The sequence below is a fragment of the Cibotium barometz genome, chromosome 30 (genome assembly GCF_041138505.1).
Source record: "Cibotium barometz isolate CiBa-2024 chromosome 30, ASM4113850v1, whole genome shotgun sequence".
Taxonomy (NCBI): domain Eukaryota; kingdom Viridiplantae; phylum Streptophyta; class Polypodiopsida; order Cyatheales; family Cibotiaceae; genus Cibotium; species Cibotium barometz.
Window position 1 is genome coordinate 38,912,104 of NC_141075.1, and position 72,089 is coordinate 38,984,192.

General features: G+C 43.4%; 1 protein-coding gene across 2 annotated transcripts; it reads right to left on the minus strand.

Annotated features, from left to right (window-relative positions):
* Positions 1-6,292: 6,292 nt before the first annotated feature.
* LOC147621466 (soluble starch synthase 1, chloroplastic/amyloplastic-like) lies at positions 6,293-37,775 on the minus strand. 2 transcript variants are annotated; one of them, XM_086824209.1, is made up of 16 exons: positions 37,109-37,773; positions 36,678-37,033; positions 36,475-36,552; positions 36,231-36,355; positions 36,026-36,107; positions 35,747-35,920; positions 35,549-35,630; positions 35,371-35,462; positions 35,223-35,285; positions 35,053-35,142; positions 9,841-9,965; positions 9,622-9,730; positions 9,466-9,521; positions 6,875-6,914; positions 6,636-6,799; positions 6,293-6,511 (listed from the first exon to the last, which is right to left on the minus strand). In XM_086824209.1, the coding sequence occupies exons 1-15, from the start codon at positions 37,428-37,430 to the stop codon at positions 6,644-6,646; spliced, it is 1,950 nt and encodes a 649-aa protein (XP_086680335.1). In that variant the 5' UTR covers positions 37,431-37,773; the 3' UTR covers positions 6,293-6,511; positions 6,636-6,643. The 2 variants fall into 2 exon arrangements, with proteins under 2 accessions (XP_086680335.1, XP_086680334.1); XM_086824208.1 differs by having other exon boundaries at positions 6,293-6,799; positions 37,109-37,775.
* Positions 37,776-72,089: the final 34,314 nt, after the last annotated feature.

Genomic DNA, 72,089 nt, shown 5'->3' on the forward strand with positions numbered 1-72,089 from the left:
TGAATCTTGGTTGCTCTTTTAGGATTGGTATTATGAGGCTCAATCACAACCGGTGACCCTGTAAGACATTCAACCAAACTAAGCATGCTCTCCTAAGCTTGCTTTTTGCGTTTCGCATACGTCATGTGATCATTATTATCCATTTGGGGTGGTTGGGTGGGTTCTAGTTTCTTGATTGGTCTATGTGGTGCACTGAGCGAAGAGTAAGAACTTGTTTTATCCTCACTTTAGTGATGTATTATAACTTGTTTCATTTTCTGACTTTCTTTGGTTTGTCAGTTTTTCATTATGTTTACCCATGCGACGAGATCGAATTTTCTTTTGGGTTTTTGTATCCTGTGTCGTACATATGGGTGTTGAGATTTGTGTGGTGGTCTTTGATGTGGATGCTTCTGCATCCTCTATAGCTTTTGGCTCTTTCGTGTTTATGTCCCCTTTTGGGTTTATGTCCTTTACAGGCTCCTTTTTCCTGTCTTTTAATTCGACCATGGTTTCGATAATTTTTTGTCCCTTGTCTTTCTTGGGTTTAGAAGGTTTTGTTTTCTCTTTTGGGTTCAAAGCATGTTCTTCTACCCATGTTGAGGTGTTGTCTTTTATATTCTTTTTTACTGTTTGTCGTGCCTTGGCTTGTAAGCGTGTAAGCACATTCAAGGTTACCGTGGCCAATTGCCCGTTTTGTACACTTAAGATGTTGAGTTGTATTTTGTGAGACAAGCTACATTGATGCAACTCGTCTTGGGCAATCTTGGAACATGTGATCAATGCCACATCGTTCACACATTGGTTGTTGCAAGGTGTCAGTGACTATGGGCATGGAAGTCTTCCAAACTGTGCAGTCTACCACCTTGTGAGGTCCACGATAATAGAAACACTGAAGTGTCCAATTAATTGCTTCCTGAGCAGTTTCTACCCTTTGGACTATTTCTGTTTGGTGCATGGGAGATGGAGGTTTTGAGTCCATTGTGGATGAAGCAGGACACTTTTTAGTATCATGGTCAAAGGTTTTACAATATATGCAGTATAGAAAAACAGGTGCCTTGTATGCACAATGAGGATTGGGATGGTCGTAGTGATTGCACTTAACACAAGGCATTTCGTTCCTCACTTTTAAAGGCATTAAGTATGTCTGGCTTTGAAGGTTTTCATCCTCTTTTAGAGATATTGGCTGTAGGGTTTTAAGCAAGGCTACATAAAATTCTGGGAATGTCAATTCCGAGATCGATCTTTCTTTTGCCATTGCTTCACTTGGTTTAGATGAGGAACACCTTGTAGCATGATCATCTTCTGGCATGTTGTCATCTAAACATATTGTTTCTTTACAACATTGATCGAATGTTTTCGGATTGGTTACAATGATCAAGTTGTGTAAGCTGTTATTCTTCAAGCCCATCATGAAACATCTCTTCAATTGAACATCATTTAATTTTTTCCATGACTCACAACGTGAGTCCAAGAGTTTTATCCGAAGGATAAAATCTCTAATGGATTCATTGGGTTGACGCTCGATTGAATAGGGTTCTGTTATTGCACTCCATAGATCACCTTGTCTGGAAAGCCATGTATAAAGGCTGATTTCAAGGTTTTGAAGTTGGTCTTGATCGCCGCCGGCATCAATGCAATGAACCATCGACTAGCTTTTCCCTCTAAGCATAAGTTCAATGCATGTACCTTAGTGGGGCAGTTGGGATTTCCAAAGGCTTCACATCTCTGTTCAAACATTTGAATGAATTGAACATGGCGTCATATTTGCCCATAGTTTTGGAAATTTGTACGGCAGTACTTCTGTATGAATCACTGAGGCCGTATGTGAGTGCTCTTGTTGGAAGAGACTCAGTGAGTCCTTGGGCCACCCCCCTTTCTAGACTAGTCAGTATGTCCAAGGTGTGGGCATCCAGGAAAGGGTTGGTACTTATAGGATTTGTAGGAATGTTAGGCAAAGGGCCAAAGCCCGGTGGAATCGAAGTGACAGGGGGTGTAAAACCCGATGACACGCTTGTTATAGGCATGGCCAATGGCATTGGGAGGTGAATTTGCGGCATAGATCTCAATGGCTCGAAGATGTCAGCCATTGGGTTGAGTCCTTGTATGATCCCTGACATGGCCTCGAGGCCATGTCAGAGTGCCTAAATGCTCCTTAATGAGCAATCACAAGTTTTTTTTTCTTTTTATACTTTCCCACAGCCCGTTATAGCCTCAAGAGGCTTGGCATACTCTTCGTTGGATCAAACGGGTGTCCGTTTTCACTAATTAGCTTAGGCGCTATATGCACGTGAACTTGAATATTTTTCCAGAAAAAGTGTATGCTAGGAACTTCCCAGATGGAAGAGGAGGTCCTAAAACCTATTTTCCATCACTGTCTCAAGATGAAAAATTTTCTCGATAATTTTTTTCCTATTTTGCACAGTACGTTTTTGAGGGTGTTCCAAATGGAATTTTGAAAAATTCTGTATGAGGGAGTTGTAGTAATTTTGGAGTACTACAACTTTGTTTCCCTAAGTCGTCCGTGATTTTGTCATTTAGGCCCTCAAAAAGTAGCCCGAATACGACTTGTCGTTTTCCTACAGTTTTTGCAATTTTTCATGGTTTTTGGGCTGTCTTTTGCCTTGATTTCTAGGTCAAATTTTGAGGCTGTTGGTTGAAGGCCAAAATGGTCGATTTTGCCTTCGAACAACCAAGTCCAAAGTCGAAGAGCTCGATGTCAGCTTTCTGATGAGCCCTAGAGTGCCTTCATCGGATATACGGTCTAGGAGATATGGGCCTCCAAACAGGGGTATTTTCTAGAGTTTTTTTTTAACGGAACCATTTCTCGGTTTCAGTCCAGTCACCCTACCTTTTGAATAGGCATCTTCCAAGGCCACTATCAGAGGATGGGATGCAATAGCAAACAGTAAGGCTACCTCACAAACCTATTCACTTCAAAGCCCCCTCCACTCTCCCATTCAACTATAGTTTAGAGTGTTCTCTCAAAGTAAGAGTGTACATACAAGTATCCATCATAACACCAAAACCCATCGTTTCCATCAAATGACCAACCCACCAAATGACCAATGCACCTTGTCATAGGCCTTCTCTAGATCAAGTTGCAACAGTATGCACTTCTAATGTGTCCTTAAGGCCACATCCCTCCCCAGCATGGCTGCATAAATATTGTCATATATTGATCTGCCTTTTATGAAGCCATATTCTCTTAGATATGATTTCTTGAAGAACAGGGGTGATCTTGAGGGAAATGACTTCGGCTAGGATTTTATATATAACAGTCAACAAAGTGATGGGTCTCCAGTGATTGAGCCTATTACATGCTACTTGTTTGGGAATGAGTTTCACCAACCCCTCCAGATCCTTATCCAAGTTACCAGAGTTGAAAGCCTCTCTACACACTTTCCATACCAAGTCCTTTAAGGATGGCTAGAATGCAATAAAGAATTCAAGAAATAAGCTATCCCACCTAGGAGACTTCTCTCTCCCCAGCTTTAGAAGGGCCACCCAACATTCATCTGCATTATCTCTCTCTTAAGCAACTTGGCATACCACTCTATTATTAATAAGTACTAACAACTTATTTTCAGCTTGAAACCTTCAGCATGAACAATCTTCTTTCAGGCTAAGGGTAGATCCTAAGAATTCTACCCATTTTTTGGCAATCAAATCAATTCCCCCCAACCCTTGCCCATTTTCATTTATAATCCTTCCCATTACTTCCTTACTATTTTTCACCTCAGCCAGTCTAAATAGATGTTTGTCAGGTTTTCTTTTATTGTTAAAAGTATTCCATTTTAGCCTACTTTTTCCTCTCTCCTAGCACATTTTTCATCCTCACATTTCAGGTCTCTCTGACACCCAAGATACAAATTAGCTTCTTCTTCTATGAGTTTCCCTACTTGTCTCTTTTTCTGTAAAAATTCCATCAGATCACTTCATCTCCTCCTTTCCTGTCTTCTTTCTTCAGCTTTCAATTTCCCAACCCCCCTTATTATACCTTGCATCGCATCAGCAAAAGATCTCCAAGAACCTTCAGAGGTCCCTCTCTTTTTAAGTCTTGCAATTGCCTCGTCAATGTGACTAATAAGCAACTCATCATTGAGAAGCAGATTGTTAACTCTCAGTTTTCTTGTGGGGGACTTGTTCATTTTACCCTCCTCCTAGTCAGTTATGTGCCATTCCCACTTCAAGGGCATATCGACAGAAAGAGTAGTGCTAGAATCAACTGTCATCTTCAAAGTGTGAGGGACCCAAATTGCTTGATGATTAAGAAAGACTCTATCAATCCTAGATGATGAACCAATGTATTGCAGGCTAAAGTAAGTATGCCCAGGGTCAGACCCTCAATCACCCATGTTCCACCCCATCAGTCAATGCCATCTTTCCTCTCAGTCACCTCCCACCTCCTCTTCTCTTGGCTCATCAAAATGGTGCTCCCCCCACACCTATCCAGTTGTTTTTCAACCATATTAAAATCTCCCAAAAGGATACAATGGCCTTGAATATTCATATTAGCAATCCATTCCCACATTCCACTTCTAACCCTATGGTTGTGAGCTCCATAGATATTCACCACCCACATCCTTTCCCCATTAACTTGGATCTCCACCACCAAAATCCTACCTTTAGGATGATTAGCAACTATACTAGGGTTTAAGCTATGTTTAATAACATCTATCACTCCACTATACCCACCATTCACTCCCCCATACAACACAATTCAGTCTTTATACCTATTCTTCCTAAAGGATTTTAGTCCAAACAAGTTATGCTCTTGAATAGCCATAATGGAAAGCCCCCAATCCTTGACTAATCCCCAAAAAGCAGAGTTCTTTTTCCTATCCTTAATCCCTTTTACATTCCATGTGCAGCCACTAACTTCTATTGACTTACTCATGTTAAGGTTATTTCTGGAACCATGTCCACCTCCTCATCATCACCTTTGTCAGCAGCATCTTTCTGCATCTCCTTCCAAGCCTCTTCCACCAACCAATTAAACATTTGCACAGAGGATGTCCCACTATCCACATCCCCCAAAGGGCTAAAAGGGCTTGAGGATACTAGAGGACTCAGATTGCTTTGGGACTTACTCCCTCTAGTTTCTCTCATAGCCAATTTGTTATGGGCCTTTCCCGCCTCTTCCTTAGCTTGTGTGAGATTAGCTTTCCCCTTAGTTTTTATCTTGGCTCCCTCAACCTAATCCCCCCCCTCACTAACTAAAACTTCTTTCCCTTTCCCTTCTTTTAACACCTCTATGGTTTCCTCTCTACCCTTAGCAATGCTATCCCCACAAGTTTCACCTATCTTCCTCTCCTTGCTTGCAAGTTTTACATGCATCCCCTCGATACAATTCTTGGATATATGTCCACAACCACCATGCTTGAAACATGCTCCTGGAAACGGACCAACCTTTAGGCTCACAACTCCAGCTTTCCCAATTCCCCTAAGTCTACCTCTAGGGTTTTAGGGGTTTCCACCATTGTATTCCATGTAATACACACGCTATTTTCCTGGCAGCCTCGGGCCTCATCTTTTGGAAGGTAGAGAGCCAACCCAAGAGCACATGCAATCTCACTCAACGTAGGTCTAAGCCAAGGAGACAAGCCCACTATTTCTACCCAGACAGGATTGAGTTGTCCCCCTTTACACCAATACCGTTGCGTCATATGCAAGACTGCCTAGGTGACTAGAAAGTCTTGGGGGTGCCTTTGGATGCTATATCAACTAAGAATTTATATGTGAGGTTGTAGCCACCGCCATTGATTACGCCTGTATGTAATGATATGTGGCACTTGCAAAACCATTACTATGAAGAAAATGTTTAAGAGGGATATGGAAGAGCGTCTTGGCATTGAAAGGACGCATGTTTCTCTAGAGATGTATGCTTGGAGTTCTCCCATTGGGTGTGCTCCTGCACTCGCGACATCTGTGCCTCGTCGTGGTGCACAGACTGAGACGGTGTTGCACCTTCTTTGGACCTATCCACATTCTAGACTACTCCTGGACAAGGTTTCAACTTTCTTGCGCATTAGATAGATATATATATATATACATACATATATATATATATATATATAGAGAGAGAGAGAGAGAGGGGCTTCTACCAATTTTTTAAGAAAGATGAGCCTCTTTGCTTTCTGATGTCAAGACTGGAGTATATATGTGATTGTATACCACTGTCTCTGCAAATTTTGTGCTACATCAAGTATTTGACTAAAAGGTAAGGTATTGTTTTTTTAACTAAAATGTAAATCCCGCCATTCCACCACATCTCATACAATCAAAAATATGAACATGCTCAATAGGAATGTTTTTAAAGAAATGGCTGAAGGAAGGCAATATTTTAAGATGATCAAATGGCATAAATGGCCAAAGGAAGGCTACATGGTGGTACTTGCAGCAGAGTCTCGAACGCTGCTTGTTGTAAAGTCTTTGCCAAGATAACTTCAAGCAGAGCACTGTTAACATGGCTGTACATTTACTTCAAGTATCCAACTGCCAATAGGAAGCAGAGGAACAAGGCTGACAGCTGCAAGCATTTAGAGGGGCTTCATTACATGATCTTATCAAGAAAGAGCTTAGAACACCCATGAAGCTGCACGTCACCATTTGGGGATATTTCAGATGGAGCAGCCACTCAGTTTGCCACAAACTTTGCCACCTACGCATAGGGAGGATCAATCATTGCCCACTCAAAGATTTGCTCATACTGCAACGCTGCACGATCCCATGAAAAGTCCTGCTCCATGCCTCGGCGCATTATGCGTTCCCATAATGTGTTGTGCTCCCTGAATGTTTGTAAGGCTGTCCATAAAGCCTGCCACGCCAACTTTGCATTTAGTTACAAGTGGAGATCAAAATGACAACACTTTGAGCAACTCATACATCTTACCCCCAACATAGCCTCCTTGGTGAGAGGAGAAAAAGTCCAACTGCACATAAAAGAGTTTGTTAATCTATTATTTATTTCCCATTCAAAGAGGAAACTTTAAAGCTCCATGAAACAAAAGACTCTTGATAATTAAGAGTAAACCAAGCCTATTCACAACCATTAAATTTAAAGAGCTTTACTCATACCACAGATCTGGAAACTGTTCCTATGCATGCTTTCTCTATGAGGCTGAACTGCGTATCTCCTTAATGGAAGTGAGGCCCAAGAACCTCTCCACTTCGGTTGTGCCCAGGGCTAATGCATACAAGGCACACCAATCATGGCTCACAATGTGCCTCCAACTCTCATTTTCGCTGCAAAAAAGTGCATTTGCTGCCTTTGCATAGCATGATGGCACCTATTGGGTCTATATTGGGGGCCATGTAATGTAGGCCCAGAATCCCGATAACTTAAAAAACTGGCACCATTAAAATATATGGGAACCTATTCAAGGTAATAAAGACCACGAGAACAACATTTTTCCCATGTTCTTGGTTTTGGGTGGTATCTCCCTGCCAAGTTCAGAGTCAGCCCTTGTGTCCAAGAAGTTGGAGTCCTCATCCAGGTACTTGGCTGTGATCATACAAGAGACATGAACAGCTCTTCTGGCTGGCGTGACATCATTGTATTGGAGAAAAAAGGCTTCTAGAAGTCTGAGTTTGAGCACACAAGAAGAAGCTAACAGCATTGTGGGCATGCACATGTGGTGCTATTCCTAAGTTTAGATGCATGAATACTGAGAGGAAAATGTGCCAGCTTTCAAGGCAGCCAAGGTAATATCTGGTCTACGCAAGCTAGAATGCGCAAGAAATGCTGGTTTAGGTTAAGAAATGGGCTACTAAATTTCCAAGACAAGGCATACTTGATTCATAACTCAAGGCTTAGGGTTGTTGGTGTTGCATAAAATGCATACACATGACAGAGTAAGTGGATGGGACTTGAGGTGAGGTCAAGTATAGCTCTTACGAATACACCAAATGAAAGTTCAGTTTATTTTTTAAACTTATTAACCAAAGTGCGATCTCGACTTCATGAGAGTCTACTCACAAAGTTTCAGATCATCAACTCTGTCATCCATAGCATAGACTACGTACTATGGCATCCCCGCTCACAAAGTTTCAGATCATCAACTCTGTCATCCATAGCATAGACTACGTACTACATCCCCGCTCACGTCATCAGCACCCATGGGTAGGTGCAGGTTCGTTCCATAAAGATAAGTCACAGTAGTAGACAAATCTACATAGATAAATCATCGAGCTGAGGTTTTTCTCACTTTTTTGGAATAAATCCAAGCTTACAAAATTGTGGGAAGTGATAATATGATGTAATGGATGCTGACCACTCGCTTTGAAGGAAAGCAGCTTGAAAAGATGAGAGGTAGTATGTCATGCAAAGCCAGCCAGGCTCGACCACTCCATACTAACAGGCTTATTGCAGGCATTATCCATCTCTGAGAACATTGCAGTGGATTCACCACCAGCACTAGCAAGAGCTTCTGAAGGTTATCTGTCTTATGTCCAACGTAGACAAGAATAATGCCAAATATTTCCGGCACATGCAATAATGTGTCCAGGCACCACGGGGTGCCTAAAAGATTTGCAGTGACAGATGCTAAGTTACAGGCCAGTTTTGATTGAAGGCCACCAGGACCACCTTATTTCAAGCCATGTAAAGTTGTGTGGTGTCCTGACCATCTATTTTGACTAGAAGCAATACAACCCAGCAATCATGGGCTGATTCAGGGGAAATGAAATTAAAATTGCATCTGACGCCAAGGAACATCACAAGTGATCATGGCCATATGGAACCCATGCAAGAGCTTACAGAGGAAGATATTGCATAACCAAGGTTGAAAGAAAGAAGATCGCTTCCGTCCAAAAAAATGTGCCAATACCTTTACCTAAAAATTTGGCAAGGACCATGACGTAAAGCACCTACATCATGCCTTGGAGTTAAACCTCTAAATGGACACAGAACACCTCTACATGGACACATATAGGACCGAACAGTGTTACGCACCTAATACTAATCCTCGGGATTAGGACCTAATCTGGCAGGGTGAGGAGAGCCCTCAAATTATGGAAAGCAGGCAGATACGGGTGGCTAAGGTTCATTATTAATAAATCTATGTGAACTGGCTATTTATGACTGGATGGTTATTTATAGCAACAATTATCAATATATAAGTGAGGCAAGAGTCATTATCATGAGTGACTGACAGTTGGTCAGGGCTTGGACCAAGAGTTGTCTTACTCCTGTCGTGGACATGGCGGATCGCATAGAGTCTTGCCGAGGGCCTGTACAGGCAGGCTCTGGTGGTATGGGATGCCAGGGCTGATTTGGTATGGATATGTGGGAGTGAGTGGGAGTGAGCTTTATTAGCCCTGGCTCAAGAGAGGTCTGCAGACGTGGACTGCAACAGCTGGGAAGTGAGGGCAGCAACAAGTTGGCAGAAAATTGGAAGCAGGTAGGCAACTCCTTCCTCTAAAATATAAAATAAAATTCAAGCAAACAAGCATTTTATAAAGCTTAATTTGGTTTAAACATACCCTGTGCCAGCTCCTTGTCCACCATTTGCAAACGGATTGAAATCCTCAACAGTATCCTGTGAAAGCCAACTGTAAATCAATGACTTCAACAATATGGAGCATGTCGTCGAAAATCATCTTGCATGTTTCACTATGCCACTTCTGATACCAACATACCCGTAATCCGCCAGTACAATGAACAACCGGTACTGTGCCATATCTCATTGCATACAACTGATTCAGACCACATGGTTCAAATCTAGACGGCATCAAGAGTATATCACACCTGATGGGAAGCAAGAATCCATCAATTACAAGTAATCCATCAAGCAACATGGAAACCTAAGTTGAAATCATGGGCATCCCCTTCCAATGATTGCGTTTAAGATGCTTTACCCGGCTGTGATGCGGTGTGCAACAGGGACACTAAATCCAACCCAGCCTCGAAATTTGTCTTTGTATGTTGACTCTGCCCACTGCATCCATGATTCAATTGATAAATCTCCAGATCCAAGCATAACCTGCACATAAAAACCCATGAAACTCTCTCTCTCTCTCTCTCTCTCTCTCTCTCTCTCTCCAGTTCTCACACAGTATTTCTTGTGAGTTTCAAAGGACGGATTCATTGTGAGCCCTGAATACCTCCACAGGCACATGTCACATGGCATGCCGATCGCTCTTGGCGAATTGAGGGTATCATCTCATGTTTACAGATTGAGTCTAGCAGGGCGGGCAGCCTCCCTCAAGAGGCACTAGCATGTAGGGTAAGCACAACCAAAGGGGTGGAGGCAGAGGAGCACTATTTGTTTAGATGCCCAATATACTACGAGATTCACGGGAGGTTCCACTGTCTTTTTCAAGATGAATATGGCCCTCTCCTACAGGTTATGCAGCATGAGGACTAGAGATGCCTGGGGATGTGTCTCCTGGAGCTTCACCGCCATCGAGAGGTCTAGCTGTGAGACAGCACCCACAGAATCGGTGCTAGTAAGATGCCTCTTGGACCTTCATCACAAACTTCTTTGGAATACATCTACCGACACAAAGCTGTCACCCAGGCTCAACACAAGCAGCAGGATTAGGCATGTGACTGCTCCTGTTAACCACAATGGTAACATTACTCCGGTCGCACGGCTACACCCTTTTGGGATATCTCTGAGCTTTACTACTTGTGTAATTTCGTACGATATTCATTTAGCGACCTTAATGCCAGTAGTATATACTTAGCCTAGAAAATAAACCTATTTCTAGCTTTTGGGCCCCACACATTATATGGAAGGCCGAACATTGTAAATATAAGGCTTGTATATAAGTCATTTTGACTAATGAGAACACTACATAATCCCATTATCACAATTGAGTCTAGCTTTATGCTCATGTTGATGGTTGCTTGCATGTTTGCTCTCTTTGATGCATGCTTTCTTGTTTGGATTGTGTGGTGAGTGTGTAGAGTGATGTTACTTGCTCTCTTCTTTTTCTTCTTCCTCTCCTTCTCCATCTCCATCTCTTCCCCATCCTCTCACCAATGTTGGTATTGAGCTTTCCATAACTCTCTCACTACCCAAGTGCTATCTCCCTTGGGATGACACCAAGGGAGACAAGGTTGAGGACCCTAGCTTCTCCACAAGAGAGGGTTGTTCTACCACAAATGGCTAAGGGTACAAACCGGCAAAGACCCTTGCATTCTTCACTTCTTCTCTCCTGTCGTGCAAGGCTCAAGTGTTCCCATCTTTGGCACCACTGCCGAGGAAGCTTGGGCTTGCCATTGGCCCAGTTGGAGTGCAAATTTCTCTCTGGTCAGGCTACGTACGTGCTCGACTAGGCTTGTGTACATACCTTTGCCCATAGCAATGCAAAGCTAGAGACGATCAACGGCTCCCAAAACAGGAGAGGCCTCCACCTCTTATCAACCGCAAAAGACTCAAGGGCAAGCCCATCTGCTCATGAAGTCTCAGAACAAGCGAAAATCACCCCCAAGATCCAAAGGCGAAGAACCAAGAAGATAGGGAGAGGGGAGGACAAGTGACAATCCAAGAGAGCTCAAGCAAAGACACGGCCTCCAATGTTTCATCACCATCCTTTGAAAGAGGAATTTATTTTACAACCACCCATGAGCAAGAAGAAGCGGTCCTAGACCTGAATAACCTACCAAAGTGGCTAGCATAGTGCCCAAACCGCATAGAGAATAAGGGCAGGGCTTTCAATTAGAGAGAGGAAGTGCAATTTCCCCTCCAATGTGGGGAGCCAAATGTGAAATTTTAGATTTGGGCCTTCAAAGTTCAAACTTAATTATAATAGCATACAATCAAGAAAACAAAAGTACCAAAACCATATAACCAATCGGTAATTACCAAACAAAATTTAATACTACAAGTCTACTGTCTACAATACATTATTGATTGCATCCATGGACAGTGATTTCCTCATACTTAGTCATACATGTAACATTGAAAAAAAGCATGCCTCATGAGGTCATGTCACATGACCATAATCCATTGAATCATTGACAAGTCACAAGATCAAGATTTCTAATAACTTAAAGTTTTAACATGATTTAGTGTCAATGGGCATGCACGATTAAATAAAAAATGTAATAGTTAACTAAGAAATGTAATAGTTAACTCGGCATTACTGGAGTCCAAAAAAGAAAGTGCAATACATATTACATCAAAAAAGAAAGTGCTCCAACATTATGGTCAACCTCCTGTGAAGTAGGGTCTAGAAGTCTTGTCTTCTCTCTCTGAACAATTGCATCAAGCACAGCCTATGCAATGGGGGGCTGAAGACGACCTATAATCGCCATATATCGATTGTGATCCCCACCATGTGCTATGAAGATGTGCTCAGGGACTCCAGCACATGCCTTGATGCCTTTGCTGCCATCTCCCCATGCAAGGTGTGACTTTACACATGTCACACCACCAGACATCACTTGACCACAATAAATGCAGACCGCCTTCCTAGAACTCGAACGGTTGTATTTATTAATGACAACCGTATTGAGCCATGGGTCCCTTGCAGACCGCCTTCCTAGAACTCGAACGGTTGTATTTATTAATGACAACCGTATTTATTAATGACAACCGTATTGAGCCATGGGTCCCTTGCAGCTGAAGATCTCCCTCTCGTTGAGCCCGAGGCTGCTCCACTCCAAACCATGGTGCCAAAAGAGCTGAAAGTATACACATCAACAGTTCAATAATCAATCAATCAAAATCTAATTTCAAGCTTTTCCAATTTGGGTCCAAATCTGAAATTTCAGGATTTTGCCTAAAATTTAGGCATCAATTTGGGGGTCCAAATTGGACAAAACCCCTAGATTTGGGCATCAAATTGAATGCCCATTTTTGAAATTTCAGAAATGGGCATTCAATTCGATGCCCAAATTTGGGAGTTTTTCTCATTCTCCAAGAACCCCCAAATTTGGGCATCGAATTGAATGCCCATTTCTGAAATTTCAGAAATGGGCATTCAATTCGATGCCCAAATTTAGGGGCTCTTGCAAAATTTAAAATTTCCCAAATTTGGAAAAATCTCCACCAAATTTGGGCATCAAATTGAATGCCCATTTATGAAATTTCAGAAATTTCAAAAATGGGTATAGGATTTCAATTTTTGCAAAATAGAAAAAGGGTAGAGGGAGAATTTTTTTTTTCTTATTCAATTTTTGAAAAAAAAAAAGAATCATGAGAGAGAGAGAGAGAGAGAGAGAGAGAGAGAGAGAGAGAGAGAGAAATGAAATGAAATGTTATACTAACGTCTTCAAAAGGCCAAAGTGACCTATGAGACCAAAGTTACAACCATGTGACATCTGATACACTGTCTAGAAAAGACAAGAAAGAATTGAAGGTAAGTATCTAGCCCTACAATACATTAGTAGGGAGCATCTGGAAGCAGCAACTAGGGAGAGTGGGAAGCTAATGCTACTAGTCAAAATGGGGTACATGAGTACATGGATACATGAATATGGGGGAGTACAAAAGTGACAGTGAGTACAATAGTATATGGCTGGAGTCGTAATCATCCTAGGAGCTCTAGCATGGGTCTCTGCCGGATGGCCTGGATATCTGCCATAGTGAGATGCCTGGTCCGACAAGCCCGATGTCTCGCAATGATGCTCTGAATCCTCCGGTGTAGGCACCGTCTCCGATGTGAGGATCCGCAGGCCCTCGAGCGTCTGGGTCTGCCCAACTGGATAGCTCTCTCAACTAGAGTCCCACGGGGTGCCCACTGCTGGGCTGTCAGCTGTGTGTCCTCCCGGGTAGTCCCTCTAAAGAAGTCAGTAATCTGTCTGTGTGGACTCCCTGCGAGTCGGGCGTCTACTCCTGATAATGGACTCTCTGAGCCTGCGGATCTCCAGGAGATAAAAACCCAAGCATCGCTGATCACATTAGTCCATGACTCTAGCCAGTGGTCCAAACCCCTCTCTGAAAAGACAATGGTAGCGCCCTCGAACCTCATAATATGCTGTGCAACGAGACAGATGTAGTGCTCCTCCGTCTCTGGCTCTATCCAACAAATCTGACAAATCCTGTCCCCTGGAGGTATGCCTCTAAATCTTCCTGTCTCTATCTCTAACTGATGTGAAGAGGTGCGGATCTGCCCAATGGCGCACCTCAATCCATGAGACAGATGGGTATCCATGTAGCTCGGTCTAAGTATAAAGCCATCCTCAGAGTTGCGGAGAAGATGGTCTCTATAGAAAGCCATCTTCGTCCCCAACTCCTGTGAGGGCTCTAGCCATGTCCTCCTAGTGTCCAACTGAATGAGGTCCTGTTGTCTGATGACTCTACTAATCTCAGAATGTGTCAAGGTGAGAGAGGGTGCCTCCAGAGAGCACTGGAAGGGTGGAAGTCTGTCTAAACTGAGCCCGTGGAGCTCAAACCAAGATGCTATCTATGCATACCAACATGAAGTGTCTCCCTACATGGCTAGCTGATGAGAGAACTCTAAAGCAAGTCGTGCATACCGGTGTCGGGGAAGCTCCCAGGTGCTATGAATGAAGGACACTGATCTGGCAAGAGCCTCAACTGCGATCGGTGGTGCTCCCATCTCAGCTCTGATAATCTCATGGGGTACTGAGGCCTTAGCCCGAATCATCCTGGAGATCATGGACACAAGTGATCTCTCCATCGATCTCCATCCATCGTATGTGCGTCCTGATCGACTATGATGATCTAGGCTAGGCCCCCAAATCTGTACTCCATATAGCATAGCCGATGTGACCGGCGTGTCAAAAAGCCACAGCTTAGTGCGTGGCTCCTGAAACTGTACCTGTGAGCACATCCTCTCTAGACCTCCTAGTGCTGCATATCCAGTAGTCAATTTGGCCTTTGCTGCCCCCCTCATGGAAAATGTGGGTCAAGTGAACACCACTCCAAGATATGTGTATGAGTCAACATACTCCACTGTCTCCTGCCCATATGTGAAAATAGGCGCTGATCTCCAGACCCACTGAGCTGTAGTGTTAAACACCATAACCTTGGTCTTACCAAGGTTAACTGAGAGCCCACTGTCCTGTGCATAAGCATGTAAAGTATCCAAGTGCCTCTGCATACCCTCTGGTGAGTCTACTTTAAGCACAATATCATCGACATATAAGAGTAGAGGTATCCAAGTGCCAGCCAACTGGGCTCCTCTGTCCCCTCGTGTCCCAATATAATCAGAGATCTCATCAATGTATAGTCCAAATAGAGTCGGAGAGAGCGGGCAGCCCTGTTTCACCCCTATAGTAGAGTGTACTAGCTAGGAGAGACCCCTCTGAAGTCCGCATCTGCCCAACTACTATCTCATAAAGTGCCATAATACCCCAAATGAGCTCACATGGAACCCCCAAGTCTTGCAGCCTGCGCATCGGTCTAGCTCTGGGCACTATGTCAAAGGCCTTGCGGAAATCCACAAAGCCTTAGTAGATCCTCCTCCCATGTGCTCTGCCTTCCTCAATGATAGCCCTGAGGGTAAAGATATGATCCAAAGTAGAGAATCTCCTCCTGAAACCGGCCTGTCCCTGAGCTCGGACCCCTTGTCTCTCTGCCCATCTGCTCAACTCCTGCTCAAGAATAGAGGCATAAAGCTTGGCCAGCGAGTGACCAACAATATGGTGCGGTAGTTAGTCGGCAGGCTCGGATCTCCAGACTTGAGTACCGGCACAATCGTGGCTCTATTAAACATGAGAGCTAGCAAGTCTGCAATCATATCTCTAGCATGTATGAAATGCTCAGCTACAATGCCCTCATGATCCTGTGTCCTCCATGTATGCAATCTGTTGATGGCCCTCCTCACCATCTCTGCTGTGAAGAAGGTAGAAGAGGGTGGACAAGGCTCTAGAGGGTTCGGTTAGTGGTGGCTGCTCTGGTACTGTGTAGAGGGAGGCTGCATACTCGCCCCATGTATCTAGAGAGGTAATGGCCGGAGGCGGGGTGTGCACTCTAAGCAATCTCCAGGCCTCCCCGGAATCCTGACTCAAAAACAACTGATAGATGTCTCTCTCCAGCGAGCTAAGAATGCTCTCTTCTTCCACCGAATGAGGGATCGGAAGATGATGCATGACTATCTATATGTAGTAACACCTATGGCCACCTCTCTCTGTAGCCGGGCTCTAAGCTCCCTACAGTCATCATCATACCAACTATTCTGGGGCACGCTCCCAGGACGTGGTCGTACTGTGGCTGCGTGTGTGGGAAGGCTATCGCTGCAGCTGTATGTAAAGCCTCTCTGCTAATGGCCTCTGTGGATCCTTTGCACTCAACAAGCTGTAGATCTCAGCGGTGTATACTCCATCAGTCTCTCTACAGAAGGTATATCTCGGGTGATAGGAGGACTGCCCAACCTGGCGGGTACTGTAGTGGAAATCCACCGTAAAGGAGAGAAGTGCATGATCCACCGTAACTTCGATGGGCCTGGGGCCAATTGCAAAATCCTGGATACTTGGGATGAAGGTTAGCGAGGCTAAAACATAATCCACTGTGCTGGCCCCATGTCTGTGTGGAAAGCAAGTAAAGCCACTGGCAAGTGGATACCTCTAGTGTCGGGTTGCACCCAACATATAGGCTAGCTAGGGCAGCCCATGAGCCATAGCTTTGGCCCATAAAACCCCTAAGCATTGTGGCCAGCCCTTATAGGGCATGGGCCTTGATGGTCAGCCTCTTGGAGGCAACGGGCCAGCCAGCCAGCCCCTAGTGGGCATGGACTGGCTGTTGGCCAGTCCAGGCCTAGAAGCCTTGGACAGCCAGGCAGCCATACTGCAGGCGGCCAGGCCATGGGCAGCAGCAAGAGCATGTAGTTGCATGTCATGTGCATGACATGCTCATGTACCTTCTCAAGGCTAATCCAGAAGGGGCAGACAAAAAAAAGACCATTAGAGCTAGGACTTGGAGCACAAGATACAGAAGTGGACAGTGCAAGGGCATGTAGTTGCATGTCATGTGCATGACATGCTCATGTACCTTCTCAGGGCTAATCCAGAAGGGGCAGACAAAAAAAGACCATTAGAGCTAGGACTTGGAGCACAAGATACAGAAGTGGACAGTGCAAGGCTGGGAGAACTTGGAGGACTTAGGGGGTTCAGTCGGCTGCAGAGCAGGCACTTCAGTCCATGGAGAGATGCAGCCTGACCAGTGATTTGTTGGAGTTCATGCCGAGTCGGCTGGTCCGACAGCAGTCGGCCAGCGTTGTAGTTGTCCAACATGCCTATAAAAGGGCCAGTGTGCTCATCATTGTACTCATTTAATTCTCTTAGGAGTTGGGTCCTTAGGATCCATATTAGGACTAGATTTTGGGTGTCTATCACCTTTTTTATGAAGGCAGCCTAGGGCTGCAGATTTAGGTACCTTTTTGTACCATTAGAATATACTGAATTTCCAGCATATCTCTCTCTCTCTACTCTCTCTTCATGTCTGCGTTTTGCATCAGATTGTTTCCAGTGGTGTTTAGGGCGGAAAGAAGACTCCCAGAGCTTCCGCGTGTTACATTGGTATCAGAGCATCAGGCTCAGCAAAGCTAAACATTGAATCAGTCCCATATGATGGTGTACAGGTCCAAGGTACAGGAAAGTACACGGATACGAAGCCCAAGGCAAGGAACACAGAATCGGGAAGAGCTCCCAAGAGGTTTGTTGGTGGTGTTCCACAAAGCCAAAGGGGATGGCAATCCTGTGAGCCAGATAGGTTCTCGGGCAACGGTCCCAAGGGAGGATTATCCTCCAAGGGGTGATGTGAGTGCCAGACTCATTTCTCAGGAATGAAGACCAAGACAATGTTCAAAGTCAAGGCAAGAATGGATTGTGGACTAGATGGAACAGATGCATAGATCTTAATATGAGACAGAGTGGTTTTGGAGACCGGGCCGGGTTTTCAGAGAAAAGGGTTTGCCAGGGATGGATGGATGACAGAGGGACTTCAGGAAAAGATTGGGATGATGACAGTCATCCAAGAACAGGTTGGAATCCCATCATCAAGTTTAGCAGAGTTGCATGTCATGTGCATGACATGCTCATGTACCTCCTTAGGGCTAATCCAGAAGGGGCAGCCAAAAAAAGACCATTAGAGCTAGGACTTGGAGCACAAGATGCAAAAGTGGACAGTGCAAGGCTGGGAGAACTTGGAGGACTTAGGGGGCTCAGTCGACTGCAGCAAGCGCTTCAGTCCATGGAGAGGCGCAGCCCGCCGACCAGTGATTTGTTGGAGTTCATGCCCAATCGGCTGGTCCGACAACAGCCAGCCAGCGTTGCAGTTGTCCAACATGCCTATAAAAGGGCCAGTGTGCTCATCATTGTACTCATTCAACTCACTTAGGAGTTGGGTCCTTAGGGTCCATATTAGGACTAGATTTTGGGTGTCTATCACCTTTTTATGAAGGCAGCCTAGGGCTGCAAGTTTAAAAATCTTTTTGTACCATTAGAATATACTGAATTTCCAACATATCTCTCTCTCTACTGTCTCTTCATGTCTGCGTTTTGCATCAGATTGTTTCCAGTGGTGTTTAGGGCTGAAAGAAGACTCCCGGAGCTTCCGTGTGTTACATAGTGTCAGGTCCTGCATAGTGTCAGGTTGTACCCAATGCTTGGGCTAGCTAGGGCAACGCATGGGCCATAGCTTTGGCCCATCCCCTAAGCATTGTGGCCAGCCCTTATAGGGCATAGGCCTTGATGGCCAGCCTCTAGGAGGCAAGAGAGGCCAGCCGGCCAGCCCCTAATGGACATGGGCTGGCTGTAGGCCAGGCCTGGCCTGGACAGCCAGTCGGCCAAGGCAGCCATACTACAGGCGGCCAGGCCATGGGCAGCAGCCAGAGCAATGCGGCCAGCATAATAGGAAAAGCACCCAATATATGCTGATTAAACAAGTCGTGGGAATTAAATAAACAGGCCGACAGAAGTGCTAAAGTGTTCCTAGGGCCAGGACAGCCAAAGGGAGCATAATGCAAAGGTGAACTTGAAGGTCAAGAACCAGGTCATCTTCAGGCTGAAGGTTTACAGCCAAGGGAAGATTTCCAAAAGTCAGACTTTTTCTCATCATCCAATAAAGCAAATGCACCATCCTTGGTGGGGGCCTTGCAGATCGGGTGTACCATGTCTTTATTGTGCTTCTCTCTCTCTCTCTCTTTCCCTCTCTCTTGCACTCTTCCTTCCGCTACATTGTGCAATCGTCGCTAAATATTCATTATCTAAAGTATAATCTTGTTTGTAAGCTTCCGCATGTTACAGAGGTATCAGGGCTTTCCCTTTTGATAAAGAGATTCAGCCAAGAAAAAAAAGAAGAATTTTATTTTTTCACTTGTGTGGTTGGTTTTAGACACCGGTAAAAAGATTCGACCAAGAAAAAAAAGGAAAAAAAAATTCACTTGTGTGGTTGGTTTTCAGACACCGGTTGCACTCACACTCCAATGTGACTCCTATCTCTCGAAGGACAGTTGGTTTCTAGCTTCCAGAAGCAACCGGAAATGTCCCCCACACACATAGTGGATGGTATTGTTGCGGTCAAGGAAAATGTTGACCACTCCCACTATGGAAAATTTCGACGATGAGAGAGAACACCACATCCCAAGAGAAACTATTTCCTCGACAGCAACTACTTCCAGAAGCCAGGTCATCACTGATCACACGAACTCCATGTTCCGGGAATTTATGTGCATTATAGCACGACAAGGGGAACAGATGCAGGCATGTACGGCTTCTATACAAGCCTTGGAGAAAACGAAGGCCATGGAAACAAAGTTGGACTGTCAACTCCAAAAATTGTTGCAGTATGGTTTCACACATTCTAGTGTGTCTCCATTCGCAGCCCCAATCCTTTTTGTGGGAAAGAAGGATGGATCCTCCTGGCTTTGCGTAGACTATCATGCACTCAACAAGCAAACAATAAAGAGAAAGTCCCCTATGCCTCGGATTGATTACATTTTAGAGAGGCTGAATGGAATGAAGGTATTTTCAAAAATTGACCTCAAAAGTGGCTACCATCAAATACCCAAGCTATGTTTAACCGCATGATGATGGAGTTTTTGAGGGACTTGATAGGAAAGTATGTCTAGGGCTGACGTAACTACTAAAGATGTTGCTAGGTTATGTATTCGGCATTGGTACCCCATAGGTGGCATACCTAGGATCATCAGGTCAGATCGAGATACTAAGTTTACCAGTCATTTCTAAAGGGCATTATTTGATAACTTTGGGGCTAGTTGAATTTTTCCAATGCATTCCACCCACAGATGAACGGCCAGATGGAGATTTCCAATCAATTGGAGTTCAACGTGCTGAAGTGCTATGTTCACGACCAGCAAGGTAAGTGGGAACAATTTTTGTTCTTAGTACAAGCTATGTTGAATGACTCTTTTTCTTCAGCTATTGACAGGACTCCATACGATGAGGCAACATTTGGAAGACCATTCTAATCTTTCCTGACTAAGATGTCATCCTCAGTGCCAACAAGGACAGAAAAGATGTGATCTTCTCGGAAGGAGATTGGGTATATCTTAGGATAATGAAGCAAAGGTTGAAACAAGTGGGCAAGCGATGCCCAAAGTTGTCGTTCAGAGCTTCACATCCTTTCCCATTCTAAAGAAGATCAATGAGGTTTCCATGAAGCTGAAGCTACCATCCAATTGGACCATGCATGATGTGTTAAAGCCTTATATTGGACCTCCTCTCTCTGATGTCCACGATGAACAAGAACCATACGTTGTGGACGAAGCTAAAGTTATGGTTCCATTATAGATCCTTTTACTTCATTTCAAACACGAGTTCTACTGAAAAGAAAGAGAGTTCCTCATGAAGTTTCAAGACCGAGGGACATATGAAACGGTGTGGCTTGACAAGAACTTCTTTGAAGATTTTCTAGCATTATTGACGGACTATTTGGAGGCTTTGCGGCTTCCATCAAGTTAAGCAGAAGGGGATGTCACGTGCATCCCGCACTCAGATGCCACATGGACATATCTGTACAAGCAAGTGCAAGACCTAGAGTGAAAACTGGTCGCTTGTGAGTCCCAGTCCGACGAGTCAGCCATGGTTCTACTCTAAGCGTCCTAGTCTTGGTCGCCCTTTTGCTTATCTTTGAGCTCCCAACTGATGATTGCACCATTGAAGAACCGGGGCCCAAAGAACTAGGAACGACCACTAGATTCTGTGTGGGAGCGGGGCTCACCACGAAAGTCGTGGAGTTTGGGAAGTGGTAGTCTTCTTTGGAAAATCCTTAGAAGTGTTTCCTTTTGTGTGACAAAAGAAACACCTACCCTTTTTCTTGTACTAAGCTATTTCTTCTGGGCTCAACCGTCCACCAGTCTTGCCTGCTTGAGATTTCTGGTCTAGACTAAGCTTGGGCGCATTAGTTGAGTTTTTGAAGCTAGAGGCTCCTGTGCTCTATCCTAGGGAAGATCCTGTCTAGTTCTAGCCTTTTCCCCCCAGAGGCGGGTGCCTTGGGAGTGGAAGGCTGGGAAGTCCTGGGCTTTCCTCTATTGTGCACTCTACGCAAGCAAGAGTGCATCTTCGAAGGTGGCTGACCGAAACATATGCACTTCCCACTGGATTTGCGTGTCAAGGCCATAGAGGAACTGTCCTTTCTTATCCTCATCAGAAATGCCCAATTGCAAACATAATTTTACTGGCAAACTATAGGACTGCTTGTGCGTTTTGACACGCCCTCCTAAACTCATCTTCAAGTTGCTCAAGGTAATGGTTGCTCGTTCCCTCCCTTGAACAGATATAAGTCGTCGTTCCGAGTGTGATTCTATCCCCATGCTACCACCTAATGTTCCCTTCGAACTCAAGTGCACCCTGCATTGTTGCTGCACTGAGCATGTAAACAGAGGCGATCTTGGCCATTTGAAATGCAGTAATGCGTGACAGACCTAGTAGGAAGAATGTCCATGGTTGCAAGAATATGCACCCAATTCTCAGAATCCTCAGGCGCTGGAAGTGGAGCAAAATCCGAGCTCTCACGTTCTTGATCTAATGTTTTGTGAGGCACATATTCACTTCTGTGGTCCTTGCAATCATGACTAAGTCTTCGTGACCGAGTCTTTGGTAAAAGGGTCCTTGATCATGGGATGGGTTTTCCATGTGTGCAAGTTGACCTTAAGCGTCTGGCCCTTTTTCCGAATGTAGATATGATCTGTGTCTCAGTCATTGGACTAGTCTTGCTTCTTGCATATAGGGTCTAGGGTCTGCCTAAGTTGCAATTATGTGAGCTCGGCTGCTGAGCAAAATTCATCACCATAAATGAGTGTCACGTGCACGCCCGTGCCATGGCTAATCCTCTGCATGAATAGTATTAATCCCTGAATTAGTCAGCATTTAGCATCAGATTAGTATCTTTACCATCAACAGTAGCTCCAGCATTAGCATTAGCATCATCATCATCATCATCAGCATCACCACCATCAGCATAAGCAGCATAGAGGGCTCTGGTGTCCTGTCTTCAGCCATCAGCCATCAGATGGCAGCTAGTAGACAACTAGGCAACATGCAGTTTAGCATTAAGTGAAGGTCAGCCAGGTGTGGGCAAGGCAGTGAGCAAAGCGCAGCATTTAAGGCTTTTTTCTATGAATATTCCATGTCCAGAGCTGGCCGACCAGCACCTCGAGCATATATATATACAGCAGCCATAATTCAGCATTTCTCAAGTCATTTTCATCATCATCCATCATAGCAGTAGTCAGTAGAAGTCATGTAAAGGCCAAGGATCACCCCCTTTGGGGCTGACCTAAGGCTCAGCCATATACATTCAGTAAGCAACCTATTAATACAAAAAAACCTTGACACCAATCTCTCTCTTCTTTTCTCTCCTCTGTCTTAGTCATGTTTAAATTAGCATCTTGTTCTTAACTAGGCTTAGGGCTGTGGATCAGTACAGCAAGGAGTCCACACATGCAGCAAAGTGGCTGAAACTTAGGCCAAAAGTCTTGATTTTAACATTTCACAAAAGGCCCAGGGGCTTAATTGTGGCTACATCAGCCAGCTGCTTCGCAATTAGACTGGACTGATCCAACATTGGCTATCCCCATTTTGCACAGTATTGCTTGGTGAACTCCAACACCTCTATCCAAAATTGTTGTGAGCCCTTATATTTCACGGGCAGTGCCACATTCATGTCCTCACTTTTGAAATAGTGACCTAGCTTGTTCACTGGCACTTTGGGGAGGTCCTAGAATTCTCACTTCCCCACCAGGTTCTTCATTCTCGTACCCATCTGAGGAGTTCGGAAGTGGTTGTTCTTCCATGCCTACTCCTATGTCACATGTGGAAGCTCTGGGAGTCTTCTTTCAGCCCTAAACACCATCTTGGAACATGCTTTATGCAAAATGCATACAAAACATAGAGAGAAGAGAGAGAGAGAGATAGCTGAGTATTCAGTATATTCATAATGTACGAAAAGGAAGTACAAGTCTTGCAGCCAATGATCAAAAACGATGAGCAAACATGCCTTAAATAGGCTCTAGAATTTCCTAGTGGATTGGCCAACTGCTGTCGCTGGTTGGCCAGGTCCCGAACAAAAACATGCTAATTTGCTACTGCCGACAAGTCTCTTTTCCCATTCATGCACTGGCCAACAGCCTCCTTTGTCCTCCACCAGTCCTTCCCTGCCCACACCAGCAACATATGCTCCAAAATCTGGTTCTAATCCTGTCTTTTATCTGATGCCCATCAAGGGTCAGCTCTAGGATCAGCCTGCACATGTCTTGCACATCACATCCCCCTCTACTAAACTTGACGATGAGATTCAAAATGCTATTCTTGGATGACTGTCATCATCCCATTGTCTATTCATAGAGTCCTAAACCTATCATCCTTCCCTTCCTAGCAACCTTTTCACTAAAAACCCTGTCAGGTCTCCAAACCCACTCCAACTCTGATGAAGATCTATGCGTCTATTCCATCCTATATCCCTTGAACACTTTCTCTAGTCTTCTTTTCTTGAGTATTGAGTTTGGCACTCTCACTCCACTCCTTGGAGGATCATCCTCCCTTGGAACCGTTGCCTGAAAGCCTTTCCTGGTGTGCCCCAAGTGGCACCCGACTCACAAGACTGCCATGAAAGAGTGCACAAAGCAAAAGCATACAAGCACTAGAGTGTGCTGAGAGAGTGCAAGAGAGAGAGAGAGAGAGAGAGAGAAATATGAAGCAACTATGCTGAATATACTGCAATGAAACAATCCTGAGCAAGAGACATAGAAGGTCTCATAAGTGAGGGATACAGAGGAAGACTAGACTATGAAAAGTGAGGGAGGGAAGCCCACCTATAAATAGGTAAAGTAGGGCTAGCTGACCGGACACCATGAAGCTGGCTAACTGGACATCAATCACCCGACTTGGGAAAAATGCCAAAAAAATATGAAAAAATAGGATGGCCAGTGCACAACCAAGGGCCATGAAAAGGGACCAAAAGGGAACTCCAAACATGAGCAAAAACTGGATATGAATGTGCTAACACCCCCTCTCAGCACGAGATACTGAACAAACTCCAAGAAGCCAAAGATGAGGAGCCAAGGAAGCCTGAGAAACTGGCTTGGTAAACAAATCTGTTGCATTCTCTGCTGAGGGACAATACTCCAAATGCAAATCTCCAACAAGAAACCATTCACGAACATAGTGATACTAAATCTCAATGTGTTTCGTACAAGCATGAAACAAAAGGTTCTTGGCAATGGCTATGCAACTTTGATTGTCACACCAAAGAAGAGTAGCTCCGGTAGGAGGAAAGCAAAGTTCTCCCAATAATCTCCGCAACCAAATTGCCTCACATGCAGCATAACAAACTGCACGATACTCCGCCTCTGTAGAGGAAAGCGCCACAGTAGGCTGCTTTTTATTGCTCCATGAAATGGCTCCTGAACTAAGTGAAAAAACACAACCAGTGGTCGAACGCCGAGTATCTGGATCTCGGCCCAATCTGAATCAGCAGACCATCCAAGAAGAGTGCACCCTTGGCCATAGAAGATGCCAAAGTCCAAAGTACCACGCAAGTATCGAAGAACCCTGAGAGCACACCGCCAATGCTACTGACGAGGTTTGGATGTGAAAGTACTCAATAAGCTCACTGCAAAACAAATGTCCAATCGGGAGTAGGCCAACCAAACCAAACAACCGACGAGAATCCGATACTGTCCCATATCAATCCCTGGAGAAGCATCAAGAAGCGAAAGCTTCTCATCACTAGTATCCATAGGAGAAGATATTGATCTACATCCAGTCATCTGAAACTTGTTAAGTATCACCCGTGTGTACTTCTACTGAGAGAAGAAAATACCATTAGAGGTTTGCCAAATCTCAAAGCCAAGAAAATAATGCAGAAGGCCAAGATCCGTCATCTCAAACTCTGTCTCCAAAGCATCCATGACTGAATGGATCCTCACTGAATAAGAACCTGTAAAAGATGAGGTCATCAACATAGACCACAATGATAACAATCAACCCCCTCTCAAGGAGGATATAAAGGTTCGAATCTGCATGAGAAATTGAGAATGGCACAAGCCAAGCTTATGAAAGAACTCATCAATCTGCTGGTACCAAGCCCACGGAGCCTGCTTCAGACCATACAAAGCTTTCTTCAGCCAGTACACCTGATCTTGTCTGCCTGGAACCTCAAATCCCGGCGAGACTGATCAACATACACTTCTTGTGTAAGCTCTCCATTCAGGAAAGCCAACTTGATGTCCATCTAGAATACGGGCCATCTATGTCTTGCAAGAGCAAGAACGGTGCAAATGGTAGTCATCCGGGCAGTCGGAGCGAAGGTCTCATCGAAGTTGACTCCAGGGCGCTGAGCATAACCCTTGGCAACCAATCTCGCCTAGTGCTTGTCCAAGCTGCCATCAACTCAGTACTTCGTTTTGAAGATCCAACACACACCAATTACCTTACACTGCAATGGCCTAGGCACCAAAATCCAAGTGCCATTCCGTTCAATAGCATCCAACTCTGCCTGCATAGCACGACGCCAAGGCTCATGTGAAAGAGCCTCGTCCACAGAAGTGGGATCAAAAGGACCATGAATAATAGAGGACATCAGAGCATAGTTAACAAACATGTTGCCCTCATGAATTTGTTTCCCTAAAACTCTGAAAGATCGCCTGAGAGAACCAGGCGGAGGAGCAGAAGGAAGCTCACATAATCCAAAATCACAAACTGTCTCAAAATACCATCCAAGCACAGATCTGCTCAAACTCGCTAGAGGAGGAGCAGAGTCATCATCATCATCATCTGACTGAGAATCCACACCTAGAGGTGTAACAGAAGCAAGGGGGAGGAGGAGGAGGAGGAGGCAGAGAAAGTAGAAGCTCACCACCTCCCTCTGAAGATGTAGGAGTCTTGTCAAACACCACATCACGGCTCACAACAACTTTACCGGCATGCTGATCATATAGACGATATGCCTTGGACACAGAACTGTATCCGAGAAAAGTCATGCATTGAGACTTCGAGTCCAACTTGGAGCGATGCTCCTTAGGCACATGTACATACGCCAAACAACCAAATACTCGCAAATGAACAAAAGAGGGCTTCTCACCATGGAAAGCCTCATATGGAGTTTTATCTGGAAGAGCAACAATAGGAGACTTGTTCTGAATATAGACAACAGTAGAAGCACGGCCATCTCCATGATGGTCCTATTCTTCCTCTCTACAACTCCATTCTGTGATGAAGTATATGTTGTAGTAAGCTGTCTCCGAACACCATGATCCTTGTAATATTGTTGAAACTCCTGGGATGTAAACTCACCCCCTCTGTCGGTCCTCATAACCTTGACCGAAGAACCGGTCTCTTTTTCCACCTCAACCCTCCAATCACAAAACTGCTGAAAAGTCTCATCCTTGGACTTTAGAAAGAAGACCTAAGTATATCTAGAGAAGTCATCCACCATCACGAGCATGAACAATGCCTTACTCAAAGACGCGGTGCTCATAGGACCACATAAGTCTGCATGAACAAGAGCAAGTGATGTCAAAGATCTGTGTGTTGCCTCCTTCGGAAAGGCGGCTCGGTGTTGCTTCCCGTGTAAACAAGAGGAATAAACAAAAGATGGAGCCTTGATGGTCAGTAAACCCTCAACCAACCCATCCTTTGAAGCTCGCTGTAGAAGCTGATAGCTCGAATGGCCAAATCGAGCATGCCAAAGAGCTGAAGAAGAACCAGTAGAAAGCAAAGCGGTCAACTTGTACAAGCCACTATCCTAGACTCCCTAAGCCAAGATGCTACCAGTCTCCTTATCATGAATAGTAATCTAATAACAAAGAGAAGATCACCCCCTCATCCTGAGCTGTAAGAGCACTCACTGACAAAAGGTTCAATGCCAAATCTAGAATGTACAGAACGTCAAAGAAGTACCTCTTATCCTCAGAGGAGCAGAAGATGGGGATGGTATCATGTCCATGAACGGGCACGAAAGAAGAATCACCCAAAGTGATATCGCCTATCCTCGCAGTAAAGTCCTCGAACCAATCCCGATGAGGTTTCATGTGAGTAGTAGCACCGCTATCCACAATCCACGACCGCGACTGAGAAGTCACAAGAGCAAGTACACGACAAGTACCTACTAATAGAAGAATACCATTATCCTTCTTGGTCTGAGACACCGCTGTAGAGGTAAGAGTCGTTTGCTTCTTCATCCCACTTCTTCTTGTGACATTGGGACGATTTATGACCCTCTTGCCACAGTAGTGACACTCAATGTCCTTGTTTTTAGAAGATTTGTCTTTATCCTTGTCATTATTTTTGGAGTTCTTGTCAGAACCCCCTTTCTCTTTCTTCTGTTGATTCTTCCCTTTATCTCGTGCAGCCAAAACCTCATCAAAACCACAAGAGGTGCCAATCCACTCCTCAAAGCGAAACTCAATCTGCATAATGGAGGGGAGAACTTCCTCCCAAGTAACTGGAACAAGACGAGAAGAAGAAACAAGAGACTGAAAGTAAGCATCAAACCTCTCTGGAAGCTTGGAGAGAAGCCGAATAGCCATATCCTTTACACAGATATCCTTGCCACAAACACCAAGCTCGTCCCGGAGATCTTTCATCTTCGAGATGAAAGCAGGTAAAGATGGAAAGGCAGAAAATGACAAATTCATACGCTGCTTTTCCAAAGCCAAAATCCAACTCGGAGACTAAATCTCATAAAGATCTGCAAATGCCTTCCAAACTTCATGTGCAACATCTGCTGTACACACATGAGAGAGAACATAATCTTGACAATTCAACATCAAAAAAGAGAAAACACGACGATCATTTGTCCAAATATCAATCTGTGCCTCAGGGTAACAAGGGTGGGAGGGGTGGCATTGACAACTGTAACAAGCCAATCCCAAAGATCCACTCCACACAAGGTTGATTTCACCCTCACCTTCCACAAAGTGTAGTTGGAGCCACCCAACTTTGTAGACTCAGAGAACATATGAAGAGTAGTCGGGGCAACCATCACAAAAGCTCGGACTCAATCTCAAAAGAAAAACACACAATCTCGGAAGAAGTGTCCACCACAGGTACCAGATGCCACCAATCCTCAAATTAGAACACCATCAACTGCAAGAAACACCTATAGAGGAAAAAATGCAGCACAAGTGCTGCTGCCCTGAAACAAGGCAGCCGACAGGTGTAAAGGGGGTCTCAATGGTCAAAACCGGTGATGGATGACCTGAAGCTGCAGTGGAGAAGCACCGGGAAGAGGCCAGCCGACCAGCAGAGCAGATCTGAGAAGAAAATGCAAAGATGAAGGTGCTGTCTGAAAACAGACGAGAAGTTGGGGCAGCAAAGTAACGCTGAACCGGGAGTGATGATACCACGAAAGAGTGCACAGAGTGGAAGCATACAAGCACTAGAGTGTGCTGAGAGAGTGCAAGAGAGAAATATGAAGCAACTATGCTGAATATATTGCAATGAAACAGTCCCAAGCAAGAGACATAAAAGGTCTCATAAGTGAGGGATACAAAGGAAGACTAGACTATGAAAAGTGAGGGAGGCAACCCCACCTATAAATAGGTAAAGTAGGGCTGGCCGACTCGACAACTAGACCTAGCCGACTGGACAACATGAAGCTGGCCAACTGGACATTAGTCACCCGACCTGGGAAAAATGCCAAAAAAATATGAAAAAATACGGTGGCCAACCCACAACCAAGGGCCATGAAAAGGGACCAAAAGGGAACTCCAAACATGAGCAGAAACTAGGGATGAATGTGCTAACATGCCATTCCCCTTGGGTCTTGTGGAACACCACCAACCACCCTCTTGGGAACTTCTTCCATGTCTTGTGTTCCTTTCCTTGGACTGTGCACCTTCATCTGGGACTGATCAGTGTTTAGCCTTGCTGAGCGTGATGCTCTGATACTAATGTCACATGCAGAAGCTCTGGGAGTCTTATTTCAGCCCTAAACACCATCCTAGAAAATGCTTGATGCAAAACGCATACAGAACATAGAGAGAAGAGAGAGAGAGAGAGAGAGAGAGAGAGAGCTGAGTATACAGTATATTCATAATGTACAAAAAGGAAGTACAATTCTTGCAGCTCTTCAAAAGGTAGAAATACCTAGTCTAATCCTACATCTAGGGCTCAAACCATGGAAGGACTGAATGATCAAAAACAATGAGCAAACATGCCTTAAATAGGCTTTGTAATTTCCTAGTGGACTGGCCCGATTGCTGTCGGCCAAGTCCTGGACAAAATCATGCTAATTTGCTGCAGCCGACAGGTCTCTTTTCCCATTCATGCCTTAAATAGGCTCTGGAATTTCCTAGTGGACTCGCTGATTGCTGCCAGCCAGGACAAAATCATGCTAATTTGCTGCAGCCGACAGGTCACTTTTCCCATTCATGCACTGGCCGACAGCCTCCTTTGTCCTCCACCAGTCCTTCCCTACCCACACCAGCAGCATATGCTCCAAAATCTGATTCTAATCCTGTCTTTTATCTGTTGCCCCTCAAGGATCAGCCTGCACATGTCTTGCACATGACATCCTAGTCTTCCGTCTATCCAATCCTTCAGGTCTTTCAATAAGCTTGGGCTGCCCTGGAGCAAGGAGCCAATTGGGATCTAGACCTACAATGTTGTACAGGATATGTACTGGCCTTCTTGAGCGGGAGTCTCTCATGTCGTTCCTGAGGCAAAGTTGAGGACCCTAGCTTCTCCACAAGCAGGGTTATTCTACCACGAACAACTAAGAGTGCAAACCAGCAAAGACCTGTGCATTCTTCACTTCTCTCCCGTCGCGCAAGGCTCAAGTGTTACCGAAACGGTGCACAGCTCACATACATGGGCATGCAATCCTTTGGCCCCACACACCACAAGGAACACCAAAGGCTCAAGTGTTACCGAAACGGTGCACAGCTCACATACATGGGCATGCAATCCTTTGGCCCCACACACCACAAGGAACACCAAAGAGCTCGATCTTGAGCGATCCTAAGGATCCCGACCCTCCACTCACCAGCTATAGATTCAAGATATTCTTCAATTACATGGAATCCAATTCACCAAGGTCATTTTTTGATGGTGTTAGGCAATGGATTCTCATGATTTTTCATCAAGATCAATTTCTCTTAGTATTAGAGAAAGGTTGCATCTACATGCCAAAATACTGGAAGAAGTCTGTCAAATCCCCACCGGATCTCCTCGTGATCATTCTTGGTACGAGACTCGAAACCTGCAAACAAACAAACAAACAACAAGGGGCTGCAGGCCTGACTCACCTCCCAACCATGACAGCCGTGGGCGAGCCCACAGTCTTGGCTGTCCCCACCGAGCCACGAGCTGAGCTAACTAGGTTGACGTACCGACCAATCTCTTCCTCGCGACGTCCCATAGCGCCACGAAGCTACCCTCGCGGGCCTCGAGATTGCTACCGGCCTCAACTGCATAAAGCAAGTGCATGTCTACACTAGATCCAAGCTCCAAGACCATAGAGCTCTCACAAACTCACGAGACTCTCTATATCTCAATAACTAACCTTAGCCACCCTTTTATAAGCTCTTGGCCGGTCATCGGGCGTCCACACTTGGGCGCCCGCCCGTCCATACTTGGGTGCTCGCCCGTTAGTCTATCCCTAACTCAGCTCATCAATCAGCCTGCCTAGCTCCAAGCTTCCCCAAACCTCGAAGCTAGTCTTGTGTGCATAGATACACACTGTGCACATGACATACTCCCCTTCCTCTAAGAGCTCACTCCTGAGCTCACTAAAAAGCCAGGGTAATCTCTTTGAAGAGTAGTTAATGTCTCCCATGTAGCGTCCTCCTCAACACGATCCTTCCACTTGATCTTGTATTCCGTAATAAGCGTATTACGCAATCTTCTTTCACGAAATCCAAGAATCTTTTCAGGTTCGTGCGGAACAAATGTCATGTCCTCGACATCTATAATTTCTTGAGGAGTAACTAACTAATCTGTTCCACCCAGTACTTCCTTAAGTCTACTGACATGAAATACAGGATGAACTTTCACATGAGAAGGCAAATCCAATTCATATGCAACTGAACCAATCCTTCGTGTAATACGAAATGGTCCATAGTATCTAGGGGATAATTTCGGAGATCGACCTGTCCGTAAAGTCTCGCAATCTTTCGGAACTCGCAAATACACCATTGTTCCTTCAAAGAACTCTTTGGGTAAACGATGTCTATTAGAATAAAATATGTCTCAATCGTGAGCACTTCTAATAGAATCCTTCGCAACTTGTAACATTTCCTGCATATCTTGCAAAAAATTACGTGCTGCATCATGCTGAAGTCCTGAGAATCCTACTGTAACAGGTGATCTTGGTTAAAAACCATACATAAGCATGAAAGGACTAAAACTTGTACTCGTATGCTTAGTACTATTATATGCAAATTCTAACATAGGAAGATAATCCTCCCATAAACTCTATCTTTTGGATACATAGCTCGAAGCATATCCTCCAAAATCTAATTCACTCTTTCAGTCTCGCCATCAGATTGAGGATGATCAGAGAAACTCAAATTCAAAGTTGTTTCCAACTTCTCAAAAACAAGTTTCCAAAAATCACTCGTAAACTTAGAGTCCCTATCACTGACTATGTCCTGCGGTAACCCGTACAGTCTAAACAATTGCTCGATAAACTGCCGTGCTAATTGCATAGATGTAATAGTCTTCTGGGTCGGTAAAAATCTAGCCATTTTTGTTAAACGATCTACCACAACCCAAATAGAATCGTGGCCTTGATGTGTTCTTGGCAATCCGGTAGTAAAATCCATGGAAATACTTTCCCATTTATTACCTGGGATTTGCAAAGGATGCAACAACCCAGCCTGTCTAAAGCGTTCAGCTTTATTTGCCTAACAAATTTGACACTTGAGAACATAATCTTCTACATACCCTTTCATCTTTGGCCAATAAAAAGTGTGTTTCACTAACAATAGTGTTCTGTGTACCCCAGGGTGTCCAGTAGAAGGGACGTCGTGACACTCCTTAAGAATCTTGGACCTAATGTTTGGGATTTGTGGTACACAAATTTTGTCATTACGCCGTACGGAATAGTAAACCATTCCGAATCATCCACTGGCCTCCTACAACCTGAATGGTAGACTGCTCAGTCATTGAGTCTTGGTCAATCAATGAGCTCCCGTCCTGGATCTTCTGCCAAAATGGACCAAAATAACTATCAGTCCTGCAAAGCCCTCTCAATGACTGAAATAACTATCAGTCCTGCAAAGCCCTCTCAATGACTGAAATAAGTCAATAGAAATCTCGGTGAACGACAAAGAATTCACCTCTCTAATTCAACTAAGCGCATCTGCAACACTATTCATGGACCCTTTTCTATAAAGAATCTCAAAATCAAAATCTTGCATTAACTCAGTCCAACGAGCTTTCCTTCCTCTCAAATCATCCGCATCACACACATACTTGATTGACTGATGATCAGTCAATTGACTGATGATCAGTCAATACCACAAACTTGGAGCCATATAAATAATGTCTCCAAGCCTTGAGAGCATGAATCACATAATAAAGCTCCTTCTCAAGGGTTGGCCAACGAGATTGAGTGTCGTCTAGCTTTTTACTTTCAAAAGCAACCGGTCTACCATCTTGAAATAGAGCAGCCCCGATAGCATAGTCACTGGCATCAGTTTCAAGAACATAAGGCCGACTAGGATCAGGTAATGCTAAGATAGGTGCTTCCTTGACTTTATCTTTCAAAAGTCTAAAAGCCATATCCAAATCGTTATTCCAAGTGATAGGCTTATTTGACTTACGTCCACGACCTTTCAATAAGTCGGTCATCGGTAGTGTGAGCTCAGAGTACTCCCGGACAGATTTCCGAAGCGCCCGCCAGCAGGGCCGCCTACATAGGCCTGACCGGCTGCAAGCCTGCCCGCCTGCATAGACACGACTGCCCAATGCCTGCCCAACGTTTGCCCACCAGCATCAGCCAGTACGACCAGCACTGCAACGTTCGTCTCTCACGCTTTCTCTCTCTCTCTCTCTCTCTCTCTCTCTCTCGTTCAACCAAAACAAACGAAGATGCTTTTTTTTGTTTTCTCTCTGCTGAAACTGTTTATACAGTTCAAAGCCATCTTTTCTCTTCTTTGCAAAGCAAACAATCCTTCTTAGACCACCATCTCCATCAACATGGGTTTCTTTGATGAAAAAAAACACATACTGAATCTGAAAACAACAGTATGCACAGAAAAACAGCAAGCTTTTTTAACACATACCTTTCTTCGACCTACCAACTTGCTCGTTCACGAGGTATGCTCTGATACCACTATCAAATTCCCACCGGATCTCCTCGTGATCATTCTTGGTACGAGACTCGAAACTTGCAAACAAACAAACAAACAAGGGAGTGCAAGCCTGACTCACCTCCCAACCATGACAACAGTGGGCGAGCCCACAGTCTTGGCTGTCCCCACCGAGCCACAAGATGAGCTAACTAGGTTGACGTACCGACCAATCTCCTCCTCGCGACGACGTCCCATACCGCCACGAAGCTACCCTTGCGGGCCTCCAGATTGCTGCCGGCCTCGACTGCATAAAGCAGGTGACGTCTGCACTAGATCCAGGCTCCAAGACCATAGAGCTCTCACAAACTCGCAAGACTCTCTATATCCCAATAACTAACCTTGGCCACCCTTTTATAAGCTCTTGGTCGGTCATCGGGCATCCACACTTGGGCGCCCGCCCGTCCATACTTGGGTGCCCGCCCATTAGTCTATCCCTAACTCAGCTTGTCAATCAAGCTGCCTAGCTCCAAGCTTCCCCAAACCTCGAAGCTAGTCTTGCGTGCGTGTAGCACACGGTAGATACACACTGTGCACATGACAAAGTCTGTCGCCGACACTCAAGTATCCACAAGACAACTTTATGCCTCATCACACAGGCTCCAGATTAAGACAAGGCAAGATTAAATTGAAACAGGAGTATTAAGAGCTATAGATTTGAGTTGTTTACCTTCGAAAAAAATGAGGGAACATGCATGGTCTATAACTCCTCAAGAGAGGAAATGAGAAAACCCAAAAAACATGGCTTGCAACTCTCCAACGAAGTATTGAAAACATTATACCACCGCAAAATGTAAAATAGTTTTCACCATAGAAAGGCCCTTATTCCAGATGCAAATGAAGGCCACCATGAGCTCCTCATGGGCATGGGAGTTAACTATATGCACCCACGGAGGTGCTGATATGAGGTCAGTCCATTGGGAGATACAACTCTTGAAGATCCTTTACTGCACTTGCCCTCTAAGCTTCCCATCTTTGGCCTCACATACCCACATCTCACGAATTCCCAGGATTCCATGGTATATAGCCTTCCCTTTCCTTCTTAAAAGAGATTGTCCCTGGGAACAATATTAGGCACCCTCTTCCACCCCACAAGAGCTCACACTTTTCCTACAAACCACGGGTTTCATGCCATTCTAATTTACAAATGACGGCTACAATCAGTACGATCACAAGCATTTTAAACATTATTATCATAGTCAATTGGTGTTTTACTCCCTCAATCTGTGCTTTCATGACTCACCAAAGCATATAGTCTTTTTTTACAGAGTAAACTTGATGTTTTGAACTTTTGGTTTTCAAATCAATTTGTGCAAAGTAAAACCTAATATGTTAGATAGGGAAACTTTTACGCTGAAATTGGGCTTGCCAACACAAATGTGTGGAAACCAATACCATTTGCACATCGTCTTGCATGAATTCCAGTAGAGCAGCCTGTATAATGTCAGGTCCCTTCTGGTAATCCAGACGCCCAATAAATCCAACCTGCACAACATATTTCTGTTAAGAGGAACACATGCTCACATTTAAGGCTCAAGAAGAAAAGACCAAATAATTTCTCTCACCAATGGAACCTCTGGACGAATAGCAAGACCTAGCTCCTTCTGCAAGGCAGCCTTGCATTCAGCCTGCATATCCACAACATTTACGACTTAAAACCCAGCCATTGTGGCACCATCTAGAAGATTTGATGCTACAAAAGAGAAACGATACCTTTCCAGATAGGTTCTCCAAGGAATATTGAGAAGCAATGTGTTTGTCGGAGGAGGGGTTCCATTCATCCACATCAGCACCGTTCGTAATGCCTGCCCAAGAGCAATAAGAGCATCAAACCTTGCCATACGCCACAAAAGTTGTTATAACTATATGAGAAACTTAACCACGTAGAGACCATTGATCACCGCATTTCGAGACCTAAGAAGGCCATCTAAACCCCATCCTCCTTCCACTGTTGTGATCTCCCATGCATAACCCTGCATGACATTTGATGAAAGAGAGGCACCTTTTATCCAAAAATGAGGACTCCGATTAGTAGTCATGAAAACACCGAGTTGGCATGCTGGCAGTAAGGTTTGCTCTGATAATCTACCTGGCTTACAGTAACTATCCGGTCTGCGGTGACAACAGCACCTTTCAAATGGTTTACAGCCTCACCCTTGTCCAGAGCATGTTTTCTTGCCCAAGTTGGAAAGACCCATTCAAGTGCACCATACCAATCCCCTGGCAAACCAAGCTTGCTGTAAGTTGTTGCAGGTTCTACACCCTGAGACAACAAATCAAAAGAAGTTGCCCAACATTTTATATTTGATTAAAAATAGTAACCCAAGAGCCTGTGGAAACCATTCAAAGAGCTTTTCTCATAAAATACCTGGTGTGCGAGGTTGTGGATAGCTAGTATACACCTTGCATCTTTGTAAACTCCAAAACTCCGGTACTTAGATGCCAACAACCTAGTAAAATCACACCATTCAAACTTCCAATGTGCAAACCAACTTTGTGTAATATACACATGGACAGCATCCATTTATGCTCGTATCATTTCTAAAATATGTGTCAAAGCTTAGATTGCTTACACTGGGACAAGACTCGCATGCCAGTCATTGGCAATGAATACACATTTTTGCCCGTATGAGTAGCCTCCTAGTGGTAAAACCAAGGGTGCCTCACATGCAGCATGGCATAGTATTGTAAATCGAAACTGCAAAATGGGTGTCTTTTAATAAATTGTTTAATATGAGCAGAGCAATGCATAATAATATGAGCAAATATGCCCAAATTGATTGTTTACACATTAAAGGGGGCCTCCAAGCACTCCACCTGGTTGTCACCAAAAGCACCTCGTGTGTCACCATACGGGGTTCCGGGTCTGTGATAAGATGGATGATCAACAAAAACCTGCCAGTACCATATTATGTTTGGTATTATGTACAGACACAATCATAGCTTTTGCTGGAAGATATGCTGCGTTGCTGTTTAAACCATCTGCTACAGAATCATCATGGAATAGTATGAAGAGGTACCCAGTCAACGCCTGCACGGAACTCATGAAAGAATGCCACTTCATGCTCTCCCTCAAAGCAACCAATCTTAATGCGACACTGAGCATCAAAAGCCCCAGCAAAATTGGCATCATCAACCCCATTCATGTAGCGTGGAGAGATGACCATGACCCGATGGCCACGGGCCGCAAGTGCAATGGGCAAAGACCCACAAACATCACCAAGTCCTCCCGTCTTAGAATAAGGAGCTACTTCTGCAGAGACAAACACGATGTTGAAAGGGTTTTTAGTGCGCTTGTTGCTGTCTTCCAAGTCATTGCGAGCAAGCTCCGCATTCTGAAGGCCGCTGTGCTCAGTTATCCGACTGATAGACTGCCCTGCTCCAGAGCAAAACACATACATCAGAAAATAAGCCTCCCAAGAGCAAGAAAACATAAGAGTAAAAAGCATACCTTGTTCTGCTAGAACTGGCCCTTTCGCAAAATCCACTGAAGTCCCCTTAGACTGAAAATTGCTGAGTTCAGATGAGCTGCTGCAGAGAAGGATGTGACCTCTCCTTCTTGTTCTTGTGAGGCCTTCCTGTCCGACCGATGGTGGGTTTGCTCCAGGCCGCGCAAATGTGAAACCCCTTACCTGCTGATGCTTCTTGAAGGAAATGCATGTGGGCGGTGAGCAGGAGGAAGACCCACAAAGCTCTCCTAAAGGGGAAGGCCCCCATGGCTCAGCCCATGAAGAGCTATGGCACCCACAGAAGTGGAGTTGAGCAGATGCCATGGCATGCTCTGAATCATGCAGGCAATGAAAGCAGCTAGAAATAGCCAATTGGAAAAGCGACGGAAAGCTATGGAGATGAGCCGAAATACGGGTAGCGGGGGAAAGAGGTGGTGAAAGCCCAAGCAACCATTAAATTAAAGATTCAAAATTTTAAATAGTTGAATATATTTTACGAGCCCGAAAATAATAAGGCATCAAAAAGTTATGTTTATACGATTAAGTTATTAATTAATTATTGCTTGGATGTTTCAAAATTTTCCTCTTTTTTTTGCTACCTGCAAATAATATAGCTATGGCAGCGATGGACCTTAAAACTGAAGTTTTTTAAAAAATTAAAAAAAAACAGAGCCTAAAGGTTATATTGATTAATCTGCTCCTATTTTTTTGGATGGCGGCAAGATCCTGCGACCCGGATCTTGACACGCGTCTCCCTTTCAGCACTCCAATGTCCACCTATCGTTACTTAACCTATATCACGTGCAATGGTTCTCCTTTCCCTTAGGCTTTACCCCTTGACCCATTTACTGCGTGACACCTTACAACCAGCTCGGGCATCCCATGGATAAAAAGCAACCCTTTTCAACGTCCGCGTTGGTGTGGGCTGAGTTGGTGTAGCTTGTGGCCTTTCAAATTGAGTGCCTGAGTTCGAACCCCAACCTCAACACCAAGCCCCACCTCTGATGTTCCCAGTAGGCAAGCACCCACCTCTGGCAATATAAGAGCTCAAAAAATAGGCACTTGAATGTTCCTTTGATCATCAAAATATTATATCAATAGTGAATCATGAATACAACTTTTAAGTGCAAAACACGAGATTAATTTTCCCAAAAAAGCTAAGCACAAAATTCAAATGGTGCAATGAATAATTATATTAAAACTTGCTTACGTAAGAGCTTCCAAATCTATCTAATATCTAACTAAAGAGTGGAGAATTAACACATTTCCTCTCCAAATTTTATAAAACCCAAGAAATGGTTAACAATCGTTGATTAATGTTTGTTAATCAATAATCAATGATCACGATAGTCAATGATAAGCAATAAAAATAAATTGTACCTTTTGCACTCTAATCACCAAGACATCCTCATTGGTAGATAAGGTAGTAGATTTGTTGTAGGTTGTGAACGAATCCTAATTGTTGGTAATGATGTTGGACCTCCTTGTCTCCACCCCAAACCCCACCCCCCTCTTCACCCACCCTTAATTCTCACAAGTTAAATATCTCTTATTGTAAAGCCATCCATTCAAGTCAACTACCTATATGTTGTGCTTTTGTAGTCCATTTACCATTTGATATTTCTTATGCTTATTCAATCTTCTAAGACTTTAAGCATAAAGGGAAGCGATCATCTCAAGGCCAAGAAATGTGTAAACCCTTCCCTCTTAATCTTATAGTTGCAATAAGAACTTTAGAGCAAGATTTGGATTAGTTCAGGGTGGGAGCAAGAAGTCAAGAGCAAGGAGTACACTAGCTCTAAAGCTAGGACTTAAAGATTACCTTTGTGTCCATGATTGTAGTATGATTAAAGCTTAATAGCTAGTACATATAAGCTCAAGTAACTCCTCATTACATATAAGCTCAAGTAACTCCTCATTACATGGGTTAACTCAAAGGTTATTTGTAGCATAGGTCACCAATGTTTACAACTAGTACAAATGGACCGAATCACCAACCACATCACCCGAATGGAACTATCAACAAAAACCTATAATGCTTCCAAACCCATTCGAGGTCATGTAAGCGCCTAAAGAGGCCTCGCAACCCAAGGACCACGTCCTTCTACCCAAGACTATTGATATACATCCTACTTCTTGGCATAAGATATCTCCTAACCATCCACCCACACATGGTCAAGTTACAGTGTTTAAACTAGGGACTGGCAATGGGTACCTAGATACTCAACACAAAGGGGCCTTACGAAATAGAGTAACCCATCACCTACATAGTGACAATGATGAGGGTGAAGCATTGTATCCATGCTTGTTTTCCTAGGATGAGGCTCTTCTGATTGTGTGTTTTCCTAGGATGAGGCTCTTCTGATTGTGTGTTTCCCAAGATAAAATTTCTTAGTCTCGAGGCAAGACTCCTCTATGAATGTGCAGGGGAGGCAAGACTCCTTTGTGAATGTGTAGGGGTTCCTAGGGCTTGCTCTTAAGACAATGGTCCATCCATACACTGGGTAACCAATTCTCCTATCTCCAAGTCAGGGGCAGTTTGTCCCATGCTTGGGTGTTCTTTGCTTTCACTGGTGCTATCAAAGACCAATACTATTTAACTCCACACGGTGTTGACCGAAGGGTCCGATCTAGCAAGCAATTGTATGTAGGAGGGTTCAATATCATCAAATAAGGGGTTGTTTTGCACCAATTTCTCTGAGCGTAGGTGTATGATTGTGTTGAGTGACGGTGTAGAATCACACTATGGAATAGGGAGACTTTTTCCCTTTGGAAGTTAGGACTAGCCGTTTGTTCACAGAGGAACGGATGTTCGCTTGCTATGAGTACGGGTGTGGCTTAACTGGAGCAGCGACCATTTGTTATCTCAGGCATGGTCGTGGACTGGATAGGAATGAGCATTTCCTTGTGGAGTCCGAATGGTGCGGTTGTGGATAGTTAGGAAAAGAATGTTCGCTAGTGGGGGGGATAATCATGGGCTTGTAAAGGTATGGATGTTCACTCATAGATTAACAAGCATGTGTCTTAACTGCACTGAAACGGCATATCTTTGATAGCCGCCTCTAAATATTCTCCTGATAGAGTTAGATACACAACATTTATGCTCTTTTAATGCCTATATTACTCTCATTTATGAAATATATTTTGAGAGATTATCTAGCATGGCTAAAGAAGGTATGGTCGTACCTCTGTGAAGTGAACGGGCGTTCACTTTAGAGATGCAACCCCGAGAATGAGTTGTGCCCAATTTTCTTCTATTTTGTTTCCTGATTTCTCCCCCTTAGTGATGATTTTTTGAGGTTTTCTTTTTATGTATAGCTTAGGCTAGTCCTAAGCTACTACCTAATGATGCAAGGAATGCCTAGTTCAACTTAATAACCTAGGTTTAATGGTGTGATTAAGCTAACATGCAATTTTTCTATCTACTTAAAGAAATAACCAAAAATCAATGAAATCAAGGGCAAAATTAGGGCACTTACTTGTAGCTTCTGCTTTGGTGTAGCCTTCGAAGCTCCTATTTCTCCCAGTTATCCATTACAACTTGATGTGAAGCCACTAGGGGCTCACTCCACCACCACTTCTGTCACCTAAGCGGAGCTTTCCTTGAGCTAGGTAGGGAGAAATGAGAGAAGAAGCTATGGAGAGCTCAACTCCTAACTTAATGCCTTCATGTGTGCGCGCGCGCGCGCGAGAGAGAGAGAGAGAGAGAGAGAGAGAGAGAGAGAGAGAGAGAGAGAAGAAGAAGAAGAAGAAGAAGAAGAAGAAGAAGAAGAGGCGAAGAAGGAATACAAGCACACACCCACAATCAAGCAAGCAAGCATGCATCAACACACAAGCTCACCACCATAGCCACAAGAGAGCAAGAGGAAAGAAGAAGAAGACTCAATTGTGATAATGGGATTGTATTCTTTTCATATTTCATAAGTCACTTATATACATGAGCTCTCTTTTTACAATGGTCGGCCTCCCATTAATAATTGGGGGCCCAAAATTGGTTCTCTAGCTCTATGTACACCTAGGTTTTGTTGCTCATGGTTGGCTGGCATTACACATGTCATAAGCTCGGTCATCTCATATCTTTTTACATGAAGTGCTTAGCATGGTTTTGCATAAAAATAAATTACATGAAGTGTAACCACACTTTGAGTAATGTTAACCATTGTGGTTAACACCAAGCTAGTTGTATCTCTCAAAGGTTTGAGTGTAGATGTCAAGCTTAGTAATACCCTGATATCTGTGGATAATGACGATGGATAAGAAGATGTGAAGCCTACAAGGCGTTGCCTTGGACTTGCCTAGAACTTCCCACACCACAAAAATCAAACTCGCTCTACTAGAAATTGGAACATGGATCTTGATAGGTAAACTAGTCCTTGATCCCACAAAGGCCTCATCGCAAACTGTTTCAAGACTATGTGAAGGTGTTGTGAAACTTAAGTTTCACATAAACTCTTACCCCATTGAAGATAGTTTCTTTATCATCATGACTATAGGAACTATGTCGGAAGAAATCATCCTTGGAATAGTATGGATCATTAAGTACAACTGCAACATCGATTGGAGGACAAGGACCGTAACTCTCAAGTTTCAGCAAAAAGCCGTGAGTTTCCTTCTTGCTTAAGGAGAACCGTAACGCATCTCCTTAAAGATCCAAAAATCACTCAATCTATTACAACAAGAAGGTCCAATTGAGCCGTTAAGTCCGATCGAGCTGGTAAGTTTGATCATCTAGAAACACCAACCCTTACTAAAACAACCCAACCCTTCCTGACAACCCTTCCCAACTCTACCACTAACAGGGGCCAAGAAGCCAAAATCCAAACCTAAGGCAGAGAAGCCTAAGCCTAAATCGAGGAGGAATCATAGGAGAAACCAGAAAATAGCCTAAGATTCACCAATCCATGTAACCTCCATTTCCCAAGAATAAACTTTGGTAGGTATGGGTCTCAAAGGCCAGTATACCAAATCTATAGCAAACCTCTTTACGAAAAGCTAGTATGGATCCCAAAGCGAGGGAGAAACACTAGGAAAAGAAATGATCCAGCCACCCAAGGATGGTGGATAACCACATAACCCTCCCTTGAAGACCAAGGATAAAGCCATATTTGGGTACAGAAAATGAAGCAAGCCAAAAGGTGCATCAAGCAGGTAACAAGAAAAGAATGGTTTCAAAAATCATCATCATGCTCAAGGAATATCAACCAATATGCCGCACCAAAGCAAGTATGGATATCTAAAAAGATCGACAAAGGCAAGTCCAAGGTAGATGAGCCAGGGACTAAAGAGAAAAAGGAATAGCTCCCCAGAAGTAAATTTGAGAACTCCCATTGACCTCAGGTATTCAAAAGAGGAGCAACCATTGGAGCAAATCCTAAAAGTTCTTACGCCCATGCCTACCTAAGAAGCAAAAAATCCTCTTTGCAAGGAAACCCTATTTCGAGATAGCTCAAGATCTCTCAAGTCCTCTTATCACATCACTGGTTGAGGGATTACCTCTCCCATTGAAGCGTGCAATTTTTTCTGGCCTTTTAGAGACCGACAATGTTGAAACCATCCATTGCAATGTGGTGTCATCGTGTTCTGTCCCCGTTTATGTCTGGATTATTGCTTGTCGACGCCTATGCATGTTAACCAAATCAACATGCTACCTTGCACAAGAGAGTGAGAGAATAAGAGGAAGAAGATCGTGCAAGCGTCAGTTCAGAGACTAGCACTTAGCCAACCCTAATGAGGGTTAACTCACCGATGTGAGAGGCCTCTAGGTAGAGAGCAAGGATGAAGGGAACTATGGAAAGCTCTACCTCTACTCAATGCCTACGTGTATGAAAGAGTGATCTCAAACAAAAGACAAGACGAGGAGACGAGAGGGCAAGACAGGAAACATCACCTACATGCACACACCACAATCAAGCAAGCATGCATCAACCAATATAAGCCTACCACCATAGCCACAAGAGAGGGAGAGAAGGCAAGACTCAATTGTGATAATGGGATTGTCCCTTTTCATATTTCATAAATCACTTATATACATGAGCTCTCTTTTTACAATGGTCGGCCGCCCATTTACAATTGGGGGGCAAAACTAACTTCCTAGCTCTATGTAAATCTAGGTTTATTCCTGTGAGACTGACATTACACAAGTCATAAGCTTGGTCATCCCATATATCTTTTTCATTGAGCGCTTCACGGTTATATAATAATGGATTACAAGAATCGTAACCACGCTTGAAAAATAATGTTAACCAGTGTGGTAAACATACCCTCTCCCTAATTTAGATCTGTCCTCGGAGAGCTGGCAAGGGTACTTAGCGGTAGTAGATGGAGTAGATGCAGATGAAGTAGAACTGTGACTTGGGATGTGGGGGGAGATTGATGGAAGACCTTGTAGCTTGTCCAAAAAGTGGTCTCCATCATATCTCCAAAGGTCTGTAGGCACCAGGCGGGCATCCATTGGATGCTCTCATAGTAGTAGCCGAATAACTACTTCAGAGTGGGGCCTTTGTTGAGGTAGAAGGTTAGGCCTTGACTACCCTCATAGTAGTGGTTCCAATCTGGGAAGGCTTTCGGAAGTGTAATAAAATGAGGTGGAAGAAGAGGATGGTAGCCATAATTGCTGGATGAGGCACTTGCTCATATATGTCCAATGAAGGCATTGATCTTTGTGAGCATGGTGGCCTCGGTGCAAGGGCTTTAGGATGTCGGTGTGGGGCGAACCACGGAAAGTTGTATTAGAGTTTAGGGTTCGTTGTCTATGCCGATGGGGGTGTTAGTGCTTCCATGGGTTGTGCTTGGCATCCAAGTAGAGCCGAAGGACATGGATGTCCATGTGGTCAGTCACTCTGTTGATGGGGGCGACGTGGAGTTGTTGACCAAGTAGGATGTTGTTGGCCTGCTTGAACTCTGCTGTGATCTAAGGGATCACACTAGTTGAGGGGGCTGAGGGGTCCACCTCTTCATTCTTTAGTGGTGGGGGCGGGGGGATTCTGCCTTCCTCCACAGAGGTGTGGGGGAAGGGAAGTCGGGGTATGATTGTGATGATGAGGGTGGAGGGGATGTACAGAGATGGTACCGTGGGGGTGAGGGTTGTGGCGGCAGTAAGGAGAGGTGGGGGCCTTGCCAATGTTGAGGGAATGTCTTCCAGGTTAGGGGGAGGCCCAAATGGAGATGGAGGGTGGAGGTTGGTGATGGAGGCGGAGTGGGTATGTGAGGGGGTGTAGAGGATTGTGTGGGGAAGAGAGAAAGGGTGGTTTTTTGGGGGTGGTGACGGTTGGGAGTTGGAACTGGGCTGGGATGGGTGAGGGGGGGAGGAGGTTGATGAGGTGGAGATGGGGATGGGGGTGGCTCATTGGGGGGGTTGTCGGGAGCTGCTCCTCCATCTTGATCATCGTTGTTGTCGTCGTCAGAGGAGGAGTAATTGTCCGAGCCCTAGGAGTAGAAGAAGTGATGCGCATCGTCAGTGTCTTGGGGGGAGAAGTCTATGGGAAAGGCCACATGGGAGCATCGAATTGCATGATCATAGTGGCCTAGATAATCTAGAGTTGGAGGTGGCACTTGTGGTAGAGGATGAGAAGTCCTTTGGGACTGTAAGGGGGGAGCTCGTAAGGCGGAGGCACTTGTATGCCGCGTTGATGATTTCTCATCCCCTTTGGTGGAGGAAGTGGGGGTCTTCGGCAGTGCGGGAGGGGGGGTGAGGATATGGGTAGAGCCCATCGGGGACAGCGAGGTTGATGGTTTCATCAGTGGAAGTGGGTTGCCCAAAGTGGAGGAGGTAGGAGGTTGGCTTGAAGGGGGTGGATGGGGAAGTTGAAGAGGGTGGTGGGTTGCATGAAGGAGAGTTGGCCTTGGAAGAAAAGGGTGGCAAGAAAGGAGATGGAGGTGGAGGGGACCTTGGTGAGGATGTATGAAAATGTGGCGGGGAGATGGGTTTGTCGAGGAAGACGTTGTGCTGGAGGAGGTTGAGGTGAATGGCTTGGAAGTTGAGATCAAGGAGAGGGATGGCGAGGGTGGGGAGCTCGGTGGCTGTGTCCATCAGCGCGTCGACTTTCTTTTCGATTGTGCTGTGGGGACAGGGCCAGAAGGGGTGGGCGGGGGTTGGATGGCTCGAGCCTTTGCAGCTTGGAGCTAGGACTCTTTGTGGTGTAGGGCACCCTCGATAACTAGTACTGCTAGAAGGAGAGGCTGATAGTTCCGTTGTCCCCCTCTGCATGTGCCACTCTCTATTGAAGTTGATGGGCTTCTATTTGGGTGAGGGAGAGGGCGTGAAGGGCCTGCTACTTTGCATCTTGGGTAGCCTAGAGTTGGTGCTAGAGCTCTGTGAGGGAGGCAAGTGTGTTTGGTGAGGGTAACTTCTCGATCCTCTAGGGCCGCTTGGAGGTGATGGTTAGCCAACGTGGCCTTGTGGAGGGCCTCCTAGTTCTGTTGGTTGGCCTTCGTGATCAGCATGTGTTGCTGCACAGTTGTGACCTACTCATGCTACCTATGCATGTAATTGGTCATTTGGTTCATGAGTTCACGGGATAAGCTAGAGAATCCCTGAGAAAAACTGGGTATTGCGTTGTGGGTGGAGTGGATACCCTCTGCATATGCTTCCTGAGAGAACAGAAGCTGCCTGCATGTGCCCAACATAGGGTATCCATGGTGTTGCGCTTGGAGGAGGAGGGGGAGGAAGTGCCCGCTTCAGAAAAGAGGGGGCAGAGAGGACACATGAGGAGGGGGTGTCTCATAGAGGTTATGTCTAAAAATTACATTGTGCGACGCAGCTCCTCCTTTTTGGCACGGTGGCCTTGCGAGCATGCTTCGGCATCCTCGGCTGTCGTGTCTAGTCCAACCACGTGGCATGGTGGGGGGTAGGATCCTATTTGTTGGGTGTTAGGATGATGACGTTTGGGGGTTGGAGAGGTTGGAGAAGGGCGACATGGAGGAAGAGGGGTGGGGTTGGTTGTGGCACCCTCCAATTGGATGGCTTAGGGGAGGTCAGTTCAGCCTGTAGCATGAAAAAGAATCTTGGTGAGGAGTAAGGTTGTCTTGAGCTTGCCCTGTGGGTTTGCGTAGACCCCGTGGAGCTCTTTGTGTAGGTACTTAGACTAGTTCACTGGGCCTCCTTACTGGACACAAGTGAGGGTAGAGAGATGGCATCGATTGAAATGATTGGTCCAGCGGGTGGTGAGGAGGAAGGAGAGGGCATAGGCGGGTATGACCAGCTCTTGCTTAGAGATATTTTGCCTGACCCTGTCCTTGGTGGTGGAGCCCTAGTAAGTGCCACAAATGTGGTGCATCACATTGGCGAGCAAACATATGGTTGCTCCACGTGCGGGAGATGGAGCGCCTCCCAAACGAGGTTCGGATTGAGGTGGATCATCTGGGGGTGGCCCTCATTGTCCAACATGTGTAGCCGCTAGCATCATAGGTCTCTGTGAAGTACAAGCAATTCAGCAGGTCTGGGTCCTAGGGCTCCAAGGTAGGTAGCCCGCCGAGCCCGATTTGCTCCAGGCAAGCCACGATTTTCGGATCAATAATGGCCTTGTAGCATGGCCCTGTGTAATATAAGAGCTTATGCTCCACCTTATGGTTGTTCTTCACGAGACTATGGACCGTATAGCCGCTGACCTCGTGCATAAGGTCCTCGCCCAAGTGAGATAGCTGGGTGGGTGCTTATATACTCCTCAAAACGGTTCCCAGTCGAGCGCTTCTTCTTCTGGGGTGTATGAGTGAGGACCTCATAGGAGGAGTCGAAGTGTTTGGCCATGCTGCTGAGAGTAGGAGGCTAGTTGGGAAGGGTGAGATCTCGAGGGAAAAAATTGCAAGAGTTTGGCTAGGGAGAGAGAAAAGAGTGAGGGAAATGGAAGTGGTGGGCCCCTTTTATAGATTTCCAGGAAGGGTACGATCGTGTCTTCGTTAGGGTACAATCGTGGCTTGAGCTGATAAGAAGGGTATGGTTGTGGCTAAAGAAGGGTATGGCCGTGGCTTATTAGCATGGGAGAAGGGTACAGTTGTGACAGTGTGTGGGAAAAGGGTACGGTTGTGGCATAGTGTGGGAGAAGGGTACGGTTGTGGCATAGTGTGGGAGAAGGGTATGGTTGTGGCTTTAGAAGCATATGGACGTGCCTCCAATTTTTGACAAGGAAATGGTCGTGTCTTAGGCAGAGGAAGAAGGTACGGCCATGGCGGCTTGGTGAAGGTACAACTGTGTCTTCTGGATGGTACGGTCATTTCTTCATGTGCAACAATTTTTTTTTTTTGGATGGTACAACTGTGGCTTTGGTGGAGGTATGGCCATTTCTTCTGGATGGTACAGTCGTTTCTTCATGTGCAGCAAACTGGGCACCCTGTAAATAGGTTTTGTACCCTAAGGCTATGTAGCTAGCACCCCATTGCGAGTTTTATACTAGAATGTTGTATCTTGGCTGGCAGGGGATCCAAATTTGTTGATTGCTTTCATAGAAGGTCTGAGCTTGGAATAGAGGCTTCAGGATCCACTTATAAGTAGTGGGTGGGCAAGGTCGAGGTTGTGGGGGGCGATGATGGTTCGGTTGTGGGGGGCGATGATGGTTCGGCCCTAGGTAGCATTTTTGCCGGTGCTTTTCATGTACCTTATGGGCTTGTAGTTGTTGAATTGGGTGGCGTCAAGAGGTACGAGGAGCTGATTTTGCCGGTGCATGAGTTTGGAAAGTGGATCGGTGGGGGATCCATAGAGTTGTAGCATCTTCATAATATCCTTGGGTTGTGAGGAGCTTCTTGGGAACCCAGGGGTGAGAGTTCCTGCCTTGTGTGCATCGAGGCCGAAGGTGTGCGTGGGTTAGTCCTGTGAGTGGGGTTAGCAGTAGTGGTGGCATCTTTGAGGCAGGTTTGGGTAACTCTACTACAGAGTCGGGTGTTGATGAGGGTGTGCAAGGCAATTGGGTATTCACACTTTTTAAGCGGCATGGTTCTATATTGGTGTCGGAGAGTAGAATGATAGTGGTTAGGGGAGGGGGGTTATCAACTTGGGGTGGGTTATTAGAGAGGGCAAGGGTTCTTCGTCTCTCATTAGGACTATAACCTGCAGTTGTAGGGTGGCTGTCCTTGCTTCCCAATTGATTTGGCAGCAGTTGTGTCCCATCCATCCATGCCCTAGAAGAATTTCTTCACTCATGGTTTCTGCAGGCATCATATAAAACTTCCCTTCTTCCAAGAGGTTATTGCCACTGTGGAACAGAGTTGTGATTGAGCCTAAACATTGAACCAGTTGTTGCTGTGAGGCAACTGTAGTAGTGATTGTTGGCTGGGGTGTTCATTAATGAGGGGGGCCTCCCGAGGGAGAGCCATGTGTGGTAGGACATGAAGTTTTGATTAGATCCTATATCGACAAGAGCCAATTTTTGGGTGAAACTTGTCGGGGTGGTCATTCCCTAACCATAACCGAGCGGGTTTCAGTTCCCAGTCTTCTTCTTTGAGGTCTACTACTTGGGCCATGTTGACCATGATTTTTTTTACCCCGCTCTTTGGCTTCTTGTTGGGTTGTTTCTTTCATCTCTTCATGTTATTTTTTGGCATGAATGGCCCTTAGTTTGGTTTCAGTAAGTGGGCCATAGTAGCATTTCAGTTTGCTACCATTGAAGCATCCCACCATCTCAATGTTGTCGAGTGTTTCTATGTACACTGTGTCTTGCGAGGTTATCTCAGTGACTAGAAAAGGGCCTAAGACTCTGAATTTGAGTTTCTTTTTGTGGTTTTTTTGTGTTATAGAGAAGGACGATGTTCCCCTCATTCATTTGTTTTTTGAGTTGGTCATCAAACCACTGTTCACGCCTCAGTTTTTCTACAATCATATTGTATACAACAAGGAGGCATGTTTCATCCAACCTTTCTAGCTTGAAAAGGTGACAGTCGAGGACATTTCCCGTGAGTTTTTCCTCTATTGCAAACTTCAAGCTGGTACCAGGAACTCCATAGGCATGACCACTTTAGTACTATAGGTGAAACTGAAGGGTGTTGCATTTGTGGTTGTCATGTGTAGGATGTGTGATATGCCCAGAGTGCAATGGGCATTTTTTGTTCCCAATCATTGTTGTGGCTGGCCTCAATTGTTTTGATCAGGATGGCACAAAGGACTTTATTTATACTCTCGGGAGACTCTCGGTGGCTTGGCCATTGGCTTGGGGATAGTAAGGGGAGGATTTCTTGTGGGTGACTAGGAATTCTTGTAAACAAGAATTTTATCACTTGATTAACAAAGTGTGTGCCATTGTTATTCACAAACTCAAGAGGGCATCCAAAGCGAGTGATCACTGATTCATAAAGGAATTTAGTAGTGGATCTCATTGTTGGAATTAGGGTTGCAGGAAAGCACACAAAGCTTGGAGAAGAAGGAGCAAGAGTGCACATAAGACAAAGTATTAGATTGTGTCAATGTACAAAAGATAAGTTAGCCCTAGAAGGATGGGCGTATATACAAGCCGGGGGAAAAAACCTCCTAAAGAGGGAAAAAGTACCCCGGGGGTCCTAAGTGTGTTCACACACATCACTGCCTATATATATATGGCAACAAATCCCCCCTGGGAGTGATGGTGTGAACGAGAGCTGGCACTCATGTATAGGGGAGTGCCATGCCCGAAGTAGATCAGTCCAGAAAGGGGAGCAAGCCCAAAGCTTTGCGGAAAGCTTCGATGAGGAAGCGCCTTGTTGAAAAGATCGGCGAGGTTGTCCTGTGTTGGCACATAGGCCAAGCTGATCTCTCCTGCTTTTCCCTGACATAGTGATAATGCACCTCAATGTGCTTTGTGCGAGCATGAAAAACTGGGTTTCTCGCAATTGCCAATGCGCTCTGACTGTCAGTGAAGATAGAGGTGGCAGACTCCTGTCCAACACCCAAGTCAGTCATCATAAGCCGTCTGAGCCACACACACTCAACCGTAGCTGTGAAAGCTGCCCTGTACTCAGCTTCACAACTAGAAGTGGCCACAGTAGGTTGCTTCTTGCTCAACCAAGATAGAGGTGGCAGACTCCTTTCCAACACCCAAGTCAACCATAAGCCGTCTGAGCCACACACACTCAACCGTAGCTGTGAAAGTGCCTTGTACTCAGCTTCACAACTAGAAGTGGCCACAGTAGATTGCTCAACCAAGATATGCATGAGCTACCGAGCATGAAACAAAAACCACTTGTGGACACTCTTGTGTCATAGCAACCAGCCCAATCTGAGTCCGAAAAAGCATGTAAATCTGGCGGCAACGATCCCCAAGATGTATGGTGCCACTCAAGTAGCGAAAGATGCGTTTAACTACCTTCCAATGCTGAGACCCTGGGCTATGCATAAACCTGCTCACCTATGAGACTGCAAACTGAATGTCCGGCCTCGTAATGCATACATAAATGAGGCAACCAACAGCTGTCTGATAGAGTGTGACATCAAAGTGATCTCTAGCATCATGAAGACTCAACTTCAAACCTGTCTCCATTGGAGTAGCAATAGGCTTGCAGTCTTCAAGGCCAAATCTCCGCAAAAATGTCTCAATATACTTTGTCTAACACAAAGCAATACCTCCATCACACTGCTTAAATTGTATCCCCAAATAATGATGCAAATGCCCCAAATCTGACATCTCAAAAGAGGCATTCAAATCAGCCTTAAAATCAGCAATATGACTTTCATTTGGTCCTGTGAGCAGCATGTCATCGACATAGAGAGCAATGATTAGATGCACATCATCCACACATTTAGCATACAAAGTGCTTTCTGTTGGACTATTCTGAAAACCATGTGCAGTCAAATATGCATGTATCTTTTCATACCAAGCTCGTGGAGCTTGCTTTAAACCATATAAAGCCTTTTTCAACCTGCACACTTTGTTTTCCTACCCTTTTTGAATAAAACCACGAGGCTGCAATACATACACCTCCTCATGCAAATCTCCATTCAAGAACGCAGTCTTTATGTCCAATTGATGTACATTCCAACCATTATGAGCTGCCAATGCACAAATGCTACGAATGGTAGTCATACGACAAGTGGGAGCAAAGGTCTCATCAAAATCAATGCCCTTTTCTTGAGCATAACCCTTTGTAACAAGTCTAGCCTTATAGCGATCAACACTGCCATCTGGCTTTCGTTTCAACTTAAAAACCCACTTACATCCAATGGCCTTTTTACCAATAGGCAAATCACATAAAGACCATGTACCATTCTTCATTATAGCATCATATTCACTTTGCATTGCAGCCAACCAATTTTTTGATTTTTGTGCCTCATCAAATGAAAGAGGTTCTTCCTCTTCGCACATACTAGACACAGCCAAAGCATAACAATCTGATGCATAAGAGGCATGCTGAAAACCTGAACAAGTACGACTAGATATAGGTGCATCAATTTTACTATCACGCAAGGTTTGCACCAGCCATTTAGGCATACTTCTAGCCTGCTCATTTTCAGCCCTATCCTCAGAAATTACATCCTATAAATCTGCATCAGAAATAGGCTGATCTATGATGTCGTTTGAAATCTGCATAGGCTGAATATTTGACTCATTAGGACTTACATTTGAATTCCCACCTGTAAATAGAGGCAACAATGTATTAAATACATCCCGTGAGCTCACTCCTGTCTCTTTGGTACATGATAACAAAGGCTGCACAGCATCTTCCACAAAAACAATATCTCGACTAATCAAGATACGCTTTGACTGCGGATGATACAATCTGTAACCCTTGCTCTCAGCACTGTAACCAACAAAAATGCATTTGACAGCCTTATCATCCAATTTTCTGCGTTGTTGCACAGGCACTAAAGCATAGGCCAAGCAACCAAAGACACGTAAGTGACCAATAGAAGGCTTCCTGCCATGCCAAGCTTTGTATGGAGTAATAGACTGCAAGGCCTTAGTGGGACACCTGTTGAGTACATATGTAGCACACATGACAGCCTCAAGCCAAAACGCATGTGGCAAAGCTTGGCTCTTGACCATACATCGTGCCATCTCCATAAGTGACCTATTTTTCCTCTCAGCAACACCATTTTGCTGAGGGGTATACGGCACTGTACATTGGTGTTTTATCCCACGACTAGCCAGAAATGCATCAAACTCTTTAGACAAGTACTCCCCCCCCGATCAGAATGGAGGGTGCCCACAGTGCAATTGGATACATTTTCAACCATAAGAAAAAACTGTTTGAAACACAAAAACACTTCAGACTTTGCCTTCAGTGGATATACCCATGCATGCCTTGAGTAATCATCAATGAAAGTCACGAAGTACAAGTGTTTACCAAATGACGGAGTTTGCATAGGCCCACATACATCACTATGTACAAGTTGCAATTTGCGAGTGGCCCGTACAGAACCATCCTTTGGAAACGTAGAACGCTGCATTTTGCCCAAAATACAGCCTTCACAAACATGTTTCAATGGTGCCTCAAGAGGGGGCAATGAAGCAACCATATCAAATTTTTGCAAACGCAGCAAACTAGCAAAGTTCAGATGACCAAAACGAGCATGCCATAGTTTTGCATCTGAAACTGCCTTTTCATCAGAAACTGCATTTGCTGAATCTTCCACACACTTGTCATAAGAATTGAGCCTATACAGCCCATGAAACAAGGTGCCAGATGCAATAATCGTATCACCAGAAGTCAAATCATGAACAGTACATCTGTCATCCACAAATTTGACTACAAATCCAAGTCCAGCAAGCGCTGAGACAGATAATAGATTCTTCTTTATCCCTGGCACATACAAAGCATCTGAAAGTGTGAAAGCGCTGCCATTTGCAGCAGTAAGCATAATTTTACCAACGCCCTTCACTAGGTAAGAAGCATTATTGGCACATGTGATAGTATTCCCATTAGAGACTGCCTCAAGACAAGTGAACATATCACGATGTGAGGTAATGTGCTTTGTAGCACCACTGTCAAAATACCATACATTAGAGTCAACAAAAACTGCCAAACATGCATCATGTACAGATGGGTCATACTGGCAATACACGTTAAACGCCCATTCTGTATCCTGCACAACATTTACAGAATCTGTATTTGTAGAAGCATCCGCTATTGTGGCTGCATTTGACTCTTTCTTCTTTGCCTCTTTAGCCTTTAGCTTAGGGCAATTCTTAATGACATGATCATTTGCCTTACAATAGTTGCACCTGGTCTTTTTCTTGCCTTTATCAAGAGCCTTCTCAGACTTATTGTTGCTACCTGTGGAAGGAGAAGAAGTTGCAGACCTACTAATAGGAGAAGAAACAGTGGAAGGGACTGCCTTACCACTTCTTCTCTACTGCTGGGCAGCAATAAATGCTTGATCAACTGCACGCTGCCTGGCCCTGTTTTGCCTGGACTGCGCTTCTTGCAAGAGCTTGTTGACTAAAGTATCATACTTGACAGCATCAGGTCTGTCCTCATTAAGAAGTCTCCACGTGGAAGCAAAAGTCTGATATGTCTCAGGTAAAGCATCAAGAACAGTCTGCACAAGAGAATGATCAGGAATAATCTCACCTGCAGAAATCAACTATTCTTTGAGATCTTTAATCTCAGCAAGAAAAACATTCATGTCATCATCTTCTTGCATAATCTTCAATTCTAGCTCTTTACGCAGGTAAGCGATTTTTGCCTCGTTACGACCTGCATACAAACCAGCTAGAATATCCCAAGCCTGTTTTGCTGTTTTAGCTGAACGAATATGTGGGGTGATGTTACGTTTGACAGAAAGTGCAATCAAGGCATGAGCCTGTGCATCTTTACCATCCCAACGAGCTTGTTCAGCAGTGGGTAAAACAGCAGCAACAGTAGAGCTGCTAGAACCTGCAACATCCTCAACAGATCCTACATCCACAGAACCTGGACGTACATTCATACCCTGCACAATGTTCCACACTCCTTTTGCAACCAAAACATGCTGCATCATGTATGCCCAAAGTGGGTAGTTGCTGTCTCCATCCAATTTGTCATCAGTAGATAACATGCGAAATACATCATTGTTGTTATCAGCCATGGCCACTGACTGAAGCTGATGCAAAAGCTACCTGTAATGAAGCAAAAACTGAACAGAAAACAACTCGTGCTATGTAGCACGGTCCACAATAGAGTACGTATGCCTGTTTTGTAGAAAACTGCACTGTCAAAATTTTTGCAAAAAATGACGAAAACACCTGTGCAGAACTTGAAATGCAAAAACGGAGCCCGAAACGACCTCAGATGCGATTTCTGAGAACGCAAAGTCCTTCGGGCATAATTTGCAAAGTATAGGGACCTGGAAGCGCTCGTGAAAGCTCACCTCAATCGGAGAACGTGAGTCGGAGGGTACTGGCGGCGTAGCCCTTGGAGCCGATGCCTGCTCTGATACCAATTATTGGAATTAGGGTTGTAGGAAAGCACACAAAGCTTGGAGAAGAAGGAGCAAGAGTGCACACAACACAAAGTATTAGATTGTGTCAATGTACAAAAGATAAGTTAGCCCTAGAAGGATGGGCGTATATACAAGCAGGGGAAAAAACCTCCTAAAGAGGGAAAAAGTGCCCCGGCGGTCCTAAGTGTGTTCACACACATCACTGTCTATATGGCAACACTCATGTCAGCCTTGTGGGCGGGTGGCCCTCGCTTCGACCCATTTAGTGTAATAGTCCGTGGCCTGTTATGCTATATCGAGCTTGAGTGTATTGAGCCACGCGCGCTGAACTAATGGGTCATATCAAATCAATGCCTCATTTCTCAAATGGTTGTAAGTACATGATTGTTCAGGGGCATAATGTCCTTAAAGCGTGGGATGGCCACTTGTTGGCATTCGTCGCATTGTTTTACATATTCTGTTGTGTCTGCCATCAAGGTGGGCCACCATAGCCCTGCTATGACGACTTTGCGAGCAGTGATGTCTACCTACAAAGTGTCCTCTAGCACGAATGGGCCTATTTTAAAAGAAAGACATACTCGTTTCATGGACACAGCATCTTATAATTCTGTCCTCCAATACAGGTGGGCCTGTTCTAAAAGGAAGACATATTTGTTTTCGCCGACACATCTTATAATTATGTCCTTCCCCTATTTGTAGAGTTGTACCACAATAAATTGGTAGGGGGCTGCCTTTTTAACGAGGCACCTTGCTCGGTCTTTGTTGAGGACCCGTTAAGGAGTGGGTCAACTTATAGGCCGGTTGGAAAGGAAGTGTGCAACCTCCTCTCTATTAATCTCATTTTGGATTAACAATTATGCTCCTCCATTTGAGGACATTAATAAGTGTCCTGCAAAGGCACTATAAAAGTTATACATTGTGAGATATTGGCCACCCAAGGTCTTAGTTAGTAAGTTTTGGGTGCCCAAGTGTGAATAAGGACCAATTTTATATAAGGTATTTTCTCATAATGAATGGACACAATCCCCCTTTGTGCTATGAGAGCTCTTGCCTTGTCTTGTGTGAGGGAGAGAGGGTGTGAGAGTGTACTCTAGTGCATGTGTCTTTTCTATGAATGTATGTGTAGAAGAGTGAGAGAGAGATTGCCTTGTGTGTGTTAAAATCATGGATCAAGCTCTCTTAAAGACATAACATCTACCTAATGATAAACTAATCCTACACTAATCACAACACTAATCTACTCTAATGACATTGTTAATCTAAGGTGGATAAAAATGAAAGAGACTCATTGTGACGAGTGTGTGCTAATTAAGTTTAAACTCAAGTTCAGTTAGGTTACAAGATAGAAACTTGTACTCATAAAAAGACTTGAGATGTTGTGCTTGTATTCCATTGCTTGAAATGTCCTCTTTTTATATGAGGAGAGTACAACTTAGCATTTCTCTTGCATGTGGGATAATTCTCACTTGGTGATGTGGCTTCTCACACTCACTCCATATTTTCCTTGTGCACTTTCGCACCATATTTCTCAACACCCCCCCTTGTTGCCAAATCTTTGGGCTACTCAAGGTGGTTGGTGGATGTCGGTTACAAAGTCTTGTTTTGACTTTTTACTTTCTAGATTGCCCTATGTGCTGTGAGCAACTCTGGCCCATGTGCTACTTTGGCACTTCCCCACCTTAATGCTACTTTGGCTCTTAGGTGAGGGATGAATTTCTATCTTGGGTACATCATCAGTCCCATAGGCTAGATACAAGCACTTTTTTGTAGGAAGTAGGATTTTTTTTAACCAACACATTTTTGTTTAAGAGATGGGTAGTGAGAGGATTTTTTATTGTGTGCTTATTTGGTCGCTTACAATATATTTGAGAATTTTTTGATGATGACGTTGTTGATGGAGTTTCTAATTTCGATGGAACCACCTCTTAAAAGAGGACAAGGTATTGAACCTTATGATTTCTAAAATAAAAAATAAAAAATAAAAGTGATAACCTTATCACAATTTTTTGTGGCTGTGGATGTCTACCTCTGTTGGTTCGATGGAGATGAATGTTGAATTTTTTGAGCAGCAATGGTGGCGGGGGTAGCCCTTGTGCATCAAAGGTCTTAATGCCAAAGGTGGCAGGCGACCTTCTTCACTCTCTTATTCTTTGGAGATGGAGGTAGCTTCACTCGTACTATTATGTGTATTTCTCCTCGTAGCACTTGATCCTAGTTCTTTATGTTGTGGGCTACTTTTCTTCTCTCTCTGCTTGCTGTGCGCACAGTGACGTTCTGCTGCACTGAAAGTGCGAGATACATTGCTGCTTCTTTTTTTTCCCTTGGGTTGGCAACCTTCAGTTTGCGTGCAAGAGTTATTTTGCTACAGTGACCACCAAACGACAGCCTTTCCCTCAGTTGCACTCTGTCTCGACGATGGTGGATGTGCTGCTTCTAGCGATGACAAGGTTGCTTGTTTGTTGCTGGCGATGCGTGGATCTTTCTTATGGCTTACAACTACCTCTCTAGTAGTCAATCAACCTTCTCCCTTAGTTATTGCAGTTTGTGCTTCTGGGGCTCTTTTGTGTGCTTGATGTTAAGACTTAAGCTGCTATGCTCTTTGATAGCTAGCTAATAAGCTCTGTTACGCTTACAGCCACCAACGACTTGTGCTTTCTGATGCAGCCAACTTTAGTCTACTTGATGTGCTCTCTCTTCTTCTTGGCTGTTAGCTTGTTGTTGAGTTGTAGCTCCTTTACTCTTCAATCAGTAGATCTTACTTTGATAGAGATTGAAACTCTCTCTTTTTCTTTCTCTACTCACTAATACCCCACTAAAGATAAGTAAAATTATCAGATCCTAATTAGAAAGAAATTAAGAAAACCATCTAATCTCAATCTATGATACCCTAATGTTCTATGGAAAAATGAGAGAAATGTTAATCTTTCTAAACCTAAGCATTTGCTAATGAGGTGAACCTAAACTAGGAGAGCTAGACCTAAGCTTTGATACCATGTTTAAATCATGGATCAAGCTCTCCTAATAAAGACATAACATCTACCTAATAAACTAATCCTACACTAATCTACTATACCGGTCATGCTGCCTGGAAACACACGAAGGTGAGAACTCTACACAAATTGGCAAATGGATTCTCCTTGAATTCTCATGGCAGTGGTAGTTGGCACCCTCTGAGCAGTTGCACGTATAAAAAGGCCACCTTTCATGTGAGTTATACAAACTCACTTAACATGTTGTGTAGTAATGGTTTTCGGCTATGTCGATTATGCTGGCTTTGACTGGGAGTTCATCTTCTCAAGTAACTACGATGCCATGGGTTTGGGTCATATTTTCTTTGTTGCTGCCAAACGACAGTCTTTGCATTCATGGGATAGTGATCTTATGAATCCCATTTGAAGGACTTTTGAGGTTATGGGTGCATGACTCATTTAAACTCTAATACTCTCTTGCTTTTCCATAAAACCAAATTTTAACCCTAAATAACATGCATGCATATATAAACTCTGATAATTTCTTAATATTTGCAATTATTTGGCCTAAAAAATGCACATGCATTTCTATCAAGGGTTTCTATCAAGGGATATTTCATTTTTGCCACACCAAATAATCCTATGTCTATCTGTTGACATGATATTTTGAGTGTTACTTTTGGAATAAAAGTGTTGTTTTTTATATTCTGAAAGCTGACAGGAGATCCGTGTATTTGTTAACTCACACCGCATCAGAATATGTAGGTTTTAATACACTGTGTGTTTTACTCAGTGCATCTATATTTTTTGGTTGGGGTTCTTGCTTTTCTGATAATGTGACTATTAGCCCTTAATAAGGTGCTAGTCATTCAAAGGATCTGGCTATTACTAGCTAGTACTAATGATCACGCTATTACTATTGAGTAGTATTGGCTAATCTCAAACCATGGTATTACTGGTTAGTTGTAATGAATGATCTCGCTATTACTATTGAGTAGTATTGGGTTAATCTCAAACCATGCTATTACTGGTTGGTCGTAATAATGAATGACTCTTATAATGCATGACTTATATAATAATCTGGTAATTACCGTTTAATAATCTATTGCTAATTTCAAGCCTTGCATTAAGAGGGCTTTTTGATATATATATACTGATTTTGGGCTATTGTAGAGATAACAATATTTAGCTCATGTGGCTTGCTCTAGGATTGTTAGAATCGATTGCTAATAATCTGAACATTGTACTGTTTGATCTCCACATAAGGGTGATGCTGTCTATGGTGGTAACACGGTTGATTTCAGACAAGGCATTCTAAATTATTTTTTAATTTATGGAATCCATTCATTATGGGTTGGATATACATACTTGCTTTTAATAATTTAATGACTCTATGGATAGGAAATACTATCATAAATGATTGGTTGGGACTATTGCTAAGGTCCACTTTGTTGTTTATTGGCATCTATCACTCGGGTAGGTTTATACCGATGGTGTTGACTACAAGTAATATGACCGTTTGATTGCTTGGATGCACGATAAGCATTTGGTATCTTATGGATCTTCTCCCCTTTTGTGATTTTTTTGCTGGCTAATTTAAGCCTTGATTTTATAGCCAAATATCGTAACTCACTCCCCTATCTCTTACTTCTGCTGATGATGTTGGTAGCTGGCTGGAAACTAACGTGTTCAACCTTGGATGACTAGCAATAGAACAGATGACTAGTTTCAATGGGGTGTAGCTTGGGCATGGACATACAAGGCCCATTAGTTTACCTAATATGAGGACTATGATGCCATTTATTTGTCTTACATTTTTTTGAGGATGATTACATGATGTGTTATCTTTACTAGTTATCTATTTAAAAATTGGGAATTGAAGGGAGTAATTGACCCAACCATAGCTTAAAGATTGGGGTCTTTATGTTAAATCTATAACATGTGGTAGGTCTTAGGACACCTGTAATACACATACATGCTAACAATTTTCTTTGTCTGTGTTGGATGGATGTAGGTAACAGTATCTACCCTCATAAATGTCTCAGTTTAAGCTTTACGACACATGTTTCACTATTTGAGACAATCTCACGTAACTTATGACATGATTATTGTAGACAATACTATTGTTATGTAATCATGTTGAACACTTCATTTATCAAGACTGTTTGGGTTCTTGAATGTATTGTTCGGCTCTGGATATGTTATAAATATAGATCAAACACACACACACACACACACACACACACACACACACACACACACACACAGTGGAGAAGCTCAAGAGAGCACACAACAATGAGATGATAGATTGATAATGAATGTGTGCTGTACAAAGATGATAAGTATACCCCAAGATGGTTGTATATGAGCACGGGGGAAAGAACCTCCTAATAAAGAGGAAAAAAGTGGCCCCGTTGGTCCTAGTGTGTTCACACACATCACTACCAAAAAATATGGCTACAAATCTCCCATGAGAGTGATGACTTTAACAAGGGTGAGTTGGTACTAGAAGCATAGAGATGTGCCAGGCTCTTTGGACTGTGATAGGGAGCCTAGACTAGTCCCCAAAGGAATGTAAGTTTAAAGCTTTTTGGAAAGCTTCAAACTTCTCTCGTGGGAGAGCCTTCGTGAACAAATCTACCAAGTTGTCGTGCATTGGCACATAAGCCAAGCTGATTTCCTCTGTAGAGCATCTCTCCCTGACATAATGATAGTGCACCTCAAGGTGCTTTGTGTGACTGAGCCATGATATACATGAATTACCAAGGCAAAATAAAAAACCACTCATGGACACTTGTGTATCATAACATCCAACCCAATTTGAGTCTATAAATGCATGCAGCTGTGATTTACCCCCCTTGAGATAAAATAACCCAAAGTGCTTAGTGCCCTTTAAGTAACGGAACACCCATTTAGCAGACTGCCAATGCTTTGTGCCTGGGCTATGCATAAATTTAATGAATATTAAGACCACATTCTAAATGTCAAGCCTGGTGTTACACAAAAAGATAAGGCATCCAATAGCTTCTTGATACAAGCCAACATCAAAAGAGTCACCTGTATCTTCACGACTTAGTCATAAACCTGGCTCCATAGATGTAGCCACAGGTTTACATTCTTCGAGATTGAACCTCTTCAACAATGCATCTATGTATTTCCTATGTAGCATAACAATGCCATCATTACATTGCCAAAAGTCAATCCCCAAATAATAGTGCAACAGTCTAAGATTTGACATCTCAAAAGACTTTCTCTAAATTAGCTGAAATATGATCATCATTATAGCATGTCATCAATGTATAACACGATGACCAATAAAACATCCTTAGTCCCCTTAATATAGAGGGTACTATTGGTTTGGCTATTGCATAAACCATGTGCAACCAAGTATGCATGTATCTTTTCATACTATGCTCTCGGAGCCTGCTTAAGACCATATAAAGCTTTCTTCAATCTACATACTTTTGGTTCCTAAATTTTGTGAACAAAACCACGAGGCTGAGATACATAGACCTCCTCATGCCAATATTCATTCAAGAAAGTAGTTTTGATATCCAACTGACATACATTCCAACCTTTATGTGCTGCAAATGCAATGATAGTCCGTATGGTAGTGTGACACAAAGTTGGGGTTTTGACTTCGATCACTTCTTAGAATCAAAACACACTTGTATGAAACCTCACAGCCTCCTCACCTCCCTTTCTCTCCCTAGGTTAAGATAAAGATAAACACATCAAAGGTGAGATCATAAGTCATGGAAGGAAAGATGAAAGGCTCAGGAGAAGCAAGAATTTTTGCCAGTCTTGCAGCTCCAAACAAGAGGGCAATTCTTTGTTGGAAGAAAATCTTCCGACTCAGGATTATGTGAACGGAAACATACGGGGAATGTTGGTAAGGTTCATCTGTTCGAATTGGGCAATTTGGACGGAACATCTTAAAGTAAAAGAATATAGCAATCACTTACAAGAGGATAAGATTCATGGGATTTGCTTTTGATAAGAGATTAAGAGGAATTAATCATTATTAATAAAGAAGAAATAATGGCCAAAAGTCTATAAAAAACAGAGATACACAAACAATTACAGTTTTAAATTCATATGGACTGTGTAAACGAGGATTACATATGTACATAGAGCTTGAAGAGAGCTTCGCGCCTATATAAAAACTTTCAAAAACAGGCAACCGAGCGAAAAGTTATGCTACAAGACTATAAAACTGCCCAAATTCGCCTAAAAGTTAGCAGCTTTGGGAGAAATACTGATCATCAATGAAGCAAAGGATTAAGAAATTAGTTATTTGAGTGGAAAGAGAATATAAAGAGCTTCCTAGCCATATGATCAATTTTAGAAAACAATACCCGAATGATGAGTAATTACCGGTTGAAATTTGGGTATTGGATCACAAAAACTGCACTTCCCTCTCTTTGCATGAAACCTCAATTTTCAAATAGCCTCTTGCCTCTCATCTCCTTCATGATTCAAGCTAGAGGGTAAGGGTTAACATTGCTCAGCGGAAAATCATAAAGATTTACCTATGGTCCCCAAAGTCTTTCCACATGCTTATTACTGCTAAAACCATTTGTACCTCCAAAGGAGGGCGGCGATAAGGCAAGGGCTACTTTGAGAAGTCACAGGCCCGCCAAGATAATAACTCCTTATCCCACTTATCATGAATCATCAAAGAGGTCTAAAATTGGCTGAGCATGAGGAGCTAATGCTAAATGAGACATTCACATGTAAAGAGAGTGTGTTTGAATAAGGGTTTGAAGATAAGAGAATGGCAATGACACAAAATGCTCAATCGAGGAGGCTCATTCATTCATTTGAAAGGGAGAGGAGGGGTCCTTTTATAGGTGGAGAATCACCCTCTCTTCCATTGTTACAAATTACAACATAAAAATCTTCAACCCTTCAGTGACATAAGGGTAGATGTCACCATCAACTGTCCTCTTAGACTAAGTCTTCTATAGATTATAAAATTGAAGACTTTTTTACTTTGAAAGTGTGATGAGATAATAGTCAAGTCTAAGTGGCACGTAGGTGGAGATCCCACTTACACATGGCAGAATTCTCCTCTTCCATGTAGGCATTCTAGAAGAATCTTTCCTAATTATGCACCTACACACACTCCTCCACATGCCTTCCACACTCCCCAACTTGTAGCCTTATGGTGAATACTATATTAATAATACAATTAAAATCTATGTGAGCATGAAGGGCCACTTTTATTTTCCACATCACTAGCCTATCTACCATACCAAAGTATTTATCAGCATACTTGTGGCATTTACAATGTGTGCACCCTAAATCAAGCATACTTGTGGCATTTACAATGTGTGCACCCTAAATCAAGTAAAACCATTATATGTGAAGATAGAGTGCTGTTAGCCGCCAAGCCGTCGTATCACCACGCCGTTATTCCATTGTAGGTGCTGCAATCTTCTTGGACAAGCTTCCACCTTATTACCATTGAGAAACCATCAAAATATGCACAAAATTAAAAATGAAAGATATCAATTTTTCATGTCACATCTTTCACCCCCCAGCAGATCCTCCATGCTTGTCTTGGGGGTCTGCTAGCCATGGTGCTCGAGGGTAAAATATCTTTAGCCGGTACTCATTGGCACATCCGGGAACCTCTTGGCCACTTGCATCCTCTAGAAGATAGGTGTTATTTTTGAACTTTTGCTTTATCCTGAAGGGGCCTTCCCAGCGTCGAAGAAGCTTCTTATCTAGCCGTTTCTCCACATGGCCATCATACCTCATGACTAAGCTTCCTTGCTTGAGTTCTATCTTCTTCTTCTTCGTGAGAGTGTCATGCCTTGCCTTGCGCCGTTGTTGTGCAGCCTCCAAATTTTGAAGTGCCTAAAGTCGCCTCTCATCCAAGGTCTCCAGTTGTACTAGGCATTGGACATGTGTTTCTTCTTCATTATTCAAGCGTGCAAAAGATGTGCGAAGGCTTGTGATTTCCAATTCTATTGGCAAAATAGCCTCCATTCCATAAACTAACTGAAAAGGTGTGAAACTAAGAGAGAGTTTGTGAGTTGTCCTATAGGCCCATAGGACCTCTCGCAAATGCACATTACACTTTCTCTTCATAGTATCCACTAGCTTAGACAAAGATCCACAAAGCAGTCCATTAGTTTTTTCTACTAAACCATTACATTGGGGATAATAGGGAGTTTGCCGCCGTAAGGATTTCTAATGGACACCCAAATCGGGCACATATATATTCCCTCAGAAAGGATGCCACAGCCATTGCTTTATTGTTGACCATGGTCTTTTCTTCTGCCCTCCTTGTTGCATAATCTGTGGCCACCAATATGTAATACTTCCCATGTAAGGAACGAGGAAGTGGGCCTACAAAATCTAATCCCCACCTTTCAAATGGACCATATGCTGGGATAGAGTTTAAGGGTTTGGGAACCAATTGCTTATGCCCATATGCCTGGCATACTTCACAGCTTCTGCACCACTCATACTTCACAGCTTCTGCACCACTCATAGACATCTTTGCTGAGTCGAGGCCAATAATAACGCGTGTTAAGGATCCTCCGAGTTGTGCTGGCTGAGGCAAAGTGACCTGAACATTCATGACATAATTCCATAATCCTTTTAGATTCTTCCAAGCTCATTACCCTCCTAAGAATCTTATCCTTACCTTGCTTATAAAGAACATCCCCTAGAATTGTGTAAGGATGAGCTTTCTTGGTAAGCCTTTGCTTTTGTTGAGGATTCAATCCAGGAGAGAAGTATCCTGTATCTAAATAGTGTTGAACATCTTGGAGCTCAGGGCAACCTGTATCCATTAATGCAAGAGTAGCTACTTTGAAAGAAGCCAAGGTTTTAGTAGCCAATTCATCAGCCTTTTGATTATCCTTCCTGTTAACATGCACAAATTTACAAAACTCAAAAGCTTCTTTTAACTCCATTGCCCTTTTATACAATTCTTGGAGGTTAGGACTCCTTGCCTTATATTCTCCTTTCATTTGTCGGATGACCAATTGCGAATCCCCTTTAACCTCTATCTCTTTAATTCCATCTTTTATGCAATCTTCTAATTCCCCAAATTAATGCATTGTACTCAGCCACATTATTTGATATAGCCTTTGGAAATTCCCTACCCTTGGCCCATACCTCTTTTCCTTCTGGATCAAATAAAACTATCCCCCCAGCCCCACATTGCCTGGAAGGGGCTAAAGGCTCCATCAAAATGCATAGTGGTGGTGTCTCCAAATCTTCATATACTTCTTCCTTTGTTCCTGTTCCTTCTTCCTCTTCCTTTCTTGTAAAAGCAAATTTGCAAGAGAGGCCCTAGTGGTGTTTTCTGGTAATAAAAGTGAAAGAGAATTCTTGAAGCTCATAAATCCACTTTGCAAACTTCCCTCCTGCAGGATTGGGTTTGTGGACCAAGAATTGTAAAGAAGGTTGAGATGTGAGGAAGAAAAAAGGGCGAGATAACAAGTATAACCTGAACTTCTTTACTGCAAAAACAAGAGACAAACCACCTTTCTCCATTCCACCATACCTCTCCTTGGCGCATCAGTGAGTTGTCGGCTTGCATAATACACTGGTTGCATACGCCCTTGCTCTCTCTTTTGCAAGATAGCACCCATTGAATGTGATGAGACACTTGGGTTCACAGAAAAGTCCTCCCCCCACCTAGGAGGCTGCACAATTGGACTTTGACTCATGCATTCCTTGAGCAAACAAAAAGATTGAATTTGATCGGGCCCCCATTGGAAAGAAACATTCTTCTTTGTTAATAGATTTATAGGATACATCTTCTCAGAGAACATGTCAACAAAGCGTTGGTAATACTTTGTTTTATCCAAAATCCTCCTTACCTCCCTTACATTGGTAGGTGGTGGGAGGGCCACAATTGCCTACACCTTCTCAGGATCCATCTCTATGCCTTCTTCTGAGATAACATGTCCCAAGAGAACCACCTTCCTTCGTGCCAAGCGGCATTTTCCAGGATTAAGACACCCTTTTGCATCATCAATACTTTGCAAGGCCAACCTCAACTTTTCCAAGTGATCCATGCGGCTTGAATAAATGCAAAAATCATCCAAAAAGACCCTTATAAACTTTCCCAAGTAAGGTGCGAATACCTGACTCATGAAGCATTGAAAAGTTGCTGGTGCATTGGTCAAGCCAAATGGCATCACCCTATAGGCATACACTCCCCAAGGGGTGATAAATGAGGTTTTCCTTTGATCTTCTTCACAAATCTAGATTTGAAAGTATCCAGAGTATCCATCACACACTAAATACAACTCATGACTTGCAACTTGATCCAAAATCTCATCCTCATTCTTAAGCACCTCCGCTTGCACTACTCCCAAACGCCTTAGCTGCTGTACCATTGGCTTACTTTGGGACTTAAGATCAATCTTGTGCTCTACTAGGGTAGCTTGGCGTACTTGTGAGTAGCTGTTTGCAAAAAGGTTAGGAAATCCATCCAACATTTTTAAGTAATTATCCCTTTCAGTACCTGCTCTATGGACTCATCAAGAAGAAGCTCATTCTGTTGGTGAAGACTAGTGAGGTCCACATCTCCTTTCTTGAACATGGTTGAAGAAGCTTCCCCTTCCAAGGCTCCATTGTCTTTAGCATCCTCTCGATCCCTTCCCTGGGAAAGACCAAATGTAACTCCCTCCACCTCCCCTTTTGAGATGGAATCCTCGGAGAGCTACCACTTGTCTCCTCTTCATCGGATGACTCTGACTCTGAACTTTCGAAAGTTGAAGATTCACCTCTTACCACTTTCTTGCGACGACTCTTGATGTTGTAGTGGACCTTCTTATTCTCACCTTGTAGAATAAGATCACCTGTCTCCCACTTTTGAATTGCCTTCACTTGGCGAAGCCATGGCCCTACCCAATATCAATGGGTAAGCCCTAGTATCACGCTTTGTAGGAATGACCTGGAAAGTTGTAGGCACAGAAATACCACATACATCCACTCCCAAATTCCTGACAATTCCTAAGGTTTTCACCCTAGTATTATCATAGCAGCAAGTTTGATGCAATAGGGAGAGTTAGTAGAAGACAACTTTAAATCAGCATCTTTCATTGTTTTTTCACTCATGACATTGATTGACGCACCTCCATCAATGTATGCATTAGAAATTGTTTGCTCGTCAATGATGACATCAATCACAGGCATATCATCTCCTACATCAATATCCACCTTTTGAGCCATAGGAGTCCCATTATCCCTCTTCTTCTTTTTCTTAGATTTCCTTGTGCTAGCTAGCTTACCCCATTTCTTCCTGAGCTTTGAAGAGAGTGCCAAAAGCTGTCCAAATGTGATTTGCGTCGTTTTCTCCCTAAGATATTTTAAGAGGTCATAACTAAGAGATCCTTGTCCAAGAGGAAAGTCAGATTGTCTAATTTTTCTCCTAGACGACTTCTTCTTCTTCTTATTTTTCTCCTCTTCTTTAGATTTATCTTCTTGTTCTTATTCTTCTTAGCTCCTAGTTTTACGACCCCTTTTTGCCATTAATGGCATCAATATTTCCTCTTCTTCTTCTGAGCATGTTTCCTCTAAAAGTGTTAAACTTTTATCCTCTCTTTTCCTCAATTTTGGATACTCAGAGCGATAGTGCCCCTTCTCTTGACATTCATAGCATGTGACACTACTTCTATCCCTAGGTTTATCCTCAACTCGTGGAACCCTAGGTGGCCTTCGTTGACTAAGTGTAACTTCAAATCAGCAAATTCTGCCATAAGTTGTGCAATGTTATGATCCAAGGATGGAGCTTGTACCTGAGATGTTGAGGCTATCTCTACTCGTGGTGGGGTCGGCACACTCGGAGAAGATTGGAATGTGGACTCAATATGAAGAGTGGCCTCCTTCTTCAAAGCAATATAAAGAGCCTCTTTAAAATTAATGTGATCTTTGCTAAGAACTTTTCCATGCAAGCGGGGATCCAAAGCCCTGATAAACTTGCTCATCTTAAGTGCTCCATTGCTAAAGAACTCTTTGAAAATCTCCCATAGAAGGTGAAGAAGAAGAAGCAACAACATGTAAAGCAGCTTGTTGATATTTGATGAACAAGGCTTCATACCTCACTGAAAAGGCAGAAACTGACTCTCCTTCCTTTTGAAAAATTTGATCCAATTGCAATAGTAAAGCATTTGGTTACTCCACTGTCCCAAATCTTTCCTTCATTGCTTTTGTCAACATTTCCCAATCATTCTTGGACTCCTCTGGCAAAGCCTTACGCCAAGTTAAGGCCACACCCTCCAAGAAATCTGGAAGTATTTTTGCCCTCTCCTTCATAGACCAACCCGTCAAGCAGCATGCTCGGTTAAACTCTCAGAGATAACTCCCCGGGTCTTCTCCTTCCGATCCTTGGAACACCGAAATGTTGAACATCGTGCACCAAAAGATGAGTAGCAATAAGAAAAATTTACTTATTTCAAAATAACTTTCCTTTAATCATGCGGGACTTTGAGGTTAAAATAGAATAATTCTAAGTAAAACCTGCCCGTCGTCTCCACCAAAAGATGTGACACAAAGTTGGGGTTTTGACTTCGGTCACTTCTTAGAATCAAAACACACTTATATGAAACCTCACAGTCTCCTCACCAAAAGATGAGTAGCAACAAGACAAATTTACTTATTGCAAAATAACTTTCCTTTAATCATGCGGGACTTTGAGGTTAAAATAGAATAATTCTAAGTAAAACCTGCCCGTCGTCTCCACCAAAAGATGTGACACAAAGTTGGGGTTTTGACTTCGGTCACTTCTTAGAATCAAAACACACTTATATGAAACCTCACAGTCTCCTCACCTCCCTTTCTCTCCCTAGGTTAAGATAAAGATAAACACATCAAAGGTGAGATCATATGTCATGGAAGGAAAGATGAAAGGCTCAGGAGAAGCAAGAATTTCTGCCAGTCTTGCAGCTCCAAACAAGAGGGCAATTCTTTGTTGGAAGAAAATCTTCCGACTCAGGATTATGTGAACGGAAATATACGGGGAATGTTGGTAAGGTTCATCCGTTCAAATTGGACAATTTGGATGGAACATCTTAAAGTAAAAGAATATAGCAATCACTTACAAGAGGATAAGATTCATGGGATTTGCTTTTGATAAGAGATTAAGAGGAATTAATCATTATTAATAAGAAATAATGGCCAAAAGTCTATAAAAAATAGAGATACACAGAGAATTACAGTTTTAAATCCATATAGACTGTGCAAAAGAGGATTACATAAGTACGTAGAGATTGAAGAGAGCTTCGTGTCTATATAAAAACTTTCAAAAACGGGCAACCGAGCGAAAAGTTAGGAGCATTTTACTACAAGACTATAAAACCGCCAAAATTCGCCTAAAAGTTAGCAGCTTTGGGAGAAATTTTGATCATCAATGAAGTAAAGGATTAAGAAATTAGTTATATGAGTGAAAAGAGAATATAAAGAGCTTCCTAGCCATATGATCAATTTTAGAAAAAAATACCCGAGTGATGAGTAATTACCGGTTGAAATTTGGATATTGGATCACAAAAACTGCACTTTCCTCTCTTTGCATGAAACCTCAATTTTCACATAGCCTCTTGCCTCTCATCTCCTTCATGATTCAAGCTAGAGGGTAAGGGTTAACATTGCTCAGTGGGGTGGACAATCGTAAATATTTACCTATGGTCCCCAAAGTCTTTCCACATGCTCATTACCGCCGCTAAAACCATTGGTATCTCCAAAGGAGGGCGGCGATAAGGCAAGGGCTACCTTGAGAAGTCACAGGCCCACCAAGATAATAACTCCTTATCCCACTTATCATGAATCATCAAATATTTACCTATGGTCCCCAAAGTCTTTCCACATGCTCATTGCCGTCGCTAAAACCATTGGTATCTCCAAAGGAGGGCGGCGATAAGGCAAGGGCTACCTTGAGAAGTCACAGGCCCGCCAAGATAATAACTCCTTATCCCACTTATCATGAATCATCAAAGAGGTCCAAAATTGGCTGAGCATGAGGAGCTAATGCTAAATGAGACATTCACATGTAAAGAGAGTGTGTTTGAATAAGGGTTTGAAGATAAGAGAATGGCAATGACACAAAATGCTCAATTGAGGAGGCTCATTCATTCATTTGAAAGGGAGAGGAGGGCTCCTTTTATAGGTGGAGAATCACCCTCTCTTCCATTGTTACAAATTACAACATAAAAATCTTCAACCCTTCAATGTGACATAAGGGTAGATGTCACCATCAATTGTCCTCTTAGGCTAAGTCTTCTATAGATTATAAAATTGAAGACTTTTTGACTTTGAAAGTGTGATGAGATAATAGTCAAGTCTAAGTGGCATGTAGGTGGAGATCCCACTTACACATGGCGGAATTCTCCTCTTCCATGTAGGCATTCTAGAAGAATCTTTCCCAATTATGCACCTACACACACTCCTCCACATGCCTTCCACACTCCCCAACTTGTAGCCTTATGGTGAATACTATATTAATAATACAATTAAAATCCATGTGAGCATGAAGGCCCACTTTTATTTTCCACATCACTAGCCTATCTACCATACCAAAGTATTTATCAAGCATACTTGTGGCATTTACAGTGTGTGTACCCTAAATCAAGTAAAACCATTATATTTGAAGATAGAATGATGTTATCAGGGTAGCCGCCAAGCCGTCGCATCACCACGCTGTTATTCCATTGTGGGCATCGCAATCTTCTTGGACAAGCTTCCACCTTATTACCATTGAGAAACCATCAAAATATGCACAAAATTGAAAATGAAAGATATCAATTTTTCATGTCACAGTAGTCATACGACAAGTGGGTGCAAAGGTTTCACCATAGCCGATGCCTTTCTCTCGTGCATAACCCTTTGTAACAAGCCTAGCTTTACATTGATCAACACTTCCATCCGCTCTATGTTTGAGCTTGTAAACCCATTTTGTACCAATGGCCTTCTTGCCAAGAGGCAATTGTACCAAATCCCATGAATCATTTTTGAGTATCGCATCATACTTAGATTGCATAGCACTCATCCAATTTTTAGATTCCTTTGCTTCATCAAAGGAGACAGGTTCCTCTTCATCCCACAAAAACTAGCAATAAGAGCATAACCTACATCAACATGAGATGCATGATGAGAACTTGCATGTATTCTGCTATGTAAAGGAGTGGCCAATTTGTTGTCATATAGCGTTTGAACCAACCATTTTGGCATACTTTTTCACTTAACAATTTCCCTTCTTTTCTCATCAACGGCATCATCCACATTTTCCCCATCAATAGGCTAATCTGTGGACTGAAAAACATGCTGATTTGTAACATGTGTGGACTAATTTTCAACATTTCTTAGATTACCCAAATGCTCTATATCAATGTGTCCTACATTAAACAATAGAAGGAGAGTGTTGAATATGTCTTGTGAACATACATTTTTTACATGAAAGCAAGGTCTGAATTGCATCTTCCATAAATACATCTCTACTCACAAGAATCTGCTTGGTAGTAGGATGATAGAGATGGTAACCCTTACTTTTTGAACTATATCCCACAAAAATACATTTAACAACATTATCATCAAGCTTACTATGAAGTTGCTTAGGCACAAGTGCATAAGAAAGATAACCAAAAATGCATAAGTGAGCCACTGAGGGCTTTATGCCATTCCAAGCTTCAAAAGCTGTAATTGTATGCAAAGTCTTTTGTTGTTTTTTACATGAAAGTAAGGGTTGAATTGCATCTTTACAAATACAACATCCCTACTCACAAGAATCTGCTTGGTAGCAGGATGATAGACACGGTAACCCTTACTTTTTTCTCTGAGCTGTATCCCACAAAAATACATTTAATAACCTGACAACCAAAAATGTGTAAGTGAGCCATAGAGGGATTTCTGCCATTTCTATCTTCAAAAGGTGTAATTTTATACAAAGCCTTTGTAGGACACTTGTTTAAAACATACGTTGCATATATGACTACTTCCAGCTAAAAACCATGAGGTAACTCCTAACTTTTGACCATACAACATGTCATCTCCATGAGAGATATGTTTTTACATTCAGCTACATCATTTTACTGAGGTGTATAGGGCACAGTGCGTTGGTGTTTTATCCCATGATCATCCATATATGCATGAAACTCCTTAGACATATTCTCCCTCTCTCAATTAGTACGCAGGATACTAATCTTACATGTAGAAGCATTTTGAACCATAGCAGTAAAGAGCCTAAAGCACATAAAAACCTATGATTTTTGTTTCAATGGATATATCCAAGTATGTCTGGAATAATCATCAATGAATGTGACAAAATAGAGGTAGCTTCCAATAGATGGTGTCCTCATAGGACCACATACATCACTGTGTTTAACTTCTTGGTGATTTGTGTGATTTTGGAGCCACAAAGGCTTAAATTTCATTGCTTTGAATCAAGAAATAACTTAGAAATTATGATTAGGAGTGGAATGTACTCCCAAAACATAAGCATTTAGCTTCATTAGTTGTGTATTAGAGTGGGGCAGTTAAATGTGTGTTCATGCATTTCTCAAATTTTCATGCATTGTTAGAATTGTGGCTTAGAAGCATGAAAAATCAATAAAAAAATGCATAATCTCTTGTATTATCATCCTTAAATAAGATTAGAAACCATAATGATCTCCTTAAACCATAATGATCTCCCATCAAGTCCAAAAAATCTAAAAAAGCACTAAAATTAAGGCC

What these genes read in the sequence shown, in the direction of transcription:
- LOC147621466 (XM_086824208.1), bottom strand. Translation starts at nt 37,430, where the DNA reads ATGGCATCTGCTCAACTCCACTTCTGTGGGTGCCATAGCTCTTCATGG. An exon ending in CATGCGAGTCTTGTCCCAGT is followed by an intron (nt 36,108 to 36,230) that starts GTAAGCAATCTA and finishes TGATTTTACTAG; the next exon opens with GTTGTTGGCATCTAAGTACC. An exon ending in TGCAAGACGATGTGCAAATG is followed by an intron (nt 9,966 to 35,052) that starts GTATTGGTTTCC and finishes TTTTATGTGCAG; the next exon opens with GTTATGCTTGGATCTGGAGA.